This window comes from Pelmatolapia mariae, linkage group LG20, assembly GCF_036321145.2.
Source record: "Pelmatolapia mariae isolate MD_Pm_ZW linkage group LG20, Pm_UMD_F_2, whole genome shotgun sequence".
Classification (NCBI taxonomy): domain Eukaryota; kingdom Metazoa; phylum Chordata; class Actinopteri; order Cichliformes; family Cichlidae; genus Pelmatolapia; species Pelmatolapia mariae.
Window position 1 is genome coordinate 32,636,772 of NC_086244.1, and position 58,096 is coordinate 32,694,867.

Genomic DNA, 58,096 nt, shown 5'->3' on the forward strand with positions numbered 1-58,096 from the left:
GGTATGGTGTTACTTTCTGCTCCCCAAGCAGCAGTCATCCTAACAACTGGTTATTTATCAAACTTCAGCGAGAATCAGCTTTTTATTTAATCTAAGCTCATTCTGATGTTTAAAGGTGCAGTGGGAATGCAATTTCATATTTTCATCCTGAGTTGAGACTTCTCAGTCTGAACTGATCTCGGACCACAAAGTATAAAATAATGACCACGTCCTGTAGCACAAATTAAGTGTGGATGACTTTAAGAGTAAGAGCATGACTGAAGCTTCCTGTGAGAGACTAAATCCTAAACCCTGATCACCTGAGCTGTATTGTGCAGCTCATTTAGATTGTTTAGTGCATCCCCCACGTAACATTAAGTTAGTTTCTGGCTGCAGCAACCTTGAGTTGAGTCTTTGCTTCATGTTACTTTTTTTTCTGAAATGTATCTCTCGAGTAAAGGCTTAAAAAGGAAAAAAAAAAGAAGAAAGAATTGGTTCCTTTTAAAATGCTCTATTGCATCTCAAGTCGTTTCACTTCCCCTCAGCTGCTGTCTGGATTTTTCTCTAGATTTCCCGTGCTAGTTTTACTGTCATGTATTCAGACATAGTGTTGTAATCTTAAGACATAAAGGCACCAGTACATTAAACACTAAACCATCAATCCATTTATATTACATGTTTATTAACTGAGCCAAAGTGCTCCTCCCCAACCTGGAGACGATAATGAATAGGAGCTGTGTGTTATAGAAAGTAATTTATTACACAAACCAAAGCTAGTTTACAAATAGTTTCCAGTCATGTGCGTGTGTATAGCCTAGTATGAACAAACCCACATCTTTTTTTTCCTATTTTTTTTTTTTTATATATTTACAGACTTTGCATACAGCTTGTTTTTTCCTGTTCCTTTGTTTAAATCACTACTTCAGCATCCAAAATAAGGACTTAAAAATACAATAAAAACTAGAAATAAAAATGATTTGTACATGAGAATAAAGTTTGCTTTCCTTTTTTTGTCTTTTCAGCTAACAGTGTGTTCAAAAACAAACAAACAGAAAAAAAAAAGCCAGCACTAATTGTCCTAGCGATGCTCTAGACAGGCAGCCGAGAGGCCAGCCTTTCTCCTGACTGCCCAACAACAGCATTTGGCAGGATGATTGATTGGTTATTAAAACCAACTGTAAATCATCAGAAAGATTCAGGTAAAGCACAGAGAGAAGGAAAAAACAAAAACCTAAAGCAACATAAGTATTCCCTAGTCTTCCACCTCTTATTTTTCTTTTTTTAAATACTGATAGACAACATATGTTTATGACATTTTTTTTTAAAGAAGTTGGAAATAAAGTATAAAAACAAACACCACGAGACTGGTTTCTAGAACAGGCTCCTCCCTGTAGACCAGGAAGAAGAACAGGAGGGTGCAACACTTTCACAGAAGAGAGCCAGAATGTGTTAGCAAAATGCACAGTAAAGTCAGGAAAGGCTGGTGACTAACCAATCCTCAGACTGGCCATGCCTACATTTTCTTTTTTCTTTATTTAAAAAAAACAAAACAAAAAACTATATTAGAGGCAGGTGGTTATTTCTTTGACGTGGCTCACCTGCATGTTATACGAAATCCACCTGGCTGACCAACCTGACAATTCTGGCATTTCTATGCACTGTTCTGGGATAAAAAGGTCATGTCACTTTGTTGTTTGTCTCTCTTTAACCGTTAAAGCAGATGGGAGTTACTAACAGGCAACCTGTAAAAGGGATGGTAAATCCCAGGCATCCGTTCCCTCCCCCCCTCAAAAATTTACCTGATCTGCTTAATGTACACATGACCCTTCTACATGCCTACACAAGCACACACACGTAATATTCATAGTCATTCATCCCAAATAAGGAAATCAGTGGTGTGCATGTAAACATTACTCTCCTCTCCTTGTTCTTTGTCCTGGTCTAAAACCAGAGGAGGATGAGCACCAGCGGCCAGCTGTGGAACAGGAAGGGATGGGAGCAGAGCCATGGCAGTTTGCTCAGGTGGGTCTACGCAACACAGGAAGCTACCTTTGTCTTCCAATGGGACCACAATTCACCTGCCACTTCCACTGATTCAGTCTGAAGAACTTAAATGTTAAAGAACCCTCAGATGTGAACTAAAGTAGACAAACCAGCTGCAGTTAAGACTCCAGCATGTTTATGCTCATCTTGCCTGGCCACCAAAGGCACACGGCCGCTAACCTGGAAATAACTGAACCTAAACTAAAACACTAAGATCATCTGAAGCAAGCAGATTGTGGTAAGATACACTTCAGATCTCATTTAAAACAAGCAGCTAGCCTCAAATAACAACAGCACTCAATGTCAGGTGTCTGCAACAGATTATCCAGTAAGAGTAGAGGCTCAATGTGTTTGTCACAGAGTCTATAAACAGAGGATTAACTACAAAGAGAAACTAAATGGCATGTGAGCATGCTCCATGCCTCTCCAATAACACAACCCACCTGACGGCATGTGACTACTAGTTTAATCCTATCAATAAGACAGTTTTTCTTCCATCGGATTGAAGTGCTAGCTAATACACCTCAAATTTGTTTCAAGCACCATTCTGAGGAGCACTCAATTTATTTAACTGGCGATTTGTCTCCTATTGAGGGCTGTTTTAACTGACCTACAGCATATAACGAGTAAGATAAAAGTGCAAAACTAGGAAGTGATGCCCTGGCTTCCCTGTCTTATCGTGGCCACTTCAGAACTTCATACATCCCATCCCTCCATCTTCCAAACTTCACACCATCTTAGCCCTAATTCCAGGCATGAGCACCTGGGGATGAAGTCCACTGGTGGCCTTTTACAGTGGTACTCATTTACTGTGCTGTCCGTTTCTCCCTTCCGTCTGTCTGGTCATCCATTCAGGAAACTTTAAAAATTTTGTTATTGTCCCCAACTCCCTGTAATTCATGAGCAACTTTATCAGGGTTACCAGTCAGCTAGATTTTATGAAGGACTCGATCTTAAGGATCTTTATCAGTGTAAGTGGCTTGTTGAAAAGTAACTGTTCCAGCGTTTGGCTGGTCGCTGGTGTAAATTTCCCACCCAGATGGTAAACCCACAGGTAAAGAGCCCAATGGTTTACAGCGGTAGTCGTTTACCATCTCCCTTCCCTTCGTCTCCCCACCTGTACTTCGCCATCAAAGCCTTTCAAACCCAAGTCCCAGGGTAAATTCAGTCCAACAAACAGCCAGGTTACAGCGGTAGTCATTTACTGCACTCTTTTCTTCCTCCCCCTCCCTCCCTCCCTCCCATCTTGTAATCCCTCTGTCCCTCCCAAGCCCTATCCCCAGGTATAGTAACCCAGGGTGAAAACAGTCCAAATATGACGGCCAATTTACAGTAGCACACATTTATTGCTCTTTTTTCCACGACGGGCCTGCAGTGCTGCCCTAGTGGCCATCTCAAACACCTCCCGCACGCCGTCCTTGGTCTTAGCAGAGCACTCCATGTAGCCAAATGCTGCAATCCGCCCGGCCATGTCTCGGCCCTCTTCTGACTTCACTGGCTCCTATTAGCCGAGAAAAACAAAGTGGTAGTTTAGGAACACACATATTCTAGATAAGTGTTTAATCTCGAACAGCTTTTGCTATAACGACTGGCAGAAACACGGCACCACTAATTCAAGATCTAAAAATCAGAAGAACACTTAAGATTCACTCTCATTTAGTTCAGAACAAACATGTTAATTCAAACTAAGTAAAAAGTCAGGCACCTGTTTCATCTTGGCCAGCTCTCTGCGTGTGTGCTCGTCATTACGCAGATCTTTCTTGTTTCCGACCAGAATGATGGGAACGTTTGGACAGAAGTGTTTGACCTCCGGGGTCCACTTCTCTGGAATGTTTTCTGTAATGGACAAAGACCAGAGACGGGAGGCATAAACAAACAAATAATTCAATTGTTTAAGTGTTATAACTGTCAGACTAAAATTTAATTGAGAGCCCTTATGCCTGAGGTGACCCCCCCCCTTTTTTTTTTTTGCTTTAAGACATTCTCCAGTGATGATGTGTCCATCCCTGCCCTGTTCCAGTGGACTTGTTTATCTTTTTGTAGCCCTCTGTGTCTCAATTAAAGGAGAAACAAAGTACTATTTACCATTTAATCCCATTTTTTCATAGGAAAAGTGGGCACCACGAACCATCATTGCATTCTTTGCAAAAACAAAGCAGTTTGATGTCACAGCAGCTGCATTTACATTTAAAATGTGTTAGCAGAGTAAAATTGGAGGATGTCAGCGTTCTGATTAGTCTTTAAAATTTAAGCTTATGCAGACATAATTAAATTATGTTTCTGAAAAGAAGAAAGAGCTCTGCTTTTATCTCCACTGAGTATCAAATGTTATCTTACTTGGTCAGCAAAAAATGTTGCTTTGAAGATATATGACAATCTTTGGTGCAATAAGACTTTGTTTTATTACAACTATAATGTCCTTTCATTGAATCTTATTTAATTAATCTCTGGCAGTTTAATTTTCTGCTGCTTTTATCACTTTTATGTACAGCCATTTCCATGTGATCATGGAAGTGCTGTTAATAATCATCATGAGGAAAAAAGATACGACTTTATGTTTAACAGCAGGAGTGGATGACACTACATAACAAACGACTTGTTACTCTGCGTGCACACAAATGTAAGTAGTTCCTCTGCAAAGTGCACAATCAAAACAGTCCAGAAATATCTTCTAATGAAATCAGAAATGTGGCAAACACAAAAGAGACAATTGGTTTTATTTATATCATGAATGTATGTAACTGCGAGAATGTGTTTGCTTTGTACACACCCAAGCTGTCAGGGCTGTCTATGGAGAAACACATGAGGATGACGTCAGTGTCTGGATAGGAGAGAGGTCTCAGTCTGTCATAGTCCTCCTGACCTGCTGTGTCCCAAAGAGCCAACTCCACCTGACCAACATTGAGAAAAGAGAAGGCAAAGAAGGACAAAAGATGAGATTTGATGAAAGGAGAACAAGGAAATTTTTTTAAAAAGGATCAAAAGGGGATGGAAAAATGTTTAATTTTCATCTTGATCAGCATAACTTTTACACTGAAGCCAGCAAAGAAGGTGAGCAATACCTGCAGCAGACAGTCCTGACAACAAAGGCTTTTTTGCAACCTTAAACTGGCAAGGATTAATAACATAATCACTAATTATAATTTGAAAAAGACCTGAAAGAGTGATGATCTATGATATGGAAATGATAAATAAATTTTTTTACAGCTGTTGCCATTAGATAGTTCAAATATTCTCTCCACAACCTCTTGAATACCCAGTTTGAAAGCCATATAAAGCATTACATTATTAGCCAGACATAAGAGAACATCCACAAGCTCCCTAAAATCAATCACATTCAAAGAGCAATTTTAGTTTAAATTAATATTTCTGCAAAGCCTTGATACATGTAATACACATGCCAAATTTGTAAGAAGTAGGGGAAAAAATCCCAACAAAGTGCTCACAGAAATTGTGCTCTTGTTCATTCTGCACGTGCCATTTAATTTCAGAGACAATACAAAACATGACAGTGACATAACATCTTCTCTATACAGAATGCAAATCTAAATGGTAAAAGAAGGCATTTGGAAAAGTGTCACACTTCAAGAAACATGAATCCTTTGCAGCAGCACAGGAGGTTAGGAATCAGACAGCCAATAAAGACTTCCCGTCCCAGAATCCTATTAACCCACAAAGAGGTCAGGACTCATGAGTTTGTGACTGATGAGGCTGGCTGCCGCAGTTATCTGGGAAGAACTAACTCCACCCACACAGGATATGTGTGGAGTGCTACATAATCAAATCCACTGAACTCCAGAGCAGAGTGTCCTACTATATTTTATATAATCCTCACTTAGTGCAAACACACAAGCTACAAACACTTTGTAAAACATGATAACCAAGCTCAAAAAGAAACCAGACTTAGCAGATGACTGCTGTTGTGTGAAGGAAGATGTGAAAATGGAACAGTACATTTTTTCAACACTTGCTCACTTGGCCCTGAAGGTAGAATTAAAGCACTGAGCATGATTAAGCACCCAGGAAATGAGTCCCAGCACAAAAACCAGTGCAGATAGTAAGGAAGGGAAAGATGTGCTGTGACATTTAGAAGACCCAAGACTGAGTCACCTATACTTTAGTAAAATATTCAACTAATATGTGTGTGTGTGTATATATATATATATATATATATATATATATATATATATATATATATATATATATATATATATATATATATATATATATATATATATATATATATATATATATATATATATATATATATATATATTTTTTTTTTTTTTTAAATTCAGGTAAGAATCTTTAAATGGCATTTGTTCACAGAGTAAAACAGTCACTTATGCAGATGGGTCAACAGGTCTAAAGCATCTACCCCAAAGCACCACCCTTACATGACATTAAGTATCAGTAGGCAGTGTAGTAGTTCGAATCCCTGCAGTTGTCTCACCTGTTTGCTGTCCACCTCTATGTCAGCAACGTAGTTCTCAAACACAGTGGGGACATAGACTTCAGGGAACTGATCTTTGCTGAAGACAATTAGAAGGCAAGTCTTCCCGCATGCTCCATCCCCCACTATTACCAGCTTCTTACGGATGGCTGCCATCCCTGGTGGAATACAAAAAGGAACATTTTAATCAGGGAACCACAGGAAAAGCGTTGCATGAAGTATATGTATAGCATGGCATTACAGCAGAGCATCAAAAAGGCACTGACTGTAACCACTGGGAGAATTACTCTCCTGTTCACAAATAAAATTTGTGCTACTCAGGTCTTGTTTGACTGCCCATTTCGAGCATGAAAACAGAGGAAAATGTGAAAGTTGAGTCACATTTGTGCCACATAGAAGGGTAGTGTTGCAAGGTGCACCTGAACTATGCAACACTACACTTAACACCTTTAAACCACATAGCTGAAAAGCAACTCTGTCTCAGAAGCCCCCCAGAGTTGTGAAATGATTAATGAAATCAGAAAAAAAAAATTAAAAAGGCAGAAATATATTGGTATCACTATTCAAACTGATTTGAAAACAGGGTATACTTGATAAAAATGGCAAAGAAAAGAGCAGGAATCATTTTGTATTGGGGTAAAGTTAAACTTCCTGCAGGCTACTACATATAGTTTGTTAAAAACTAAAAGGTTAATTACGTTGTTCACATTCTCAATGTAAAATTGAGTAAATAACTGTAACCCACTTTCATTAATAATCCAATGTCTTGTAACATAAGAATAAGTGTAGTGTTTACACTGTCCCCTGTTCTTCTAACTGCACTGCACGTTTTCTGCACTACCTATACACAACATCACAAAGGCGTTGCGTGGTGCACAAAGATGTGAGCTACTAGGAAGTACTGAGTCAAGGTTCCAGTAATTCATTATTGTAAATGACCCAACAAGCGCACCAGTGTGGGTGTGAGATGAACTTGCCCAACAGAGTTAAAGGAAGTTAGTGCAAATAAGCGACATGCAGTCTTGTGTCACTGGTTTGCAGCAGCTAGGATCAGTCCATGTTGGGAAATTGCATTCAGCTGAATGTTAAAGACACGAAATGAGTGCCAGTGTTTTGGATTTTCTGCTGAACTGGCCACAGATATTTTACAATTATTTAATATGCACTGCTGTTTAAACTATGGAAAATAACTATAATCTCGGCCACATTTTAAAAGAAGAAAAAAATATCGGAGACACTAAACAGGACAAGAGAAGGTGACTTGTCTTCATTTGAATAGGAAATGTGTTTTAAATGCTAGGGTTGTTCAGCTGGACACACTGAAACGCTCTCTTTATTCATTGAGCACACATCAAACATAGCTCATTTGTCATGGTGGCCCTGCTGCTTAGACTTTCACACCAACACAGTACATATACTGTGTACTTGCTAACAGCACAAGGACAACAGGACCTCACATAGCAGGGCTAATAAATCACATCCCTGAATGGATATTTCCTCCTTGGTTTGAGAAGGTATAGCAGTGTGGAGTGCCAATCATCATTCTCTACCCTGCTATCTCCATCATAGTGAGTCAGGTGGAGGCGTGGTAGAGAGCAAACTGCTTGACACCTCTCCTGTTGTCTTTCAATCCGTCAGCTAAGATGTGGTGTTAATCTGCTGCAGTTCTGGAGATGTATCTTTGTTTAACTGGCCCCTTTAATCTGCTAGGGTACCAGAGTTTTATTGATGTACCATAGTTTAATAAAACCCCAGCTGCATGAAAATAAAAATTAGTTAACATACCATTACGTTTGTGTGTGTGTCCATATAGTAATTTGCATGCAACTGAAATTCTCAAATACATGTGCCTACAGTCTTTAGTTTCTGGCAACAAAATCAGTAAATTTCTGATGAAAAGGCAGCGTTTTCCTAAAGCACAGCACATCTGGACAAAGGGCTTACTTCCACCACTAAGATTTTTTCCACAGAACACATTCATCAACCACCAGTTAAATTCACACATGCTAGACTTCCTGTCACTCGCTGGCTATGCTGCTCTTCCCTGTGGGTTTCACTCTCTCACATTTTTTAAAATTTGCTTGCCGAGCAGAGTAACTGTAACAGAGCTGTTAATGCTCTGGCCAGGACTGGATTGTATTGCGCTCAGGAACAAATTGCGGTGTCTTCATCTTATGCCCGCTGCTCTGCTCAGTTAGCCCCTTCCCATAGAAATGAAGAAACAGAGGATGAAGCAAGTGAACATAAATTAGTTAATAATTATGTTACATATTTTTCTTTTCTTTTCAATGTCAGTCCCACTAGTTATCAACTCTAAAAAGCATGGAAAGCATCTTATAAACGGTAGATGAATTGTCTAAGTAGGACATCGGCATCAAAAAAATAAATTAATTAAAAAAAAAAAAAAAATCAGACCACCCCCACCATGACTTGAGGATAAAAGGAAAAGACAAGAATTGGGGCAGCTGTAGCCTAGAGGTGGGTATACAGTCAATTTGCCCACTAGGTAAAAATGAGTATCTGTGACCTCCTTTTGATGAATGTTGGTTATGCGTCTATGACCAAGTCATTAAACGTACCAACCATGCTTAATAGCTAGCAGGGGTCTCCGCAGTGGAAATGATATAAAGCTGGTTTTAGGCATTAATTTCAGTAAATACAATTATCACAATGTAAGTATGACCTAGTACAGAAGTGCTGTCAGAAGATTAATATAGGTTGATTATTAGTTCTTAGGGTGAGAGTATGGCAATAATGATGGCCAAAGTACAAAAACTACATAACAATGTTGCCCATCCCACACATGATTGAAAGCTACAAAGCGTGTTTACAGATTCTGGAGCTGTGAGCACGCTAGGATCTATGACGTAATGTTGTCATCAGACAATGACTGTGACGCTCTGTGCAAGTTTCCACATACCTGCCAATTTTTTTTAGGATGTGTAGATTGTAATGTAAAATCTCCGGACCAATACATCAAGTAAACGTGCACCTTTCAAAAGGGCATGATTGAATAATGACTAAGTGCCCTTAGTGTCTCTAGATGTACATTTAAACGACAGGATAATTGCTAGTTAATCATTCCTTTTCTAAAATCCAGATGTACTCAATGAAAAAATAAAACTTGAGCATTGTCTACCTGTTTGCAACAAACAGAATGTGAAATGAAGATTTCCACACATCATCATCGGCTGTTAAAATTTAGGCAGCCCAGATTTCATAGCCACGCTAAATTTAAACATGTTTGTCAATTAACAGGAGTGACATAACAAGTCCTTTTCAAAAACACCACATTCTCGGACATCAACATCATGGTGATAACGCAGATAGTGGGCGAGCTGACAGTCACTAAAGATAGTATATTGTTCGAGTTTAGCAAAACACGGCTGGTTATACAAGCTGTGTTGTATGCTGGATGAGCAGCAAACCAAGGTAACATGTTACTTCACTTGTCATTCATAATCTTGTAGATAGTAAGGACTAGGCTACACGTGCAAATCCCCACCCCATTAGCATAGTAGTCAGCAAGAGTCTATTAGATTAACTCAAATGAGAGAGACGTTGACAACCAACAGGATCAAATTACAGTGAAGAGTACACAGAGAAGCAGAGAGCAACAAATGACAACTGGTTAATATACACTTAGCAAGCAGTTTTTTGTTAGTTTGTTAAAATATTATATTAAAAAAAAAAATCAAGTAGGCATTTCTGGTTACTTATGAAAAGCAGTCCTGTTTAGATACACAACCACTTTCAAACACAAAACACTTCCATAATGCTTTCACACGTCATTCAAGTGTGAAGTGAAATGCTATTCTGTCAGCATTTTCACTTTGTATGACACAGCCTTAAACATTACTGTGCACCTGATGATTCATTATCTTGTCTGCTAGAAAGAAAAAAACAACAACAACAAAAACAAAACAAAAGACAAGAAACCTTTAGAAAATGCCACGGTGGCATCGATAAGGTGTGTATGCTTGGCAAGGAAAAACCCCACACATACATTCTCCAGGGTGGAAAATTACCCCCACTTAAGGCTGGTTAACTGACTGCTGGCTGATAAATATTTCAGTTTCTGACAGATACTTGGCACAAGCTTCTTCTGTGACCTAACATGCATTTCTTTGGGCTGCAATTTATTATCAATATGTACAGCACATACATAACGGAAAAATGCAGTATAAAAATATCCCCTTTAAAACTGCTTGGTAATGTATGTGCTATTAGTTTGCTAAAGCACTACAGACTTGAAAACATGTCATAGATCTTCAGCTAATGAAATGATTAGGCTGCTCACAAGGGCTGTATTCAAGAAGAGAAATATTTGCATTTCAGCGATTTTTCCCCTAACATAACCTGTACTTAATGTAGGCAGTAGTCACCTGTTGTAAGCAGTTTGGCTAGAGATACACGGTGTATGAATTTACTTTGGAACTCATGTCATTACATGTCAAAGTAACAAAGAAGAGCTTGTTATACTAGCTACCTTTGGTCAAGACAGCCCTTTAAATTATGACCTTACAGTATTTGCTCATCGAGTTAGCTGTCTGGCCATGTCCCCTGTGATCTAAGGATTCTGTCTGTGTGAAAGATTGAACTGAAAAGAGCTTCTTCACACTGGTCAAACCCATGGTTTTTTTGACTGGATGCCATCTCAGCCTACCAAGTAGGGCTGGGCTATATCATACCGTTCACGGTAATACCGGTGTAATTTAAGGCAACGATAGGAAAATGAAATATCGCGATAGAATATGGGTAAAACGCGCATGCGCAGTGCCTATGTTTACATACGCACATGGCGGCGACGCAGAATGAGAAGAGCGAAAGTGGATCGTTAAATGAAATGGATGAACCAGAATTGGTTTGTAAAAGTGCTGCAACTTCAGTGGTGTGGGACTGGTTTAGCTTTCGTCCGTCAGATACACAACAAAGCACTATTTTTGGTAGAGCATGCTAGCGGGCCGTCGTTATTACCGTGTTGTTTGGAAAATACGGCACACTTAAAATCAATCCTTTGATTTTTCTGAAAGTCGACAGTGCCCCTTATAATCCCGTGTGCCTTATGTATGAACTCTGGTTGTGTTTACTGACCTCGAAACGATTTTATGTGCTACACGGCGCTCGAATATCTGTCAAATGTTTTAGTACAACTTTGCTAAGCTATAAAGCCGCACCGCTTGATGGATTGTCAGAGCATTACGGCTGTCGTAGGCAGGCGCCTCGCGGAGTGATACGTACTGTGCTTCAACATAATCTTACCGTGTTTTGTGTGTATAACCTCTTTTTAAGTTTTGTGGATATTCTGCATGGTTATTCTGAGGATATGTCGGCCAATTTCCACTGGAAATGCCTTTTGGTTAAACTGTCAGCAAGGAAGTTGAATTTGCACTGTTACATTTTTATATAACTTTAATGCACATAAAAACAGCTGCTTGTTTAAGTGAAAATACATTGATGGGGTTTTTTGCACTAATAAAGTTGTGGAGTTGTAAAGTATTTTGTCTAGTGTCAATTATATCGTCAGTTATATCGTTATCGCAAATTTTCAAATGTATATCGTGATAAATATTTTTGGTCTTATCGCCCTGCTCTACTACCAAGTACAATGTTGCTGAACTTGATTCAACATTGTGTGTACTCCAGTTTGTCCCTGCTGGTTTGCTAAACGTGGCTAGACAGCCATCTGTAAATATCAGACCGTTGTCAGTGTAAACAGTGCAGATGAATCTGTATGTCACGGTTTCAGTTTTGCCCTGTATGCAATCAGATGATAATTCATTTATTTTAAGGGTGTAGCATTTCTTTAAACCCACGGTTCAGTTCATCTCTCATTTTTCAGGCAGGTACAAATCTAGAGGAAATAACTATTTATGCCACAGTTTGTGATCATTTGATCATAAACAAAATAAAATAAATCCAATTTTTCTTTTGAATTTTCAGTGCATTTCATACTTGAATGAACTTTACCACACTCAATGTTTTAGCTAACAGCACTAGCAGCTCCAGATGGGTATCACAATACACGAAGATAAAACCACTGTAAGTTACTGTGGGAGCAATTTTGGTCTCAGTTTTCAAATTTACTTTTAAAGTATGCACATATGTGATGCCCTTTCAAGTCCAGTTTTATAAACAGGAAATGTTTTTTTACAGCACTGAACAGTTTAGCCCTGTAGTGTTATAAACATACAATGAAACACACATACTACAATGTGTACTTTACACAACATTAAATTAAAGGGAACAACATTGTGGGCCTTATTAATACAATACATGTAGTAGAAATGTAGGTTCCTATTACATACTACATTGTGATAACTGTTCAATGATAACAACATCTTACTGAATTACTCTGCAAACCGGAGGCACAGTCATCAATCATCAATTAAAATTAAAAAGAAAACCACAAGTAAAAGCACTCCTGTCAAATTTCAAAGGCTCAATCAATTCTTGTTAACAACAATTTCAAAATGCATTTCAGTTCTGAGACTCCAGTTACCATAATCAATACCAGAAGCTTTTATTAGCTTCGGTTAAGCATACCATCAAGTGTATGAGACCAGTTGATCTACAGATAAGCACAGCCAATAAAATTACTGTTAAACATCTAATATACACCATTTTAAAACTGATTATGGTACCAACTGCAATTTAAAAAATAAAATAAAAAAAATTACAGTCTCTTTGGTACAAACCTCTGGAGACACTATTGTGGATAATAAGGCTGCAGAACAATTACCAATAACCAGCACACAAATTCCAGCCACCCATTCATCACCATCCTACACTTTGGGCTTGTCTTTGTCATCACGCATGTACTGATATATATGTGGTATGGGTAAGAAGTCTTAATCGGTATGAAATTATTTTGACAAAGCTGACCATTTATCTAAATTGGATACTGTTCAAAAGCCATCATCTTCCTCTATTACAGTGGAGAGGATATGAATTTAGTTAACAGCTTCAAGGGCAACAACGCGCAAGTCCTGCAGTAAAACCTTGCTCGTGTATTAGGAGGCAGATTCAGAGTGATAGAACCTTATGAAGGAGTTACCGTGGAGGCTATTCTACATTGAAAAGAATAATGTCAAGAAATATTTACTTTGATTATTAACATACAGTACTTTAAAACCTAAGTCTGGGTGTCAACAATTTATATGCTATACAACAAGCTATGCTTTGAGATTATGGTCACTGGCTCCGGCACTAGATTACATGTAACAGTTTCTCATTATTAGTCAAAGAAAAGAAAAAAGAACAGGAAATACTTCTGTCAACTTGACAATTACATACACTGCTACCATTTCCCCAAGACTGCATTAGATCTTTAGTTTTGATTTTAACTGTGAGAGAACACAAAGTCACACCCATGATACTGTCACATCAACAATAACCATAACGCATAAATATGATGATGGGTCACTTTGGTATCACCAAGCAACACCCATGTGCTGTGTTAGAAAGCTGACTTCTGCTATATATGGTCGTCCACTATAGCCAAGGTACAGAAAAAGTTGTGTCGCCTGTGAGAGCTCGGAGTGTTAAACCAAACATTTTTTTAACCAGCTAGCCACTGGGTGGGTCACCAGAAAGATGGCGTCATCACAGAGGCAACAGATGGCTAGTGTGTCCGCAGTGGAAGAATGGGTGGGTGGCCAACATCCAAACTACACACCAAGCGAGATCCACACATAACACACGTACGATTTACCAGAGGTAAAACCTTCTCGCCACAAAACGTCTCAAAGAATACACAACTCTTAAAATGCCCTAATAAGTAGAAATGGTGCGCCCAAGTACAACTGACGCCTTCTAAAGCGTACAAAATGACGAGAAATATGAATTTTAGGTTTTAAAGAAACTGCATCGCTCGTTCACACCGCCCTTCTTATCTTTAACTCGTCACGGGAAAATTATAACCCGCCTAACAGCCATACTAACAGACAGTCAAAAAAGAGACGCCGGAGAACCGCCTGATCAGCCGAGGCAAGTCAGGAAAATCGCCTCATTGTTTGGTTAAGACTCGACAATCTAGGCCAATCTTTGCGGTTCCATTTATAAGCCTTGCTAAGTTTGCACAGTTTGTAAACAGTGCCCGGTAGAGCCTGATAATTTTCTTTAGGGGAGGCGGGGGTCGAAAGACTTTCTACGATAAGCACACACTAGTTTTTTCTTCAGCACAACTGAACATCAACTGCGGAAGCGGCACTAAAATAGAGGTCGGCTCGGGGAAAGGCTAACTTAGCTACCGTAAGCTAACATCGCTAGCTTTTAGCTTCGCTAGCACGGCCTCGCTCAGCTCCGGGCAACTTTAAAAAAAATTTTTCATCACTTTTAAAAATAACAGTGCGAAAGAAACAACATTTCATCATAGTCGAATATCGCAGAAAGTTGTTTACCTTCAGTTTATGTGCCTAGCAGTTAGGTTTTTCAGTGTTTCTCGGACCAAAGTTGTTTTTCCGACCAGCAGACTGGCTCGCTGCTTCCTCCCGTCTAAATCTGATACAATGAATTACTTGACGGGAGCGAGCCGCTAAGGTTTGTAGTTTCTAGCAGAGGGGGAGGGGTGGCGGGCACGAGCCTGAGAGCCACACCTGCGCGGGCACGACTTGGTATGAACACTTGTGGAAATGTGTAATTTCAGTGTACTATGTGAGCCATAAACATAGTCTATTTCACAGGTGGAATTTAAAAAAAAAAGAGACTTTCACTCAGGTTAACATGTGTTTTAAAACAGCGTAAGTGTTTCTATCCCACCAAAAGACTTTTACAAGGGTTTCCAATTACAGGTAATCTAAAATAATCTTACTTAAACCACTACGCGGTGTCCAAACGACTGACTCCAACATTTCCTTACACCTTAACAGTAACTCGTTTTCCTTAGGTTCCAGCTAATTGTAGCTTTGGGCTAAACAAGTGACAGTGGCCATTACTGTACTGGTCCAGTATAAAATAAATGATGGGGTTATGCCCCTACGGGCGAAAATATTTTAAGAATGGAGTTAATTGAACCCAAGTTATAGCTTTAAGGTCCAATTCTAAACAGTGCCAGAGCCAGAGCCTAACTGGAGAAACTATGTGCTTACTGCCCCACCTGGCGGTCAATTTAAGAAAAAACAAGCCAATTCAGAGGCAGGGAGACGAAATTGTGTAAAAATGTTCCTGTAAATATGAGAAACAAAATAAATATGTTACACTACAGGTTTTCCTCACCTCTGGCAATATATAATATCTGCCAAATTAATCACACTTTTTACTTTACTAGGAATTAAGAGGTTAAGTATTAGCCAAGTCCTGCTAATAAATACTACTGTGTGATCACCTCAATAAAAGCAAAGGCTTTGGTAGTATTTGTGTTAATGCAATGCCAAGGAGGAAGTGCATTAACAATGACCTTAAAGAAGCAACTGTTTCTCCCCTTCATTCTGGTAAGGGTTATAAATTCATCATTATACATGACAAGGATTAGTCACTAGTGGAAAACATTCAAAACAACTGACAGTCTTCCCAGGAGTGGACGCCACAGCAAATTCACCCGTCAAGGTTGGACTGTGCAATGCTCAGGAAAGCTGCAAAAAAACAAAAAGCTAAATTTAGGATTCTAAAGGTCTGATGTGTGACTTATAGTGACATGTAAAAACAGTAGCTTTTTCACATGACTACTGAGCCCACAAATTCAATAGTAGGTCCACAGCAGGGTACCAATTACCACAAGAGTAATACACCATTCACTAACATTTCATACAATCGCCTTTTATTTCATATTGAGATGAAGAAATATATTTGAAAATCAACAGAAGTCTGTGCAACTGCCACAGTACAGAGAAAGAAAGATGTCCTTAGTGTGAACGAGATCTGCTGGAGCAAAAGTAGAGACAGAGAAGGAAAATGGAAGTAATGAAAAGCAAGAAAAATAAACCTTGTGGGTGATCAACTCTGCCAAAACACAACAGTCTCATCTTTCTTAACCATTTTTATCCAAAGCTCATGAAGTTTAGTGTTTCCCAAAACAATGACATTTTTCCTAGGAATATGTTGTCTCACAAAGTGTCTTAAAGACTTGACAACCTTACATGTACAGCATCCCCCAAACACCCAAATGTACCTTACAAGTGATAACCCAGCCATATCAAGCAGTGATTATATTTAATGTCGTTGTTACAACTCTCTTTTCTCAGCTCCACATTTGTAAAAACACTCATACTGGACAATTAAGAGAAGAAAAACAATCAGATTAATAGAGGCAATAGTTCTAAAAGAAGTCTTAAATTCTGATGTAACAACACATGAAGCCCTTCAGTTACTCGTCTTCCAATTTTATACCTTGGGCATACAATTTTCATCCATCTTTCATGTGTCTCAAGTCAAGGAGCTTGTTTAAGACCTGAAAAAATCTAACATAAAATTATGTAACTGGACATCCACTTGGGAAATGATTTGTGAGAATACATTTAAGGATGAATGTAAGGGTGGAGTGAAACAAGCTTTAAAAAAGTCACCATGCCCGGCTGAAGACATGATACATGTGAACGGGGGAAGGGGAAAAAAAAAAAAAAGACTTGAACCAAATTTATGTTGGCCAAGTTGCAATGCTAGCATTTCTGCAGAGCCTAAAAGAGAGGCCACTGTAATTTAACAGTGAACAGCACTGACATCATTCATTATGCTCGTCTGCAGTTTTTATAGTTTAACCCAACTGTACAAAGGGATTAGACACACAGACAGGATCTGCCTTCTTCGCTTTAATGACATTTTAATTCAAGGGGGAAAAAAAGGAAATAAATAAAAAACAAAACATTGGAAACAGGACTGGAGGTGAGGTTTGGCTGAATGTCAGACTGACGAGACTCAGTCTGAAACCTCAGACTGCCAGCTACAATGCTCCACGGCCTTCAAACCACTAAAAAAAAAAAAAATAAAATAAAATGGTACAACTTCACCAAATCACTGAACTTCACAGTTATCTGCAGGCAACCGCATTAGCATGTTTTGCTGCAATGCTGATTTTGTGATGCAAGCTGAATGGGGCAGCCAGTCAAGCTTAACACATACTTTTTAACTGCTATTTGACTATTTGCAGATTATCTTGCATGTAAAGGGTAAGAAAATGACACCATAAAGCTGTAAATTGCACTGTAATTCTATGCAATTATGTACAAAGTTGCCTTGACTGTTTTTATCCGTTGCTACTGTGTTTGATGGTAGGGTGCAGTGTGAGGTATCAGACGTCTGACTGCAGCTTCACCTGCTCCACTCTGAAGATCAGTTCCTGTGTCCGTTCATTTACAGAAACAGTAACATTCAAATTAATGTAGAGGCCCAAATCATCTCATGTATACACAGGCTTGCCAAAATATGAGCACAGTGAGATAAAACAAGAATAAACAGGACAGCACACAGAATTCCATCCCTCTAATATGGCTTATCACTTCCCTTTCAACATCACATCTCATTCCATCAACCGTTTCAATTTATCACATGGGGCGAAGGTCTGCAGACTACAGGCTATTTTTGCCATTTATTAAAAAGCAAAGAACCCAATTTTATATTTCAGTGTTAAAAAAAAAAAAAAAAGTGAAAATTTGAGTCCAGACACAAGGCTGACCGTTTTCTCGTAGCTTCAAAGGCGTGCTCAGAATCACTCCTTCTGAGCCACAGGTAAACATTTTCATTTAGGAGGAATTCAATTTGGTTGGCTACATTTATGTGTTTTGTTTTTGTTTTTTTATTTTCAAGGTGTGGGGACACAGGAAGTCTCATTATGTTGATAAAACAACATTAAAAACAACCTATTTTAATATTTATTTTGAATACAAAAAGAAAACTATTAAATGGAATTACACATGTAACATCATACTCATTTTTGTAGCTCCCTAGTTTCCCAAATAATATAATAATAATCATCTGTAATTTTCTTAAATATCTTTAGGAAAGTAGAGGTAACTCTTAATTCTTAGCAGTTCACCCTAATCAGCGTTTAGTCTTAATGTTTGGCCTGTTTTCACAGGAAGAATCAGAGACTGAAGGAGGGTGTGAATATAACCTCATGGACTTTTGCACTTCTAATCTAAAGTGATTAAAAAAAAAAAAACATGGTTCACAGTCTCAGCTAGTTGGAATTTCTCATTGAAATTACAAGCTTATGATTATGAGTGCAAAAGTATTTTTCCAAAGTACAGTTTCAGTTTGTCATCATTGCTAAACAATTCATTTGCTTCAAATGACTCTAATCAAATTCAATGATTTGATTGTTTCCACAATAGCATGCAACAGCTACAGCAATAACTGGCAGCACAATCAGTGAACTGATGACCTTTAGGTGTAAATGAAGTTCATGTTTATTTAGATGAAATAATTTAGCTGCTATCAACAACCCTAGAAAACGATTCACCACGAGCCAGGTCTGGAAGTATAAATTTAGAGATGGTAATGCTACAAGTCCAAAGGATGTGACTGTGAGACCTGTGCCATGTTGACTACTGACCAGGACAGCAGTCCTCTGTTTGTGGACTCATTTGTCCTCATGGGCCAGTGCCAGAGTTACAACAATTATAAAACTTAAAATCGGTAACTCATAAATCAATGTGATTTTCTTTAAATACCCACTAAGACTATTTGCTAATCTTCTCCTTCACTTTCTCCACGTTTCTAATGGTGCAAATGGATAAAAGAAGCACAGACAATGACCACCTTCCCTTCATTGTAGGCACCCAGATAACAGAACAGCACTTGCTCACACATTTCTAGCATAATTTCAGAATCTTGAATGCAGAAGTGTAAACAGGTTAGGATCAGGAAAGAAAGAAAATCAGCTTGCAAAACAAGAAAAGCATCCACAGATCTGTGTGAGTGTAACACCACCAACATGTCTTGTCAGTCCAAAAAAGTTAAATTTTTGTAGAATTAAATAAATGAATAGACTATTGGGGGGGAGGGGAGTGTCCCACATTTTTGTCCACTGACAAGAAAAAAAAAAAAAAAAAGGGGTGGGGTGGGGTTAATGTGGTTTGTACTTCTGCTTGTGATTCCAGAGAGGTATCAGGTGGCAAGTTAACCTGGTCTGGAATTTTTCTTTCACCTGGCACTTTTTCAAATCTTGATGTTTGGTAACATAGTTCATCAGCAGGACAGACCCGCAGCAGCTTCTTTCCTGTGGTCCAGCAGTTGGTGCTGAGTAACATGCTTTTCATGCTTCCTCCGTTCCACACCTGGTTCTATATTTGGAACCAGTGAACCCAAAGCTAATCTGACTTAGTGCTTCTCAATTTGACGCGCTACAGTCTTTCATCGAGAATCAGGAACTCAAACCCAGCCTCTGTCACAGACAGCTTTCCCCACAGTGGAAAATAAAAGAATGAATATGGCTGCTCTGTAAAACTTACAAAAAAAGAATATCATACACCCATTTCATTATTTATTTAGAAAGCAAAAAAAAGAAAAAAAGAAAAAGACACATGAAGCAGTGAACAGATTTCTGCAAGCTGGGATTAAGTCTGGAAAAGAAAGAATTTTTGTGACTTTCTTTCGTTTGTATGCAGGAGCGAGCCAAGAATTTAGTGTTCAGTCTGCCCAACTACACTGAGCATTTACAACCATCGTGTCTCAACTGAAAGCACTGTACAGTCTTTTGGGCTTCACAATGATGCTGACAGAGTTTGAGTGTGCACGGCTGTTTGTATACACTGGTCAAAGGGGTGTGTGTGTGTGTGTGCGCGTGTGTGTGTGTGTGTGTATACGCCTAATAGCTGTCACTGAATAAACCTGTATACTAGTCAGGAACTCTGAACACACCAGTATACTTGCCAGTGACCTCAAACAGAGCGTGCATATCTGTACACTTGTGTTCTGTTTGCTATGATCTTGAAGGTGCATCCTCAAAGCTGATGATGCTGGACTCTGGGTGCTGCACTCCACCCGAGGAAGGTGCTCCGCCACTTTGTGACATCAATGATGAGGAGGTGGAGGAGAGGGAGGCACTGATGGCTCCCCCTGCTGTTCTTGGTGTGGAGGAGGGCTCACGTCCGCCTGGTAGGAGCGGCTGTGTGTCGGTTCTGACCTCGTCGTCATCGTCGTCTTCCTCGTCATCCATGCTGGGCCAAGCAGACTGGTCCTCTACGCGTTTTAGCCGCTCGTTCAGAGCTTTCAGGGCCAGTTGTCTACAAGGATGAGACAAAGAGAAATGCTTTGCTTCAATGATTTCAGGGCTCAAAACACTAAACTACTGACATAACTGAAGTGAGTAATGTGTCTCTATGGGATTCTTGTAGGAATTTTATACGTACACACTGAGAGTCTTTAATGGTAAAGACTAAAAAGCTGATAATGTTGAACAATATTTAAATTCACCAAAATAAAAAATACATATAAAAAATGAGCAACATCTACGAAGTGGGCCCCTGAGGGAGTTCCAGTAACTTGGCTTCAAGTATCCGACACCAGTTTTTGTGTCAGGCAACATCAGACTCAACCCAAACACTGCTTTTCTAACAGTAAAATAAAATGTGACTATTTGAATGGTGCCAAAAGAAAAGAAACATTATGTTTGCACTAGTCTAATCAGAATTACACCCATTTTAACTGGGTGTAATTCTGATTAGACTACTGCATACTGCACTAATCTCACCTTTCCCTGCTCTCAACAAGTACAACTATTGTCTCAAACACATCATGGTGCATTAACTCTTATACTAGTTATGCCGAGGTGTGACGTAATAAACAAAGAATAAAGTCACACTGAATTGAGTCGATTGGCCACTGTCGTGACACCCAATCAAGCTTTTTGAGTTAAGATTGGACATGTCAAACTGAATCCATCCATTCCTAGTTATGACAAATCAGTACTTACTAGAGCTACCTCACCAAATTCTCTGTTGCCTTTTAGGATTGCTTTTGTAAGTAACAGTGAAAAAAAAAAACAATCCTAAATAATGTTTTACTTAACTTTTACTCAAAAGTCAACTCTAAATTTATCAAAATGTCAAAGAAGTCATTGCTATGTGGGGGCATTTATTTCTCTCCAAACATGTAGCCAAAAAAGTTGTAAATGTATAATTCACAATTGTTGCACATCAACAAACATATCATCTAAAGTGGTAACAGTGACTTGTTTTAAGATATCTGTGCTTACACACAGACGTCACTGAACACACTGGCAGACTTTGCTATTCTAGACAAAACACACATGCCACACCCAGTCTTTTCTTTGGTTAACTACATGGCTACTAACGACTATTGTAATATTGTAAAAAACTAAATAAATAACTGTATCACGTTAATGATACATGAGTGTTTAAATTAATATGCAATTCTTATTTTGTACATTTTTCTACAGTTACGATTATGATCTCTTCCCTTACTTTGTCAATTTGCCAAACATGACACCAAACACACACAATAAAGTATATTTTGTAGCTATCCCATTAACAATGTATTATTAATGAATGTGTATTGAGAGTCTGACATTTTAAGAGCCATAACTCAAACGTTCTCTTTTAATAGAACGGCATTAGAATGCCATTAGGAACCTATTCGCACCATTTATTTAATGATGCAGGGCCTGGTGGAGTGTGGCCTTAACATGGGCATTTTAGACCATAATTTGAAATATAAATAGATGAAGGCAAAAATAACATTTCATACAACACTTTACTGAGACAAACTGAGGCTGGTTGTATTCAATGCTTCACTTTCAGTTTAGTGTATGAGGACATATGTTTACAGATGTAAATATTTAACTCCTTCTTGTTTGCGCTCACTCACCTCCTCCTTTCTGCATCCTGTGGGTCTGTCCCTGGTAAGCTGATGGTGATGGAGGAGGGCGCTCCCACGTCGTATCTCTTTACCATCTTCCTGCACACCTTCATCTTCACCAGGGCAGAGTGGACGAGCCCTGCCAGCAGTCCCACAGCTGGCTGCACTGCCTCTGGGAAGAAACTTGCAAAGGCAAAGTGGTCTGACATGTCGCCGCGGCCCCGGCTGTGCCTCTGGTAGAAGCGCAGGTAGACCCATCCAGACAGTGCACCATAACTGTATGAAGCCAGGGGAGCGGAGCTGTCAAGCAATCCAGACAGGCGCAATAAAGCCAGGAAGAGGAGGACCAAAGCTGGTGCTGCTTTGAGTCTCACCTGAAAGGAACAGAAAGACTTCAGTTCTGGTGGCCAAAATCATCGAGGAAGCTACCATTTTATAAAAACTTGTTGGCTCGCAGTTCTCACAATCTCTTTAAGTGAGTTAGATTTAGGAATGGGGAAAACCAACTGGTTAGATGCCGGGTAACAGGCAGAAGTCATAGTCAAAGTGTTTCAACAAATGTTTCAACAAAGTTCCTAACCTGGTCAATTGAGACCAAGAGAGATTTGAGAAGTGACCCAGTTTCACTCAAACTCGCAACAAGCACAAAAAGCAAAAATGAGGGCAAACTAAGGCAGAATGGCCAAGATGTTTCAGAAACATATTGGGAACATGCCGCTAAAGTGTGTCTCAGCAAGAAAAACTAAAACCTTATCTGGACACAGCTGCTCTGCAGACGAGCAGGAAACTAAACCCTAAAATGCAAATTAAAAGACTGCACTGTAGTCCAAATGTCGAAGAAAATCGAACACAGGCCAACTGGAGAAAACGCTCAACACCTCAGTCTGTAAACTACATGTGCTTACACAGTGATAACTTATGACCATATAATGCCATTAAGAGCAAAAACTGGTGACAAAATGACAACGTTTCACGTTTGCAACATGATTTTTAAATTAATATACAGATGGTAGAAATATGACAATTAAAAAAAGTTATGTCCCTCCTCCAGCATAAACTACAAACAGACCACTTTTACAGACTTTGGGAAGACGACTTACAAGTGTTACAGTTAAGGCAATAAATCTGTGATATCTAGCTGACAAATCTATGTTTTGTTTTGTTTTTATTTATCACTTGATACAAACCCAGGCCTGTGACAGACTGGTGACCTGTTAAGGTCAGTCACCTCACACCCCTGAGTTTGAAAAGTTGAAGTGGATGGATGAATGGATAAAGTCCAAATAACAGACCTCTGTAAAAGACCTCTGTGGAGGGGGTGCCAAAACTTCTCTATGCAGGAAAAAAGGTAAAACACCAAATTCCCATATAATGCAAAAATAACGCAATAGATAAAAAGAATTGTTTTGTGTGTGTGTTGGGGCGGGGGGTCGCTTATTTTAAACACAATTACAGATACAATCTCATCAAGACTTATCCTGTGTTTGTTCAGACTGTGAAAAGTTGCTGAGTACTTTTTAGCCAACAGTACATCCTGTTAAATGTCTTTTGGCAAAGTGAAAGGTAAGAGAAAGAAACACCTGAATTTTGCATTATAAAACCACAAATGATAACACATATCATACAAAGCCAGTGATTTTACACTGTACTCCACCATATACATTTGGTTTTATTCTTCAATATATGCACTCCTATCAAAACCAGAAATTCCAACTTTCATCCAGTCTAAAAAAGTGATTTTGAGACACTAAATCTTACATATCTACCAATAATTAATCACTGCTGCACATCTAATGGCAAAGCAAGCAGTCTGCAGGTAATACTCCTAAGCTTGTATTAATCCAGATAATAATTAATAATAATAATAATAATTCGACATTGACTGGCGTTATATTGATCTGTCACGTCCAAAAAACAGAGTTTATGCACATATTCTAGAGACTAGTGGTTAGCTTTCCATTGTTATTTGTGCGCTTGTTAGGGTACATACTCAGTTCATCTTTACACCTTTTTACCCCACCCTCTCTTATTAATTAGGCTCACCTGTGGCACTCTGAGCACTGTAGTATCCCCCATGGTCTGCTTCAGCGCCACCAGGACACCTCCCAGGAATCCGGCTGCTCCATGGACACGCACAGCAAACAGGAAGTCCAGGTCAAAGGTAGCCACATAGGTGAGGAGGTAGGAGAAGCCTGCTAACAGGCCTGCAGACACGTTAACCACTGCGAAAAAGATCAGGAGCTCCAGAGCACCCCACAAAGGCTCCAGCAGGCGCCCACAGGCCATTACTGTCCCCACATTGGCTGCCACACCCCAGACGTGCTGCTCCACCACTCCATGGGTTACCAGCGTCCACACCCAAAAGTTGGGTGGAAAAAGGTAGCCCGGGGTCACCCCCAATGCGTATGGAGTGTTGACAGCCCATGAAAGCAGGTACAGCAGTACTACTAGAGCACTTATAGCTTTTACCACTACACTGGTGCTGGCAAGGGCAGCCAGGAAGTGCTGTCGTGCCACGGGCAGGTAACGATTCATTGTGGTCAGTTATGAAGAAGGTCCTCTTTGAGCAACTCGGCCCAAAAGAGTTAAAAAAGCAGAACTAGTTGCCTGTTGTTGTAGCAGTTCTTGAATAACGGAGTGAGGTCAATGATGCCAAGCAGAACAGGAGACACCCGTGGTTCCTGACAGCATCAAAATCCACACTTCTCTGTGAGCCTTCATCCGGATAATGTCTGTGAAGTGGGCATAGGCAGCTTTAGTAATCAATACAGTTAGCTTCTACTCTTCCTGCAAACGTTTGTTAGCAATTGTATTAAAACTCATTAAGGGAGTTTGAAGCGTTACAGCTCATCTACCCTTCAAAAGGAACAGTACAGTGGAAAACAAGCAAAAACGCTGATTCTTACAATTTAACAAAGTAACAAACTTTGGGCTTCAGTAGATAACCTTAGCTGGGGCATTTTAATCAAGCTGGCGACCTTCAGTCGGTGTAGACAAAAGTAGGGCAAGCTTACAAATTACCACCAGTTACCAGACAGGTGCTAGGAGCCAAATATGTCATCAATAAGAGAAGCAAAAATAGCCAAGTAGTAATTTCTTAAGAGCAGTCTGGCTGAGCTAGCTTGTAAACACTGATAGCTAAGGCTAGCTAGCTGTCAAACAGAGTGTATCCAAGTACTTTACTTTATGTCCACTGAAGAGCAGAAGAGGTTTCGTGTGAGTGTAAAACAGAACAGCTAGGGCCAGTAAAACCTGGTCGATGAAAAAGCCCACCGAGCCCCAGTTCTTAGTCCTCTCGGCCCGGGCTAGCCTGAGGGTTTCCCGTCGCTAGCAACAGGCCCTCAAAACAATATTAAAGACGTTCCCGGACCAGCGTCAGCTCTCATATAGTTCATAGTCTTTCTCATACGACCCTAGCTTCATTGGTTTATTTTAATGTTCTTCTCTCCTTTCAAAGCAGGTTGCCAGACAAAATTATGTTACCTTTCCAGGCACTTCTCCTCCCAGAAAACACCACACAGCGAACTGACCTGCGCTGTCTGCCACCGTCATCAACAATCGGTGAAAAAACGCCGTCGCGTAACTTCCGGACAGCATAGCACTCTGGGATACTGAGTTTTTACACAATCATTTCCGTAAAACGAGTCTGTAAATGATGACTTTCGTTTGCCTACGGTGAAAACTATTTCATTTAGTTTACATTTACTTATATACGCTATTTAATTTGCACTATATTTTAAGTTAAATATTTCACTTTTTTTATCCTGCCTTTATAGTACTTTTACTTTAACCCTTTGAGGTTCACACCAAGAAACTTGCAATTAAAAATTATTTTTTTTGCATTTGTAATTCATTTAGAACAACAGTAACAAAGTTTAGATTTTTTTTTTCAAACAACTCCATAGTTTTTTAAAGTTGGGCCTCAACCAAACGATTGAGATTTTCATTCATGGTAAAACTGAATACAAAAAATATTTTTAAAAGCTTAACAAAACAGTTATAAACTTCCGTAACTTAGCAGCAGAGTAACTGAACAAATACAAGAGAGTTGTAGTGCTACAGGACCAACTGCAATTGCAATTTAGAGGCCTTAGATTTCCTTTATTTCTGGTGATATGCAACAAAGCACTGCTGGTGGGCATTCAGGCACAGAAGCACTTTGCACTAATAATAATAATAATAAAAAACTTTATTTATAAAGCACACTTAAAACCAAGGGTATACCAAGGTGCTTAACAAATAACATAGAGAATAAGAGGAAGATAATAAAAATAGAAATGGGACCAAAGCAAGCACTAGGTATGCAAGCAGATAACTGTCACTGATACATAGGAGAAGCAGCAGATTCAGAACAAACAAGGAATTAAATGAGCATAAAGGTGCATAATGTAAAATCATAAGTGAAATGTTAACTAGAAGGAAAGGCAAGATTGAATAAGTGGGTCTTTAGTCGTAATTTAAACAGTGCAATAGAATCAGAGGTGCGGATAGCGAGAAGGAGGTTATTCCACAGTACCGGGGCAGCCAGAGCAAACGCACGGTCACCCTGAGACTTCAGCCGAGATCTAGGTTGCGTCAGAAGTAGTTGAGTAGCAGATCTAATGATGATGGTCGGCCAAACTTTGATGGAAGCTTGTTGACCTGCATCAAACTGTGGGCAACTGCAAGATGAAACCTTTTGAGAGAGAGCGGTTTCTCATTTAGTAGGGCACAGTCCCTCTTGTGAACAAGCCAGGCATTTGAGATGCAAAGGTGGAGGATGTAGCCAAACATCGGAAAACACCATTGCTTTGATTTTGCTGAAGTCTTGTACATGTGGACCGGCATGTCTGATAGATCAGAGATCTAGATAAGAGATATTCATCTCCTGTTGGAAAAAAAACAACATCGCAAAGCAAGAGGGAGAATGTATTGTTCACCTCCCTTAGATAAACAGGCAGCTTTAAAGTGTGAAATATTCATATACAAAAACACATATAAATTTGTCTGTTGTCTCAGTGGCTGATAGCTGATAGCCACAGGTCTCAATGTGAGCTTGAAGCCATTTATAATGTTTAAGTTGTTTAACCTGTAGGTGCTCACGATAAACAGATTTTGAATGAAAGCCTGGGAACTAAAAAAAGCACAAAAAAGTGTCTATTCTTTGTGCCCGCATGGATTAGTCCCTCTTACCGGTTTAATGTTAGACAATATCTTCACGGACCGGTCTTTAAGGTGGTGCGGATAAAAACAACAAAATGAAATGATAAGACCAAGACAAAAACTGTGGTATTTTGTAAATATAATAATAAACGCATATTCACTGTAATTCTTAACTACAGGTTTAACAGTAGTTCGGACCAATCCGAGCCACAGAAGCGAGGGCAGACAAACAAACAAGCAAAAACCACCACCAACAACAACAATAACAAAAAAGAGGATTAGAGACAAAAGGAGAGGAACGGAGAGAGGTGTAGAGATGACAGGAGGCTGTATTTGTTAGCTTGTGTGTTCATTATTGGATGCCTTCTTTCTTGCCATCTGAATGGAAACAGCTGCTCCCCTGTTAAGGCGGAAACAAGAGAAATTTTGGACATTAACGTCTTAAGCCCCAAAGGGGTTTCTGAGCTTCCTGCCCCAATGAGTTTGCCCCAAATTAATTGATTATTTCTCTACAATTACAAACCCTGTGTATACAATCTTGGTATCAAAATAAAGCTGACGCTTGTGAAATTTCATCAGAGTTGTAAATATTGCAGCAGATATTACTGTGTCAAAGTTACTGAGACTGGAACACAGACAGTAGATTTTATCCTCGCCTATTTTCTTTCTTTATTTTTTAGCATATAACCCTTTTTAAAATATGCTTCAGTTCACATTTCATTCCAGAAACACAGTAACCAACATATAAACATCATCTGTGCAAAGATTTATGTTTCTAAAGTGAAACAGTGAAAAATTACAGCACTGTCAATACATGAATATCCAGACATTGTACAAAAATGTCCAATTTTGGCACACATTGGACACCATGTCAGTTGAATTTTTTAGGTATTAAAGAGCAGAAATGATTTAATTTTATTAACAGGCCTAAAAATGCTCGTCACTTCAACCAAGGAAATCTGTCAGTTCATGGACATGGCATGTATGATGCGGTGAAGGCATTTCAAGTGAAGCTGCTTATATGGGAGTCACAAATGCACCAGTGCAACTTGCCTCACTTTGCCTGTTGCCAAGTAATGTTGAACCAAGTCGGCACAACAGTGTTCCCAAACTGAGCGCACTGAGTTTGCACGGAGCTCTGGTGACTTTGAAGCACACAAAGAGAGTTTCGAGCTGCTTTGCAACCCATTTACAGTTGACGTGGAAACTGCATCTGTGCAGATTCAGATGGAGCTGACTGAGCTGCAGTGTAATGGGACACTCAAGGCAAAGTACGACAGTGAAGGGCCCGCACAGTTTATTTGTTCCATTCCTGAAGCAATGCCCCAGCTCTGTGTACATGCGGCTAGAAATTTGTGTATGTTTGGTAGCACATATCTGTGTGTCAAGTTCACAGGTGCGGGACTCAAAAGGCAGGACTCAGAACAGGTGCAGTCAAAAGCCAAGTGGGTTTTATTCACAACACCAGTGCTATAAACATATGTACAGTGGGGTCGGGAGAAGAGGGGTCCAAGGATTCCAGGGTTAAGGTCCAGGGCAGGGAAGAGGGAACACTCTCACTTGCTATTCTCTGTGAATACTCCAATCACCAGTTCCACACCACGCTCTCTCTTTCATTCGTGCTCAGCAGGGAAAAGTCCAGGGGAGACAGGTTCCGATCCAGGAGAGTCTACAAGGGAGAAGGAGACAGACGTCAGGGAATACTCAGAAACACAAGGTAACAAGAGACAAAGCTGGCTGCACTAAAAATGCTGAGTGTAATGCTCCAGCGAGGAACACAACTCCAACTCGGCCTTAAATATGGTTGGAGTCATCCAGTAGTGATGAAATACAAGGATTGAGTGTGTGTGGGACCAGGTGACCACAGGCAGGCTGGGAGGCAGGCAGGCACCATGTCCAGGGATGTCACAGATGGATCATGACACTGTGTGAGAATCTGTTTTCAGTGATTAACAAAACAGCACACAGGAGTCATGTCACTGATGAACACCTGCAGTCGATCCTGAGAATCTCTAAAACACAAGAGCTCACACCAAACTTAAACAAACTTGTTGCCAAAAAAAGATGCCGAGCATCCAGCTCTGACAAAATGGCATGGGAGCAAAAAAACCTAAATGTTATGATTTATTGTTATTTCAAATTTTGCTGAAAAGCAGAAATTTTATTTATATTTACAGTTGTTGTTTTTGTTTTTTTGCATTATGTTCATATTTTGAATTTGTATCATTTTGACAGTAGATATTTTTATGGAGAGCAAAATATTTAAAGTTTATTTTTTCTAAGTTTATTTATTGTGGAATAATATTCCCGTCTGTTTTTATTCATATCTATGTTTTAAAAAACATTGTTTTAGTGTGTTTAACAAATGTTTGTGTCGTATGGCCTGCGACCTAAAGTGTGCCTTTTGTTATGGCCCCCTGTGCAACTGAGTTTGACACCCCTGTTGTAAAGGAACTATCCTACCTTTGGCTGGTGCTTTTGAAGTTTCCTCCAACTTTTTAGCTCCAATTATTCGGCCTTACTTGAGTAATTTTTTGGATGACTACTTTTCACTTTTACTTGAGTAATAATATTTTAAAGTAATGCTACTCTTACTTGAGTATAATTTTTGGATACTTGACCCACCTCTCCTGGTGACAATTTTATATACACCCACCTCAAGTCTCTGCTGGCACTTGAGACCGAAGTTTACGAAGAAGTTGTAATCATAAGGGTCAGTGTCTGGGGCAGAGCTTGCAGATGTCTGGCAGGTCATCAAAGGGACTGGAGATGACTTGCCTGGCCTGAAACTGACATCGTGGCCTCGTCTGGATTAAAGACAAGTTATGATCAATATTCACAAAAACCTCACTGAGCTTTTGTTTTATGGACAATGACTGTGACCCCTACCTCTTTACAAAGCCCTCCAGCAGGCTGTGCAGGATGTTGCTCCATGTTTCCCACTCACCAGACATGCCCTGTTTGGCTTTTAGTTAGTGATCTTCCTAAAACTTTTCCACACAGAGGTCGGGTAAGGCCCGCCCTTCCTACGCTCATTATTACCCTGCCTCACAGAGGCCGGTTAAGGCCTGCTGCCCCACCAGCTCCTGCGCCGCTGTCGGGGGAAAGAGGTCGGGACACAGTCTTGGGTGACAGGCAACCGTTCCTGACATGGGTGGAAACCTCTGGAGGGGGTGCTTGCAAATCTGAGGAGAAAAGAAGGGTTGGATTTAAGCTTCAGAAGAATTCAAGCATCAGCACGGGCTGAGTTTACTGAAACAACACTATAACGTCAGTAATACAGCCGGACAGCGGATGCGCTCGTTTGTACAATGGAAGCTGGGCCCAACAAACGGGGGCATCCCTAGAGGTGGTCGGGTCGAAAACCAGACTTTTTTATTTTTTTAATTCTATGGTCAAAGAGGTTCGGAATGTAATGCATGTTTTGATTTGGGGGAGAGTTTTCAACCAGACCAAAAGGGCATTAGCCTCAGTAATTGTGCGAACTTACAGTCCAGCGCCAGGTAACGTGCAGATTTATAATCCAGCACCAGGAAATTGCGCGAATAAGCGCCAGGTTTATGGTTTTTAGCACTTTGTACCAAAGCAAAGGCTGCAGAGGGAACGCACGGCTACAATAGGTGCTGAGCTCAGCCAAACGGCCAGTGCCGGTTGGTCTGGCCGGCAGGAAGCGTGCCGGTTGGTCTGGGTGAAAACTCTCATTTTTATGGTATGATTGTTTTGTTTTTTTTTAAGAAAGGTGGGAAAGTATGCCTGAAGTATGTTGTGTGAGAGAAAAAGAGAGATGTCGACAAAGACAAGACTTAAATCGGCTGATGTGTGTGGGATGAATGATGAGAAGAGGTGTGTTAAGATGTGAGAAAAGTAGTGTTTTTACTGAATCAGAGAATGAAAGTGTTAATAGTAGTAGTAAGTAGTAATGGAAATGATATTAAATAAATGTTTTAGTGTCAGTTGCAGGTGACCACGGACCTGGATCAACCTCCTCCACGAGCACAGCGGCCGGAGCAAAATGATAGACTAACATAATTGGAACCACACTCATGCTGTGTTTTGGCTGAATATTTCACAGCTTTACCTCCATGTACATCTTATCCTGAAAAAGAAGCTTCGAGGGTTTCAATTCAATGAAAATTGAATTGAAAATTGGGGCCGACTGACTCGTGGAGGTTGAGAAAGTGTCCGGTGCAACACACACACACACACACACACACACACACACATGTGCGGGTTTGCTATCCTCGTGGGGACATCCCATTGACATAATGCTTTCCCTAGCCGCTTACCCTAACCCTAACCATCAAAAATGAATGCCTAACCCTGACCCTTACCCTAAACCTAACCATAACCTAATTGTAACCCTTACACTAAAACCACATTTTGAGTGTGAAAATTGCTTTCTACCCCGTGGGGACCTGGACTTGGGTCCCCACGGTGCAGAAAGTCCCCACCAGTATAGTAAATGTCAGGTTGTGGTCCCCACCAGGATAGTAGAAACCCGTACACACACACACACACACACACACACACACACACACACACACACACACACACACACACACACACACACACACACACACAGATGTGAAAGAAAGGCAGCTTTTAAGGAAATACCTTTTTAGGGAGAAAAGGGAGCTGGGCCCTGTTGAATCCGCAGCTTCACTGCACACACATGCATGCAAGCCTACTAACACACACACATGCAATGAAGATTACACACATGAACATGGCCACAGCTCTCATCAGTGTTAAAACTGGGAAAATTTAACAGAATCTTGTTATCAAATGCTGATTTCATCAACTGCTGATAACTAATGAACTCTCCAGGTTGTAGGACAACAGGTTAACTTTTGTGAAAGGGGAAAAAATAAAGATAAATTCTGGTATGACCAACCAGTAATCAGACAGTAAATTTAGTTGTCAGTATAGTAAATTGTGAGTTGCGTTCTGCTTGATCGGAGAGTGCTTTCGAGCGTTTTCCTTATAAAACGTCGTTTTTACCGTTTCTTCCCGCAGTAAATATAAACAACGATAGTATTCAGGAAGAAAACCAAACATTGCATATATTTTTATCATAACTCTGGTTTTATGTGGCCTATCAACACAATTTAAAAACTGGTATAAAGTCCACACTTTTTCCGTCAGTTGCTCCGTCTGTCCTGCTCACATCTCCAGTGGTTGTACACGTTGTCATTAACGTGGCTTCACTCCACATCAGCCACACCGCTTTGCTAGCTAAAACATCGGTGATTAGCTGCGTATATACGAATGTGAATCGCATTATTGGCTGGACTATGGGATAAGGTGGCATCGTTTATTGTTAAAGTTTTAATTTTAATTTCAATTCAGGTTAGATTTTTTTTTCTGTGCGCAACACAGATTTTCTGTGCGCAGAGACCGTGCCAGCAGTGCGCAATTGCGCATGCGCGCAGCTTAGAGGGAACATTGCTTCCGGGGGTGATATTTTGTGTCTTGATAATCAGTTCTCTTTTAAGCTGGCCTGCAAGATTGAAAAAGCACTATAAAATATTTCATTGAGAGCGAATACAAGGCGAGCTTCTCCAAATTACAGTGGGCTGAGGAGAAATTCTCCTACCTGAGACACTGACCATGTTAGATGGTAAGTCCTGTGTCTAGAAGGATTGCAGCGATTTAATCCATTCCAAAATCATAGAGAATTGTTTTTATTTTTTTTGTAATGATGTCATATTGCTTTCAGTGGATACTTAAACTGGTGCGCAGGTTTCCACTATCAGCAATGATTGGTATGAATGCATGTGACTGGACTGTGATGGACTGATGATGTGCACTAAGTGTGACTGACTTGAAATTGAGATGACTGTAACTATTTTAGGATTAGTCAGTGGGCCCTGCAGACTTAACCCTTTAGCTGCCACTTTTCTGTGTTACTGATTTTTGTATGAAGGAAACTGTGGTTTTACTGGCTGCTTGTTGGTTATGCTATCACACTGTATTGTTGGAAAATGTTAAACATTACAGTGGGAAAATGTGTATACAATGTAGAAAATATACTGTGTTGAAACCAGCGTTCACAGCAGCAGATTGTTGACTACATGATTTACAGCAGCACCTCTGGAATCTGTTGATCCAGGCCTGACCTCCTGGACGCTCCACTGCTAATGTTTTTTTTCCCCTCTCTCTAAGGGTCTTTGTGGAGGATTTGGCATCACACAGACAGACATGAGTGACAATAAAGCAGGATGTGCAGTGATTACAAAACATTTTAGTGTTGGGCTCATTATCATATCACTATTTATCTCAAGCTATTGAGCTTGTAGTGTTAAGCCAAGTAAGTGACATTACTTAAGAACAGTCACTGGTTACAGCAGTTTTGATTAAACAGATGGGATGATCCTTGATTTGGGCAAATTATGGCAACAGTAGTGCTTTTAGTGATCTGGGGAAATAAACTGCACATGGCACACTTGTGTCTGTAGTGCTGGATGCCTTATTACTCTTATGACCAGTGATGGGAATAACAGCGTTACAAGTAACGGCGTTACTAACGGTGTTACTTTTTTCAGTAACGAGTAATCTAACTAATTACTATTCCTACCATTACAACACCGTTACTGTTACTAAAAAGAAAATGCAGTGCGGTCGCGTTACTATTTTTCAACAAACATACGGTTGAAGCTGTGTTCAGCTTACCGCTTCTTATATCAGTTGCACGGAAGTAGCTGTAAATAATCTGGACGCTACAGCTTTAAGCAGCTGTGTGCGCTCCCGCGGACGGCAATCACTTTCTGCCCGACGATCACTTTCTGGCACAACACCTGGAGCTAAGGGGCAAAACAATCGCATGAATGCTGCTGTTTGACTGAGGAAGAATAAAGTAGTCGTGGTAAGCCAATCACATGAACACTTTAAGATGATAAAGCAACAAGGTGATATATACCAGTTTTTAAATTGTGTTCATAGGCCACGTAAAACCAGAGTCATGATAAACAATATATTCGCGTGTTTTTTCCTCAATAGTTTCGTCACATTTACTGTCTAAGGACAGCGCTAGCAAGCACTCTCTGCTTATGAGCAAAAAATAAAAAAACAAAACAAAAAACAGCCCATTTCTGTTGGTGGAAAAATGCACCATGTCGACCAATCAAAAAATGATCTGGCGACATGACATTTGGTTGTTTATGAAGAAGGGGAAGTTTTAGGAGTGACGGCGAGCGAGAGAGAGAGACAGCAGAAAAAGAGAGAGAGCGAGTTTTGAGATGTGAGAGATTTGTGACGTTTAGCGTGTTTGAAGTGTGTAGTTAATGTGTTGTCTTGTGTAGTTAGTGTGTAGTGTTGTGGATAGTTTTGTGTTGTGTGTCAGAACAATAAGGCGACTGCTGTCTCCAGGTAGAAACAGGAGTGACACCTGCTGCTGTCAGGCCTGCAGGTATCAGGCTGTGATGTTCTCCTTTATAGTGGACAGAATTATTTTTTTGGAGTGGCACAAATAATTTGTGTGGCATCTTATTGAAGAACAGCTGATTGTTCTGTAAATAGTTTGAAATGGTTATAAAAAAAAAGAGAAAAAGGTAAATGGCTGCAAATGCAAACTTGCACATATGATTTAAAAATTCACAATTTGTATTTGCATTTAAAGTTATGAAATATGATTCAATGAACGTGTTTGTGGCTGTTACAGTAAAAATAACTTTTTCTACTCAGATTATGTTTTTTGTCTGATTTTAGATCAATTGTGTTAATACAGTATATCAAAATGAAAACATAACTGTAAATTCAGACACGTGAGGTTGTGCTGAAAAGAATGATACCAAACAAGGCAAAGTAAATAGTTTTTAAAGGTAAAATGTGGAGGGAAAATCAAAAGTAGTTAAAAATGGCCAATTATACCCTGGAACCCAGAGGATTAAACTTTTTTTTTTTTTAAAGTAACGCAATAGTTACTTTTCAAGTAATTAATTACTTTTAGAATCTGGTAACTCAGTTACTAACTCAGTTACTTTTTTGAAGAAGTAACTAGTAACTATAATTTATTATTTTTTCAAAGTAACCTGTCCAACACTGCTTATGACCTACAGCATTAACCACAGATTTCTGCATTAAACTCTGGGGAAGACAACTCTGCCATTTCAACCTACAGCTGCGTTGGAACGAGAGAGTGAGGGGTGAAAAGAGCGCCCTCCTCCAAAAAGGGCGTGCAGAGCAAGACTCTGTCACCCACGAGGGAACAGCAAATGAACGCAGACAACATCTGATTGAACGGTTTGCCTGGAAAGGTTCAGTGTGTACGCTAAGGTGGTCGTTGGTGTAACATTTCTAATCATTTTACAAATGATGTATTTACATGACTCTGAACATTACAAACTCTTTTAGAGTCCTGAGCCTGAGTAAAAGTGACTGGAGTAATTATAGCATGTATGTTTCACAGCTACTAGACTAATAATTACTTGTGTACATTTTGCAGGGCAGCTAGACAGTTTTTCTAGCATGTCAGTTCCTGATGCGCAAGTGCATTAGGTCTGATTATCTGAGTAAACATAACAATAAGAACAGTTGTAAGTCCCTTTGACGTGTGTACTGAATTCTGACACATTGTTTGACATCCTAAAGGTAGGATTTTGGGTTTATCACATTTCATTGAGGGATTTTACTAGGCCTCAAACATGCAAGGAGCACCTAGAGAATGAGGTTGAAGTTGAACTAAGGTTGAAGTTTTCATTCTTACAGATGAACAACTAATGCTGTTTTATTTCTGTATGTGATCTTATATGTTTGTTTTCTTTTATATTATAACTGTCATTCTTTTGAACAAAGGGTGGAGAATCAGATGAAGAGAGGCTGATAGTGAGAGTGAAGATGACTATAAAGTGTGAGTTTGTTTTTCCTTATGACTATAAGAAGGATGAACACAAATGGTGCAGGGTGCTGCTGCAGGCCCCTCTCTTATCATTAAATGTAAGGGCAGGAGGCAGTGCGACCTTTTCACAGACAGAAAGAGAAGAATTGGCAGCTTCTGCTGCAAATGTGGGAAGTTTACATGCAAGGACCACAGTCTGTCCATTTCCAGCCTCTGTTCCACCTAAGCAGGACTCTCACACCCAGACACATACTCTCTCTCATGCCTTTCCCCATCCCCAACAACATAAATGTTCACGTTCATCTTTCTAAAATAAATGTTTTTCTGGTTCAAACTGATCTTGTGGTTTCTTTACATCATTGATTTTATCTTATTTTAGAACACAACAAGGTAATAAGCATTTAGTAGTAGGAAAATATTTTACATCAGTGTTGATGTGAATCAATTATGTCCCAGACTCTACTATTTAAAATACAAAAAAATCCAGCAGCACTGCAAATATATAAAATTGTGAGATTTGAGTTTGTCTTCCATTGTACAAACAAACTGTTGTTTAAAGAGTTAAAAATGTAAAAAGTAATGACTATTTTATATTTATGGAAAGAACTGGTGTTAGTTAAAAACTTTATGCAGAAGAAATTGCACAAAACCATAAAAATGATAAAAATGACAGACCTAATCTGTTGGTGGACACTTTTGGCCACGAACAAGCTGAAAGGGTAGTGATTTTGAAGAAACCCAGCAGGTTAAAATCATTTTTGGCTAATGACAAAAAAAAGTCACTTAAAGGGCCAAAATGCATTCTATTTCTTCACCTCAAGAAGGGGTGACGTGGGCCGCACGTAGCCTCCGGGCCTCAAGTTTGAGACCCCTGACCTAAGGCTTTGGCAGTTTAATTAGAGAACAAATAAAAGGCGTTTAATAAAAACTGTGACATAACCAGTAACATTCATTATATTCTCCCAACAGCCAGATTATGCTAAATTAACCCTCTGATGCATAGTGGTCACTGGAGTGGACAGCTACTAAAACGTACATATCTCTTTAATGCATTGGTTTCTATGGTGGAACTGCATATTAGCCTCTAGAGTGCTCTCTGCTGCCATGCTCCATTGAGGTCAATTCAGTGTTCAGTTAGTGCAACTGCAAGTAAATTTCCTCTGAATCAAAGATGGCAGACAAACTGTAAACTATATATTTTTTAACATAAGTCATAAATTGCTACACTGTTTTTTGGGACCGTTTTGGTTATAAGTAAGCGTATAATTGTTAAATTTATAAGCTACTCATTTAAAATATATATTTTTGTGCAGGTCAGCTGTTGTTTGAGTTACTATAATAATTATTTTATCATATTTTGTAGACTTCAAATGCAGCAAAGAATAAGGCAGCGTACAGAATAGTCCAGGAAATTCCATCCTGCTCCAGTGATGATGATTTCATTGATGAGTGCAGTGATGGTGAGTTCAGTGATAAGTCCAGTGATAAGTCCAGGGAGTGAAGGTATGGGTGAGAGCAGGAACCTCAGGCTATATGACAGGCTATATGGTTCGACAGTTCTGTCATCCACATGATCTCGTCCTGTGCTGGCCAATCCCCTGAAGATGTTGCCAACAGATGGGTCAAGAAGGAAAAAAAGATGATGATGATCCAAAAGCCCTTCTCTGTGGCCCTTTACAATCAACACATGGGTGGGGTTGATCTTGTTGACCAATGTCTGGCAATGTACCCCCACAGACGTCGAAACAAGAGGTGGTACATCCGAGTGTTTTTTCATTTTTTGGATGTGACCATTGTAAATGCCTGGCGCTTCTACCAGATGTCTGGTTTGGAAAAGATGAGACTCCTCCTCTTCAAAGCATCTGTGGCTCATGCACTGATAAATAGTGGCACCCTCCAGCAATGCAAAAGAGGAAGACCCAGTGGGACCCCACAACCCGTGAAGTGGAGAGCAGTCACCAAAGTAGCCCGTGAGGTCAGGTTTGCCACAGGATATCACTGGCCCCAACTGACCGAGGTGAAAAATGCAAACAGATGCCATGATGTTGCGTGCACACGGAAGACCAAATACATCTGCATGCAATGCTGTGTGCCATTGCGCCCTGGATGCTTTGCAAACTTTCACACAGCCTAGGTGTGATGAACATAGAAGTGTTCGGAGATGCAGAGACTAAGATGTCAGTTTGTGTTTTCTTCCAGCATGCTAATAAGGGCTTGGTAATACTGTCCTGCATCGTTATAGAACTGTGTAGACTCAAAAATGTTTCTCTTGTTGGAGATAGTTTGCCATATTCAGGTGCAGGATTCACAGATAGGACTGTTGACTGGTTTTGTTATTTACGCCCAAACATTGGTGTTATATGAGTTGAAAGTTCCCAAAAATTGCTGAGATGTTTTTCAAAGGATACATCAAACAAGTGTTTGTATATTTACAATAGAACACAAAGTAATTCATTTTTACAGTAAATTCACAGTATTTCATGCTAAGTGCTCGGGCGCACGTAGTCCACTGGAGTGGACAAGTTTATAACTTTATAAAAAAAACATATTTTTAGGAAAAAAAAGAGTTGAACATTTTTTTCATGTCCTGAGAAGAATAAAAGCACTCGAGAAAAAAATCTTGACCAAGGCTTTCATAATTCATGCATCAGAGGGTTAATATTAGGAAAGTAACCGCTACTTTGCAGAGTTCTAGCTAGCAGTGCCCAGTTTAACAGAATATTTTGATACAAATGCCACTTGTTTAAATAGTTATCATGTTACTTGTACTAATATCAATCTAAAACTTAATATTTAACCGAATAAACTTACCGCAGCAGCAAGTAAAGATGGCGACCGAAGATTCTGAAATGCGCTGCTCGACAGTAAATGAGGGTGTGGTCTAATTTAACAGTCAGAGTGTTAAAATGCAGCAACGACTAAAATCCACAGGAATCAACTCCCGATGTGTTATTTTAACTCGATTAAGTGTTGAACTAACTCGGAACTCACTGAAAAATCAACAGTGGCATTTTTGCTGTGAAGGAGTGTTAAATACCTGAATTATGACTGAATAACAAATAAAAACAACCAGAGACATATGCAGTGATAGTTATTGTGTTTTAGGGTCATCCAAAAAATAAGTACTACCACACTTACTCAATTTTCCATTTCACTCCATTGTACATTTGAAGTGGAAATCCATACAGCTTTGATTTTTACCACTAATCGCATGTTAATTTATTTCGGGCTTTGACTCCAAATACTCAAATTCAGTGGCACAACTTAGTTCGAAATATTACAGCTACAGTGCAATGATGGTGGGGGTGACTGCATTTTGTCAGAGGGGCCATTTGTTCCTGCAGTGCAATAATTATGCCAGTTATCCACGTATACCTGTATATATGGCTGAAATGAAACAATATACTACCATTTCTTATTTAGACACCACAGAACGCTAGAAATAAGGCTTGATGTATTCTTTACATTATCCACTGTTTCTTCTTTTGATGACAGCAATAAAGTAAATGACACAGAAAACCAGCCCAAAGTTGAAGTTTACATCTCTCTTGCGACTTCGGTGGAAATGTTCAGCGATCATATTTATGGAAGCTTGTTTCTGGCCTAGATTATTTTTCCTACGTCGCTTCGTTCTTGAGTAACCTTGTTCACAGGATTTTCAGAACTTCACCTCTGACCTTGCCCTTAAGGTCAAGGTCACTGAGCTTGGGCGTCTACACTGCCTTTTACACCTGAGGGGTAAACGTCTGCTTGTTTTGAAAGTTTCTCCCGCACACAAGTAGTATGAAGTAGAACATGTAAAGCTGACCTAAACAAACTGAAGCCTGATTTGACCCTCTGTGTTACATCGAGTCAGTGTCACCAAAACCGAATAATCAGATCAGAAACTAGTCACCATCATGTATGAGGTGAAAGAAATCAATAGAGTAAAACTATCAAATTCACTTGAGCTTTTTTACTTTCTTAAAACTGCACCATTTTTTTCTGTTTTGCTACTATGAGCTTATTTATTTGAACCTCCTGGTTATTATTATTATTATTATTATTATCTACAGTTAAATCAGTGTAACTTACTCTTCATGACTGAGGCAACAGTAAAACCTGACTATTTTATATTTAGAGTGAATATGTATCTCAATTTTAAAGAATAGACCTAAATGACTTAAGGGTCTATCTAACTTAAGAGAAACCTACTATTTGAAGTGCTTCAGGCATTTTAACGCAATTAAAAACACACTTAGAGTACTTCTATCCCTAATTTCAAGTCTCACTTTAGATTGCACATGCATAAAATTGAAGATTAACATGCAAAACTAAGTTTCTTCGAGACAAATATACTGCAGCACCTCTTCCAAGTGTGTCTTCTTCAAATCTGTTGTAAGATTTAGATGCCCTCAGTTGCCTGTGTGTATGTGTGAGTCTCTGCGTGTGAATAACAAATAAAGAGGGCAAGCACTGCATCGGTCACCGCTGATATAAACAAAGTAGGAAGAGTATGATTTAGAACTTGTTTCTTTTTATTTACAAATTTCAAAAAACAAAAAAAAATGATGTAATCCAAAGTCATACACATTGTCCACACAACAAGCTTTGACTGGAGCCAATCCTCAAAGACAGCAGATTTAATCTTCTCCTCGGCTAAAATGGAATTCAGACAGTCGGCTCTGCTTGCCCGACCAACTCGATTTGTATAAATAAATATGTAAATTCAAGTAGAAAGCTGTGAAACTAAAGAGCAGTCAGTCTGCGCAGCAAATGCTGAGCTGACAACCAAACAGGTCAACACTGAGGAAAACTTGCAGTTTTGCCATCACAGGGGTGATGACACGCCTGGACAATTCTGGTGATATGGTAATACAGCACAGAAAAGGGGAGAAGCACTTGATATTGTTTGTTTTTATTGTTGTTATTTTGCTTTGTTTTTCCAGATGATAAGTGGGTTGGGCTGCCTCGGTTTCTGACCCATTACTTGTGATTGAGCTAGCATGCACATAAATGGCTCATTTAGCTCAGATTCAATACTAAGATTTGCATCTATATTATCTGAGCGCACATAAATAGGAAATGATTTCAACACTGTGCAGTCGTTGAATATCCCTGGTGACAGTTTTTTGGTTTTTCATATTAAACGGCTGATCAGTTATTAGATATGATTTTAACTCTATGCTATCCTGGATATTAATGTGCTTAATAACACATTGGTTGGTCCACATCAAAGTTCTGCACAGTTTCACATGTGTTGGGTCAGACTGGCTTATCATTAGTTCTTAAAAAACAAAAACTGTAGTAACAATACTAATATGACTGTAAAAATCTTACAAACAAGATAGTGATGAAACAAATGAAACCAAAAAGACATTGTAAAAAAATAAAAATACAAATGAATAAATATGCACCGTCATAAATAAATTAATTTGGTAAATTCAAACATTGTAGAGAGCAAAAATGAAACACAAGTAAACTTACAGTTTCAGTATGGAGAACAAACACATGGAAGAGGGAAAAAGGACAGGTAATGCTGAGTCTTAACTTGACGTTGTTTCATCTTTAACAAAAGAGCTAGTGGTTTTTAAAGCTCTTCCTGCAGCTGTTTAGGCCGAGGGGGGTCAGCTGGAACAGCGGATTGATGGTTTACATCTAGAACCGGACCGATATGGGATTTTTAGGACCGATGCTGATATTGGTACCGATATTGTTTACTGATACGTCGGATTTGAGGATTTAAAAATCTCATATATCAGCCGATATTTTTTTCCTTTCACGCACAGAAAACAAAGATTTCCCTAAGATTTTTTATTTATAGCTATTTATGAGTCTTGACCAACATCCAACCCTGCAGTTTAAAAATAATATTGTTTTATTGTCACAAGTAGCGGATTGCTCCTTTTTGCTCTACCCAACAATCATCTGATCTGCCAGTAGTTCCAAACACGTGTTACCTGCGAGTGCAGACTGTCCTCTGGTGGGCAAACTATGCAACCCCCACCCCCAAATCTCTTATTTGAATTTTCCATTTATCATCCATTATAAATGCCAAAACTGAAATATTGGCAAAAAATTAATATCGGCTGATATACACAATATATAGGTCGGACTCCATTTATAGCAAATTTAAAGGGGAAACTGGTCACACTAAGAAGCTTTTCTAGCTTTCACCCAGTCAAACACAGATTTGTATCTTTTTACAGTGTAAAAATGGATATGTACTTCTCAACTGTAGCTGTGAGGATGCTGTAGAGAGAGCGTGTTTCTGCACTGGATTGTTTTTATTTTTTGTCTGCTCTGCATTATTTGGTCTCTTAAGACACAATCCTCTTTGATGGAGGTTTCAGATGTGCTGTTTCCTTCTTTTTCCTTTTGGCAAAGCTACATCATCTCTCCCTAAAAAAAAGGTTTGGTTTCACATTGACCTCTGTTCACGAAACGAGATGAAACAGAGAAAGAAAAAGGAAAAACAGCAGAGCAGAGGTGAAATCTCTCTCAAAACATGTTACCAAACCGAGTAACATGAATCTAAATTTTTTCTTTTCTTTTTTAATGATTCCTTTTGCAACCCTTAAAAAGACAACAAGCAGTTACAAACACAGTAATAACACGAGCGTTCCTCTGGGGTTGTACAAATACATATATAGGCTTGAGTGAGTGTTTTGCATCGTTTTTCACTAGGCTACAGTAAGACTGTGGGTGAGATTCAGAGAGCCACGGCGACTGTCTGTCTCTCTTTACCTCGCCTCTCTCACAGTTAACATTCAGAAAGATGGAGGCAAAAAGGCATTTTCTGTTGGTTGTTTCTCCGCTACAAGGAGGACACCTCACTGGGACACAGTTTATTTTTTTCCTCATTTTCACCTGGCTGTCGTTTTTTTAGGCAATCAGAGATTACATAAATAGAAAAAACACGCACAAAAAGAAGAAAAACAAATCTTCCCACATCTGATGCCTAAAGAGAAGGAGTCTTTTCAAAAAGGCCTGGTGTAAAGGCATCTGATTAAGCGTACATTCTTTCATTAGATTTAAAGTTTCAGTGAATATCTTTAACCTCATCCTCAAAGCACAACTGTTTCTTCAGTATTTCAATATGATCCCACATCTGTTGTGTGTTCCTTCAAGAACAAAATCCTACAATACACCTGTCCTGGCAGTGAGTTATTATTAAGTTCAGTCAAAAATGCTCTCTAAAACTTCTGTGTGATCTTGTAACCGTTGCGTTTGCCGTTTTAAGAAGTGCTCAGTAGCAACAAGTGATGGACAATACCATTTTAGTTATGAAATAAACTGTGCTACCAGCTAATGTAATAGCAAAGCCTGTTTCACAAGCAACCTCAGCTCCTCTTTTTAATTAGCTGAAAGCAAAAGTCTTGACATTTAGCAAAGCTGCAGAGCTAGTATCTCTAAAAGTCAACAGTATAACTAGTGGCCGCTTGTGGTCACTACAGGCCCATACTCAGCAGTACTCAGTCCAGTGATAAGCATCTTAATGCCGGCATTGGACAAAAAAAAAAAAAAGAAAAAGAACATTTTTTTGGAAGCTCAAAATCCTCAAACTTTTATTTTCTCCATCCCTTTGGAGGGTTTTTAAGCCTTTATCAGGATTCTTCTTCTGATATTCAGCATCAAGATTATTTCTCTCTGTCCAGTCACTGTTGAATCCCCATTCAGACCATTTCTTCAAGGCAAGTAGAGATGTTCAGGAGAAACACTTCAGCAGGGCCTCAGATCTCAACACCTTAAATGTCTGTCATTTTTTTCCTCATTTCATTTAATTTAATTTCATCTTGGCCTCGACTCTTGGAAACCTGCATCCTGGCAAATGGGCTGTCATCCTTTTATGGTGACTATTACAATTTCTGAAAGCATTCTCACAAAAGGACATCATTCTTTTGTCACTGTCCCCTCACCTCAATTACATCATCTTCATCTGAGCTGCTGATGCTGCTGACATTCCCGCCGTTCACCAGCACCGGGCCTCGCTGGCCCTCGGACCGAGCTGAGGGGGAGAAGGAAGAAGGGGAAGATGAAGAGGAGCTGGATGCAGCAGTAGGGGGGTATTGGGACAAGAAACTGGCTCCAGCTGGGCCGGGAGTAGCAGCTGGACCCGACACCCCTCCTGGGAGCATTGAGCTGGTGTAGAGGCTTGCTAGAGATGGACTATACGACAGAGGGAAGCCTGGTGGGAGCATCCCAGCCATGCCTGGCATGTTGGAGCTCAGCATGAATGGTGGCAAGGCTCCTGAAAGTGAACTGGCAGCTTTGACTGATGGAGAGGATGATGATGTTGAGGAGGAAGATGAGACGGTGGGAGCGGTGGTTGTCGTCAGTGATGAGGAAGGAGAGGAAGTGGGAACAGTGCCGGCTCCGCCCATGTTCCACCCATGCCGATCCGGGTACATGTAACTGGCGTCGCTCAGCTGAGTGTGGGGGGGCTGGAAGTAATGCGAGCCTGCCCCCATGAAGAGCGGATGCCCCAGTGAACCACCCAGCATGGCAGAGTTTAGACCCATAGGGGGGAGCCCATAGCCCCCAGTGAAGGGGAAGCCCTGCGAGGCCACAGGGGCTGAGGAGTGCTTGCCGGCAGAAGGCTGCTTACTGGCCCGCTCATCCAAGGATGGGGTGGAGGCTTTGCGCTTGGAGCCCGTTCTCAGATCTTGGGCGGCAGTGGCATCCATGTTGGGCTGAATGACATTAGTCACAGAGGCATCATGGTGGCTCAGATTTCCACTTAATAACCCGCTCCCACTGCTGCCATTGGCCTGAACCAGTTTGGTTGAGGGCAGGCTGCTCACGCTGCTCTCTGGCAGATGAACAGCAGAGCCTGCTGACCCACCAGCTCCTGCACCGCCCGTATAGCGCTGCAACTCATTAATGATCTCCGGGCTGTCGGGGGAAAGAGGGCGGGGCACAGTCTTGGGTGACAGGCAACCGTTACTGACATGAGTGGGAACCTCTGGAGGGGGTGCTTGCAAATCTGAGGAGAAAAGAATTGGATTTAAGCTTTACAAAAATTCAAGCATCAACACGGCCTCAGTTTACTGAAAGAATACAATAAAGTCATTAATATCAGTGTGCTACATCTCTGAGATGGTACGTAAATACAGTAACTAGGGTTACATGCTTTCAGAGGAGTTATTGTAAGGGAATCATCCTACCTTTGGGTGGTGCTGTTGAACTCTCCTCCACCGACTTGGCCTTACTAGCTGCTCTGATGGCAAAGATTCGGCCATCAGATGTCCTGATGTAAGTCCCTATGAAAGCCACAGGTAAACAAAACCGTTATTAGAATTAAATGAAAACATTTCATTATTACATCTTTTTACTCAACTAACTCGACAAATACCAAAAGGTTTTTTTTAATAATCTCTTCAATAATAACAAAAAACAAACAAAAAACAGCTGGAACAAGGACACGTTCACACAATTATCTGCATTTTGTGACCACCACACAAAAGAATTGACATGTATAACAAAGCGGTATTGTACCTTTAGTGCCCCTGATGACATGGATACTCTCTCCAGCGGTGATCCTGGCCTGGACATCTGTGGAGTTGTTGGTGCCTGGAATCACTATGTCTATAAAGAGATAAAGAAAGACAATCAGGGTTTACGGCCATAAAAATATAGTAATCTTTAGTACTGACAGAAAGAATAGAGATAAAATGGAGTGCATGGAGAATCTGCTTACCAGTGGTGGTGACAATTTTCTGTACAAACACGCCAGCTTTCTGCAGGCAGTTGACAGGGAAGCCTCCGAGGCTGGATTTAGAAGAGTCATTGCCTGGGGCAGAGCTTGCAGATGCCTGGCGGGGCATCATAGAGACTGGAGTTGACTGGACTGGCCTGACACTGGCCACTGGCTTCTCTTCAGTGCTAGTGGGAGGACGCCTGAATAGACAGAGATTTTCTTTTTTTACTCTTGATTTATGACTTGTCTTTATTTTTCTGAAGGAGGGTTTACTTGATAAATGCTCAACCATTTAAAAAAAAATTAAGAGACATGTGATAAGAACTGGATTTACGGTAGCTTGTTAGCATATATAGTGGGATTGTAGATGTCAATAACTAACCAGTTTCTCTGGCTAAAGGCAGGGATGTTGGTAAGGCTCTGATCACTGGCAGGGTAATAGTGAGCATAGGAAGGGCGGGTGTATGGCACCGAGGCCCTCTTTTCATCCTCGTAGCCCTTCTTTGCTGCCTTCTTCTCTGCGTTGCTCAGCTTCAGCTCCCTGCGGTCTATCAGCAAGGACTCGTGGGGGAATGGTTGCTAGAAAGGAGGAGGTTGAAAGCTGATCAGTGTTCTGCTCCAAGTTTGCACGATTACCTCACTTATGATGCCCTAATCCTATACATTAATATTTTGCCCGCTTATACTAATTCAGTCTAATAAAATTCATGAGAACGGCAACTGGAAGATTCTCTGCTTTTTAAAGCGAGCCACAAAAAAGGGTGTAATTATGTGATGACTCATCACCTCTTAATCTCCAGAACCTCACAAGCTGTTTAAAATTGTGTTATAAATGTAAAACAAAGCTTCACTGTAACTCCTTGGCATACTTCCCATAGTTCCAAAAATGGATTTTAGTTGGCAACTATGGACACATTTGGACATGTCATCCTGCTGTAATGACAGCTAGGGGCTTATTCAATTAGCAGAGAACTCTAAAATATGTCAGGAAAGCTTACTTAAGGAGACTCCTGTCTGCAGAAAATGAGTTTTTATCTTCATCAAATCGTAGTGAATAATGGAAAAAATACACAATGGAGTGCAGGAGCGTCTATGCTCTATTTGTAATCGCCTCTAGAGGGCGTATGGGGACAATATGTTTCCTCATACCTTTGTAATCAGTTGGGGATAGAGGTGCAGGGCCTTCCTGAGGACGCTCTCCATTCTGTCGTTGGGCTGCAGATGGATGCTAGATGGGTCTGGTTCCTCCTCCACAAAATGAAGAAGAGACTCAACTTCTCTCCTGGTGAAGGTCAGCACGGGGTTCAGGTCGTCCACAACGCGGTCTGATGAACAGAAAGGAAAAAAAAACAGAAGAACTAAAATATTGAGGTAAAATTGTTTGGAAAAAGATTCATCTAAGGATACATGGGGAAAAAATGTAGACAGAAATGGCTAAATTCGAATGGCCTCGATGTATTCGTCTCACCAGACAAAGCTTACAGCAAACACTTGAGACACTTCAGTGTCAGACGAGAGCCGCTTGGCAGAAGAGCTCTGACTTTACCTCAGAGCTTATTATTTAGTTTTAGGGGTTCTGCTCGCACAGAGGAACCTACACTTGGGGTTTTCAGTGAATTTCAACACTGACAGCTGTTTGAAAGAGCTGTCATCTGAAGGGAGTGAAATTTCAATTAAAAAAAAAAATTGAGTTATTTCTGGTTAAAAATACAGGAAAATGTCTGACAAATGCTCCTGTATGCAATGCATTTTTAAGTAACTAAAATGTTACCACACACATATTTTAGGAGAGGTTATTTGACTGCAGCTCCGTTGCAACTCTCTGCAGCGCTTTTTCACGTGTTTCCGACTCACCAGACATGCCCTGTTTGGAGATCTGACGGTCGTAGATCTTCTTCTCCAGCGTAAAGTCGCACACCAGCCTGTAGATGTGGCACGGCTTCCTCTGCCCATAGCGGTAGACACGGCACACGGCCTGGGCGTCGTGGCACGGGTTCCAGGAGGCGTCAAAAACCACCACACGGTTTGCCCCGATCAGGTTCACACCTAGACAACCAGCCCTGACAGGAACAGACGGGTCAGCGGTAAGCTGATTAGTCCTTTTAAGATTTATGACCTATAATAATGATATGATTAGTGGGGAGCGTGTTACCTGGTTGACAGCAGAAAAACCCATGCGGAGGTGTTGGAGGGGTCATTGAACTGGTTTATCAGTCGCTCTCTCTCTGAGGCAGTTGTGCTTCCATCCAGTCCTTCAAAATATCACACGGCAAATGCAGAGTTAACTCATATCTAAGAGGTTCTCATGTTCCTTAAGTTTTATATTCTTGTATCTCTTCTCTTCCTGTTTTTCTCTGAATTTATACTGCTTGATTGCTTGTTTCACAGTACAGTGAAACTTTATCCTTCAATATTTGAATCCCCATATGCTGTTATATGGACTGTACAGATAAAATACCATGTATATAGAGACAAGTTACAGCTGAGGATTCATATTATAAGAGCTCAACTAACCAGTGATGCAGTTAAAATAAAACGTTAACTGTAATTTGATCTTGGATGACAGATCTTTATAAATATCTGTGGATCATTCTTTATAATTCAAGCTTCTAGTAAAACATAAAGAATATAATTTAAATAAAATATTTAAAAAATCAATTACGACACATGAACCCCACAAATAGAACAGCTGTAAATGAAAACACTGGCTTGCAGAAAAATGATAAATCAACATATAGCCGTTATTTAAAGAAATAAAAACACCAGCAGGTGGCAGCACTCATGGCAAGTCAATGAGAGCAGCAGCACGCAAATCACTGCAGTCAGTTCCCCCAAAGAGAACAGACTCATCAGTTCAGCATAATTAGCGGCTCGGTTTAGCATATTACAGAGAGCGGCTGTTTCGCACCTCAGAAACCTCATGATTACTTACGATAGTAGTTGAGGTTGCGGACCCAGTTTTGATTGGGTCTGTCTCTGCTGGGCACATTGGGTGATGGAGGCACTGGTCTCTTAGCCAAAAAATCCTCGATCACGGTCAGCGTGGACAAACTCTGACTGCAGGGAGGCAGACAGACAAGGGGGATAAGAAATCTGATCCATGAGGTGCACGAGTGTAAATAATGGAATGCAAAGTTGTTGAAAAGTAAAGATTTTTATTTCTTTTTCTTTCGAATCAAAAATCTGCATCCTAGACCTTTTTACGTCTTTTACCTGAAGACGAGGAGTTTGTCTCCGTTCCTGACGCTCTCCTCTATCAGGTGGAACAGCAGAACCATCTTTGCAGAGTTCTCCAGGATGCCGGGCTTGTAGTCAGTCATGATGTCCTTTGCCTGTCCGTGTGAGAAGACAGACTATAAAAACTGCTCCCAGATCAGCTTCAGAGGTTTTTCCTATATAAGCAGTTTCAGTGATTTTGAAAAAGTGAGGTTACAGACGGGAACTATGGGCCAGTTTTCTCACATCTGAACACAGCACGGACTATTTAAAATTTCAGTAAAAACATTTGTTAACTTTGATTGGATCGCACTTTTCTAATAGTCTTCCAACGTACCCATTCATATGTGATGACCTGATTGGCTTTCTCCTGCAGCTGGTTAAGGCTCAGGCCACCGACGGGGTTAGGGTTGTCCAGGTTCTTCGGCTTTTGATTGGGTGCTGCCGGACATCGTCCTGTAGAGGTGATGTCATCAAGGTCTAAATCCTGGTCGCTTGCCAGGTTTTCCTTCTGCAGAGCCTCGTACAGGACATCTGGATGGTTCCAAATCTGAAGAATAACACAAATTTATATTTAGAAAAACTATATATAAATGTCATTATCGTCACCAGTGAAACAAAGTTCCTGAAGAGATCCAGACACACGCTCGCACTCCTCACCTTGCAGCAGACGCAAAACGCTTTGAGCGGGTTGAGGCTGAGCCAGCCCGTGTTTCCTGCCTCTCTGAAACGGTTCATGAACTCTGTGTAGAGCGCCCTCTGCAGGGGAGACAGACGCACCAGAATCACATGCTCCTCCTTAGAAGGCAGCTGGTCCTTCAGGACATCGTGGCCTCGTCTGGATTAAAGACAAATTACAATCAATATTCGCAAAAACCTCACTGAGCTTTTGTTTTATGGACAATGACAGTGACCTTTACCTCTGTACAAAGCCCTCCAGCAGGCTGTGCAGGACGTGGCTCCTGTACCTCATCAGCTGGATGTCCTGAGGCGTGCTGTCCACACACTGGCCATTCAGAATGGGACGCTCGAACATGTTGCTGAACTCCTGCCGCGTACCTGAAATGTGCACAGGGTGTAAAAGCTGCAGTGTTGGCATTAACTCCTAATGCTCGTCTGCTGAAACGAGGCACAGGTTGCTCCATACCTAGAAAATCGGGCCGGACAAAGTCGACCATGCACCAGTATTCAATCAGGTTGTTCTGGAGGGGGTAACCGGTGAGGACCACACGGCGTCTGGTTCGGATGTTCTTTAGAGCCTGCGACGTGCTGGCGTGGCAGTTCTTGATGCGATGTCCTTCATCGCAGATTACCACGTCTGGACCGGGCCGAGCCAAAGCTTTCTCGATACCTACAGAGAACAAGTGAGGATATTTTTAATTTAATTTGCTATTCTGACTGTTCTTGCACTGTAATCTGAAACTTCTAGTCTTTGCATTTCTCCCATTTTTACTTCACGTCCTGTCCTTCCTGTCCAGCAACCTCTATCATCTTTCCCAGTCTCGCCAACCTTTAAGTAGCTCCTGCTGTCTGTCCTCTTCATCCAAGTCGATGACAACAGGTCCCGCTGCTTTCTTGCTCTTCTTTTTCCTTCCAGCCACGAAGCTCTTCTTCAGTGACAAAAGGCGATACATCTCGTAGCCCATCAGCAGCACGCCCCCGTCCCGAGCCCAGTCCTCCACCACCTTGGCCCTGGCTGTAGTATTCCTGGATATCACCGGAAGGTATCAGGTTGGTTACTGCTTGTGTTTCTCAAAGGTAAGACAATGAAATAAATTTTTGCCCGGCAGTAATCCACAAAGTAAAAGTGTTTTCCTAAAAGGATAACATTCATTACAGTTCAATAAAAAAAAAGAACAAAAAAGGAGAAAGAAAGCTGGAGGCACGTTTTCCTTTGAGTGATGAGCTTAAATGTAATTTGTAGCACCTTTAAGTGAAACCTATGAAAAAGTGTGAGATGTATGACTAAAGGTGAAGAAAATGAGTCAAAGAAGGGAGGAAATCCTGTAATAATATCAGATTATCTTATATTAAATAAATATTTTCAGACATTCACATACGCGTGAGAATCGGAAAATCTTTTCCAGCAGAAATCCAGCAGCTGTTGGGAGGGAAGATACCGGAGAGACGGGAGAAAGGACGAGCCAGACGGGGATTAAGCTCACAGGCCGACCAGAGGGTCAGCTTAGTCTTTTTGTTTTTTTTAAAGACAGATAAATGAAACACTTCCTGACTGCTTTGACCCTGCTGTCTGTGTGAGGAGGAGAGAACCTGCAGGATTTTTATTGTTTTTCCTCGATGATTACATAACATTTAATCAATTTTCATTCTGTCTAGTGTGATAGAGCAAAACAACAAAGATGTGGTTGTGTTAAAGTACCCAATCTTAAAAAGGACTATGTTAAAAAAAAGAAAGAAAAAAAAGTGTGTTTGTTACTCACTTGTGTTCATCGTTGAGGATGTGAACCTTAAAGGTACGTGGTGTCACCACTGCAGGATCAGGATCTGGAGGTAAAGCCTCAGGGGGCGGGACCCAGGTGTTGAACTCTGACAGCCAGTTCTGCAGCGTGTTCACCTGGAACAACAAAAAATATATACATTTAAAGAAAAATCACCAAACTCTCTTATAGCTTATCACCTAATTTCTATAAGAATTCTGTTCACGTCATAAGAGTGACAGCTCAGAAACCTCACTCCAAACAAAGGCAACAAGCAGCTTCACAAGTCCAGCAAATGTGTTCTGTTTTTTGTTTCATTTTCACTTTTGATGGAACATCATTTTAAGATAATAGAACTCAAGGATAAATACGATCAATAATTCATGCAAGCGTGAGCTGCAGAACATCTTAACATTATTTATTAACATGCCCTTTTCTCTGAGTTACTCCTCACATCAACTTTTACACACACTTTCATTTCTATCGATCGAAAGCTCGCAGGCAAAACGTGTCCCTGCACTTATTCTATTATTCATCTATTCACTTATATCTTTTGATTTAATCCACTTAGATTTTTCTCTTCTTCCATATATCTGAGCATTTATTGAATCCTTTTCCCCGTTCTACTACACCAAGATCAAACCCGCGGGTTCTTACAGGTACGATGGCGAGCACGGTGTGAGCCTGGGTGTGTCTGAAGAGGACGTCGATGAAGGAGATGACCTGCAGCGTTTTGCCCAGGCCCATGCTGTGGGCCAGGATACAGCCGAATCCACTGCTGCTGCTGAAGCGCTCCACCGACTCCACCAGGTTATCGTACAGGAAACGGATTCCCCCAATCTGAGAAGGAGGAAGAGGTGGCATAAGAAAAGCAGAGAGAGTGAAACTCCGGGATCAGGATTTATGGGGCTTAACAAAATTGACATCAAAGGACTTTTTAAACACAACAATGAATAAATTCTCCCTTTTTTGACAATTTCAAAAAGTTACAATAGGTGCTGCTACATTAGTACCTGATGAGGTTTCACTGCTCTGGCCAGCTGAGGCGACAGGAAGATGTCTTCCTCTGTAGTCGGATGGTTCAGGTTGACCAGCACCCTCCCCCGGGCGTCCGGCTGGTTGAGGGCGTCGTTGATGTGGGCGCCGCTCGGCTCGCTTTCTTCTTCCTCAACTGTAGACTCGCTAACGTGGACGATGGAGTCGTCCTCGCTGGAGCTCAGATCTATGACATCTGCGCAGGCCGGAGAGAGTACACAAACACTTGCACATAAAAAAAAAATAAAATCTAGAGACAATAAAAACTAGATATAAATATATATTTTTTGGAGCTGGAGGAGAAATTGCAAACTGGAGAAGTTATTAATTATGTAAATTTGGTAATTCTACTGGGCTAAATGATAAACACTTTAAGAAATGGTGTATTTCATACTGTTTTTGTGGTGAGCAGGGCTGTTTCGCTTTTGAGACACACAGAATGAGAGAATGTGAATAAACAGGCCCAGCGGCCCAAGTGCCGAAGATTGAGAAATCTTGCAGCAGCTATTCCAATGAAAACAAGCCCTCCTTCTTTTTAATGGCCTTCATACATTCATGTCAAGTAACAGGGGTCACTGGTCGCATCTTGTGCGATGCTGCTTCAAACGTGAAGGTTATCGTGCGTGCGCGTTTGGAAATGGAACGACTGAAATCCATATCTGATAAAAAAAGGAATTCAGCGTCAGCGGTATCAAGTGGTTAAAGTTACACAAGCTGGCAGCCTGTGAGGGCACAACGGGAAGAGGTGGTGTGTGTGTCAGTATGTTAGTGTGTGTGCGCGCGCGCGTGCGAGAGAGAGAGAGAGAGGGAGAGAGAGCTTATATAACTGCAGTGAATGGCTGGTTATACAAGTAGGATTAGAGTGGAGGGGGAGACTGGTTATGCAACCCAAACTAGAAATGTCACTGTGCCACTGTGGTGAAAGTGTGTGTGTTTGTTATGTGAGTGTGTTCTGGCTCATAACCAGGATTAGCCGGCTTTATTGCTCCACAGACCCACTCTGATCTGCCCCCCACCCCCCCACACACAGACCCACACTCTCTCCTTTCATCTCCCTTCACCTCTCCCCCTTTCATTTGCCTTTTTTCCTCTTTCCTTTGCTTTTGTCTTTCTCAGCTTTCACATCTACATATTACCCGTCTCTGTTTATCACGGCCATCTCTCTCGCCCTCTCATCCTCATTTGTTTGTGTTGCAGGTATGCGTGTCTGCGGTTTGCCTTCATCTTCTGGCCCCGACACTGAAATATATGTGTTTATACCAAACTGTGCGCGTGTGTTTATCCTTGAGTGGCTTTCTGAATGTTTGCGACTGTGTGAGGGTGTGAGAGAGTGCGCACTCGGGCAATAAGGGAACAGTACATGATGTACTCTCTGAAGGTTCTAAATATTCTGATGCACATGGCAGCTAATCTACGAAAACACCCTGCACTTTATAACTCACACACGCGCACACAGACACACAACCTTTACAGGAAGCAGGGAGAATTTTGACCTCAGTTTAAATTGGTGCTGTAAGACTTTTAGTAATTAAGTTTAAATGTTTTTACAAAATCCTCCCTAGAAGGATTCTTTTCTTCTTTCTTTTTTTTTTAATCACAAGTAAAGTAATCAGCACGTTTTCATTTGAAATAATGGGACGCTTCCTTTCCAGCGGCTCTACTGAGGCAGCTGCGAGAGCGAAACTAGAGCTGCAGTCACAAAACAGGACCGGTACGACTTCCTGTAGTTTACAGACGTGATGTTGAACATAAATGCTGATTTCTGTTCATCTCTGCAGATGAATGGACACCTAAATATGTGCTGACTTGTGGTTTTTGGAGTAAAAACCTCATTCGATATTCAAGTTCGGGCTGTCTTTCAAATCTTCCTTTTTTTTTCTTCTTCTGGAAATTCAATCTGTGGGGTCTTTTACTGCGTCAGCTTTCCAGACCCCTGGGCTCAGAAAGCATTTTGAAACAGAGTGTGTAATTTAATAAACGCATGCCTGTCATGAGGCTATTCAGGCTGGTTTGCTTAATCTTTAAAAGGCTGATGAGATGTGAGGTTTCCAGCAGACAACATCAAACTGCTACAGTTGCGAGATATTTCCCTTTGATGGGCCAGTGTGCGAAAAGTTTTAAAGACTGATGTCACCGACAACACCCCCCCCACACCCCTCTTTAGAGTCAAGCTTGAACTTTAACATTATGTTGTGTAAAGAAAAAGAGAAGCTGCACACTGTGGATCTACTGTTTCTCAACACCGACTGTAGTAAAATGTTTTATAACTTTATGATTTTGCATTGTGCAGCCTTCAGTACCTTCAGTACCAAGAAATCCAACAGTAGGACAGACACTGTGACGTAACTGCTACATGTTTGAATAGAACAGATGAGTCACTTTTACATAAGTCATGACAGCAATTGTGCAACGCCTGATAGCATAAACGGACAATACTTCATTCTGCACTAATAAGGCAAACCAATTAAATAACCCAATGAGGAAGTCTGCAGCCTGTCACAGCTGAAACTGAGAGCCTGGAGAAGCTGCCAGTCCTTAAAGTGAGATTGATCCTTGGAAGTTTTAAAGACCTAACATGGTTTTGAGCTTATAACCAGATGGCTTAAACTTAAAATCCAAGTTTCTGCAAGTTGAATGTGCCCTCAAACGTCTGTTAAACGTGATGAGGAATGAATGGGAAAAGAAATACACTAAAATCCTGAATGTCCTGGAAAACTAAAAGTTGCTGCACACTGTGGTGTTTGTAACAATACGGATTCTGCTTTTTAAAGGTTTTGGCCAGTTAGGCGACCATCCCCTCTACGATTATTCCATGATACATGTAAAATACACCCTGGGATTACAAGAAAAGGGTCAGTACTGCAAGTCTTTGTCCACAAAATGCAAACTGTGTTTAGTCAGCTTTAATGTTATGGTTTCCAATCCACGTTTTTTTTTTCCTTTTTAGTGTTTTTTTTTTTAAATATACCTATATATATATATATTTTTTAACACAAGCATTTTTGAATACTTCTTCTAAAGACTGAAAAGGACATATTCTGACTGAAAGAAACCTCCTCAAATATTCACTTGAAATGTAAAACAACAACAGCGTGCAATAACACAGCTAAGTAACGACTATTCAGTCATAAAATGCACAAAAAAAGGAAGTTGGAACCAGACAAACATCTTGTTTCTGTTAGTTTTTTTCTGTTTGCTTTGAGGAACATCTGATTTCAAGTGATGTTCTTTGACAGTAAGAATAAAAGCTTTTGTTCAAACTGAACTGAGCTGCTGGTTTAAGTTGCTTTAAAACACTTGGCATTACTTTTTTTTTTGCCTTCCTCTGTCTGTGTGTCTCTTACCTGTTTTGTGTGTGTGTTGTGGGCTAACAGAGGCGGGTATGTTAGCCTTGCTGTCGTCCTCACTGATGCCCGTGCTGCCCGAGTCCACACAGATCACCTCCCGTCTGCTCGAGTTCACTTCTTGCTGCGATGCCGCTGACGTCGCCGCTGACGACGCACGCGTTGTCACATTGCCTTGAGAAAAGGGAACGCAGGTGAAGTTAGTATTGGAAGAAGATTTGGGGACAAATGAGGGATGAAAAGAGAAAAATCCGCTGTGAGATGAACAAAAAGAAAGCAAAATCGAGAGTTGGTTTTTCAGAACCTGGATACAAACTTGAAATTGCGGATTGTCGTACAGTTTACGCAGTTACTGTCTGATGGAGCAGCGAGTTTGCATGTTTGTGTACACACTCTCACCAGTTGTGTATTCGGGCAGCAGCGGTACGGGGAAATCCTGTTGTCTTTGCTGCTCCAGACGTCGCCTTCTCTCCAGCTCCTCCTGCTGGGCCGCTTTGGTCACTGCCTCCAACTGGTGCTCCCTCAGTAACTTCCTACGCAAACACAGCAACAAATCGGTTTGCTTTTATTCTAGTTTTAGAATTTCACAAACTGTAACCATACAGTTTGCACTGTGCACGTGTTTGATTGCTGATGAATCATTGTTCTCACACTGGAATACTCGCAGGGGCTTAATTATGATAGTCACATCATTGCTTTCTTTAAAGATACATTAGTCAGCATTTAATAATAAATTGGAACCAAGAGAGCTGCACATTGTGAAATATGTGACTCAGCGAAAAAGCCACAAAGAATTATCAAAGACTTTTTAAATGCTTTGTTGTGCTTTGGAGGAATAATTACTGCCATTACTGCTAGGCTCATTCGAAGAAACCCACTTGTTTTGTGTCCTCATGTTGAAGGACAACCCGATTTACACTACCTGCTAGAACAACATGGGAACGTTAGCTTGATTTCTTCAGTCTGTTCTTTTTCTAGGATGGAATGATTGGACAGCATACATCTTTAATAACTTGGTTGTCTTTAATAAATTGGTTAAATGTCCCTCGACCAGACCCAGCTTTTTTATGTGTAGTCCACAAATTTTCAATAGGGTTGAGGTCAGGATTTTGGGAATGCCATTCTAATGTAATGACTGATTACATTACAGTCAGTCATTAAACAGACCAAAACCAGGTTTGATTTGTGTTTGGGATCATTGTCAAGTTGTAAAACCCAACTGTATCCAAGTTTCAACCATTTAGCTGTTGATCTGCTTCCACTTTGTGCAACGTACCAGTACCACTGGCAGTAAAACAGCTCCAGAGCATGATGGTACCACCACCATGCATGACAGCTAGGACAGAGTTCTCAGGTTTGACCTTTACTCTTGTCATTGTGGCCAATTTTTTGTCTGATCTGACCACAAAACCTCTCTCCGGAAGACATTTGGCTTGTCCATGTAAAATTTTCACCACAAGTCTGACTGATTAGGCTAGCAGGTAGAAACCTGACTTCTGCTGTACTGCTAGCACACTAAATGCATTAAATGTTTGCTGATGTTGTTTCTGAATCCTAGATTTCCACAGTGGGTAAAAAGCTTACTGGAATATGGGACGATGAAATGAACATTGTGTCTCCGGGCTAATTTTTTTCTAAGATGTGAAAAGAATTGAAGATATTTAGAGAACTCGGTGCAGTGCTCACATTTACACAAACGGGTTTCAGTTTTGCTATAGCCTCCAACTAACTAAATTGTAAAGCTGAATAATTTAATTATTCAAAAAAGAAATACTGAACAAACAAATCATTGTTGTAAAAAATGTACTACTTTGAACTGGCAAATAAAACAAAAAGTCCTACACCTCTTATTTACACAAATAGTTAAATATGTCATATGTACGTAAAGGCAGGGAATAAACCCAGAACTTTTATCCATGACATATGTTTGATATTATATTAAACTGGCTGTTATGTAAAGGCAACAGCATATTTGGGGTTGAGCTATACCATGTTTATTTGCAGCCTGGAGTAATATGGCTGCAGACTGAGCATATGTATGATCAGTGATAGATTTCAATAGTAACTGGAACATAGTTTCAAAATGAAATTTAAGAGGACGGAAGAGTAGAGGAAGAAAAACAAGTGATATATATGTACAGTAGGACAAATCTTATTATCCAGCCAGCAGTGGGTGTT

The 58,096-nt window shown here is 40.4% G+C and overlaps 3 protein-coding genes across 5 annotated transcripts in view; all 3 read right to left on the reverse strand.

Moving 5' to 3' along the window:
• Positions 1-3,276: 3,276 nt before the first annotated feature.
• Positions 3,277-14,999, reverse strand: rhoab (ras homolog gene family, member Ab). The gene is made up of 5 exons (XM_063465547.1): positions 14,878-14,999; positions 6,476-6,633; positions 4,793-4,913; positions 3,728-3,858; positions 3,277-3,523 (listed from the first exon to the last, which is right to left on the reverse strand). The coding sequence occupies exons 2-5, from the start codon at positions 6,629-6,631 to the stop codon at positions 3,350-3,352; spliced, it is 582 nt and encodes a 193-aa protein (XP_063321617.1). The 5' UTR covers positions 6,632-6,633; positions 14,878-14,999; the 3' UTR covers positions 3,277-3,349.
• Positions 15,000-16,229: 1,230 nt separating this feature from the next.
• On the reverse strand, positions 16,230-25,774 carry tmem115 (transmembrane protein 115). 2 transcript variants are annotated; one of them, XM_063464635.1, is made up of 4 exons: positions 25,712-25,774; positions 24,272-24,960; positions 22,238-22,602; positions 16,230-20,634 (listed from the first exon to the last, which is right to left on the reverse strand). In XM_063464635.1, the coding sequence occupies exons 2-4, from the start codon at positions 24,761-24,763 to the stop codon at positions 20,331-20,333; spliced, it is 1,161 nt and encodes a 386-aa protein (XP_063320705.1). In that variant the 5' UTR covers positions 24,764-24,960; positions 25,712-25,774; the 3' UTR covers positions 16,230-20,330. The 2 variants fall into 2 exon arrangements, with proteins under 2 accessions (XP_063320705.1, XP_063320707.1); XM_063464637.1 differs by lacking the exon at positions 25,712-25,774 and adding an exon at positions 25,412-25,551.
• A 14,947-nt stretch (positions 25,775-40,721) lies between these two features.
• LOC134618065 (helicase ARIP4-like) overlaps positions 40,722-58,096 on the reverse strand; it is a 35,508-nt gene continuing 18,133 nt past the window's right edge. For both annotated transcript variants that reach the window (XM_063463271.1, XM_063463270.1), the window contains exons 3-22: positions 56,318-56,451; positions 55,919-56,092; positions 52,553-52,770; positions 52,197-52,379; positions 51,543-51,676; positions 50,612-50,808; positions 50,249-50,452; positions 50,022-50,160; positions 49,762-49,939; positions 49,439-49,651; positions 49,099-49,217; positions 48,818-48,942; positions 48,038-48,137; positions 47,740-47,945; positions 47,035-47,210; positions 46,268-46,464; positions 45,886-46,085; positions 45,684-45,773; positions 45,353-45,448; positions 40,722-45,171 (exon numbers count right to left, since the gene is read on the reverse strand). In XM_063463271.1, coding sequence (XP_063319341.1) covers positions 44,090-45,171; positions 45,353-45,448; positions 45,684-45,773; positions 45,886-46,085; positions 46,268-46,464; positions 47,035-47,210; positions 47,740-47,945; positions 48,038-48,137; positions 48,818-48,942; positions 49,099-49,217; positions 49,439-49,651; positions 49,762-49,939; positions 50,022-50,160; positions 50,249-50,452; positions 50,612-50,808; positions 51,543-51,676; positions 52,197-52,379; positions 52,553-52,770; positions 55,919-56,092; positions 56,318-56,451 — 4,165 coding nt within the window. In that variant the 3' untranslated portion in view covers positions 40,722-44,089. The remainder of the gene's footprint in view (positions 45,172-45,352; positions 45,449-45,683; positions 45,774-45,885; positions 46,086-46,267; positions 46,465-47,034; positions 47,211-47,739; positions 47,946-48,037; positions 48,138-48,817; positions 48,943-49,098; positions 49,218-49,438; positions 49,652-49,761; positions 49,940-50,021; positions 50,161-50,248; positions 50,453-50,611; positions 50,809-51,542; positions 51,677-52,196; positions 52,380-52,552; positions 52,771-55,918; positions 56,093-56,317; positions 56,452-58,096) is intronic.

Bases quoted from the DNA above. Each gene is read 5' to 3' on its own strand.
- tmem115 (XM_063464635.1), bottom strand. From the start codon at position 24,763: ATGAATCGTTACCTGCCCGTGGCACGACAGCACTTCCTGGCTGCCCTT. The intron at 22,603-24,271 runs GTGAGCCTAATT...TGTTCCTTTCAG, and splicing joins CAGTGCTCAGAGTGCCACAG to GTGAGACTCAAAGCAGCACC. The intron at 20,635-22,237 runs GTGAGTGAGCGC...TCATCCTTGTAG, and splicing joins CAGGATGCAGAAAGGAGGAG to ACAACTGGCCCTGAAAGCTC.
- rhoab (XM_063465547.1), bottom strand. From the start codon at position 6,631: ATGGCAGCCATCCGTAAGAAGCTGGTAATAGTGGGGGATGGAGCATGC. The intron at 4,914-6,475 runs GTGAGACAACTG...AATGTTGGTCAG, and splicing joins TAGAGGTGGACAGCAAACAG to GTGGAGTTGGCTCTTTGGGA. The intron at 3,859-4,792 runs GTGTGTACAAAG...TGTCCATTACAG, and splicing joins AGACAGCCCTGACAGCTTGG to AAAACATTCCAGAGAAGTGG.